General features: G+C 42.5%; 1 long non-coding RNA gene across 1 annotated transcript; it reads right to left on the bottom strand.

Moving 5' to 3' along the window:
• Positions 1-28,343: 28,343 nt before the first annotated feature.
• LOC147750971 (uncharacterized) lies at positions 28,344-50,251 on the bottom strand. The gene is made up of 5 exons (XR_015299905.1): positions 50,205-50,251; positions 47,008-47,077; positions 44,927-44,997; positions 37,070-37,140; positions 28,344-28,776 (listed from the first exon to the last, which is right to left on the bottom strand). It is a non-coding gene; the product is annotated as an uncharacterized LOC147750971 (long non-coding RNA).
• Positions 50,252-72,089: the final 21,838 nt, after the last annotated feature.

The raw sequence follows: 72,089 nt of genomic DNA, 5'->3' as shown, positions 1-72,089 counted from the left end.
CATAGGATGGACAACTTGCGTAGTTAACGCAGATGATGTCGAAGAGGTAGGAGCAAAGGTAGGAGCCTTAAGCCCTCCGAAATTTGGACTGGGACTCACAGAAAGTTCTTCTACCTGCTGCCTGAGGTAACTAGCCTCCTGATTGGACTTCCTAACCTCTTGCCTGGTTTCACTAAGCTGCTTTTGCAAATCCTCTAGAATAGTTGCCAACGCTTTCACATCTAAACCTTCTGCCATGCTGCCCAGACGGAGAGAAATGTTCTTGGCACTTCAATCTGTCAGAGAGCGTACCTGAGTTCCTTTTGACTCCGTGGAAGCAGATGACCAGAAGGTTCTTGCTAGGGATGATAAATTCCCAACTCCCCTACACCCCTGCACCCAGAGAACTCTGAGCCCAGGAATGAAAGGGAAAGGGGAAGTGGATAACGAACAGAGAGACTGCCACACATATATCTCCTACTCTTCGTTCAGGAAGATCGTCTCCTGTAAAAGTAAGCAAAACATTACTACAGTTCCCCACTAATGCTGGCACCTTCTCCTAACTCTCACTTTAGTTCTCTACTTTCAAGTACCTGAATGAGTGTGGACATGAGCCTCTCTCTATGTAGATCTTTATGATGGACTGAGACTTGGAAGTTGATGAGTAGTATGTAAATCCAGTCCCAGAATTGAGTTCAACAGAACTTGGAGAATAACCACTGCTGCTAATTCTCAGATGGTATAATACTGTATATCAATATGCATATCAGGCTATACACTACTATACTTGCTGTCATCAAAGGTGCAGGAAGGATGAAGGTCTAAGCCGCTGGAATTCTCCACAAAGAATCTATAGCACACGGAATAAGTCTTTCTCACAGGAATTACAAAGTCTTTCTCTACTGTAGTTCAAAGTCTTTCACAGGTAGTTTGCCATTGGTACTCAAGAGTTTATAGGTGCTAATGGAGTAGACTTCAACTGCTGAGGCGAAGTGTAAGGAACACTCGCTATGAAAGTTCGTAGGAACAAATTGGCTTCAGAACGTGAAAACGCGCCGACCTCTTACCTCACTCTAGTAGACTTTGACAGAACGAGGAGAAGTCCTACCAGGAGCGGAGGCGAGATACTGCGCAACTGCTGAGGGTACAAATCAGGAACAGGAACGAAAACGCGCTACACAGTCTGGATAGACTAGCGCTAAGGAATGCTGAGGGACGAGGAAGTTTTAGTCTTAAAACAACTGACTGAAAATACTTCGAAAAGACGCGCTTTTACAGAAGCGTCTTAATCACAGGAATTAGACCGTTGAAGTGCGCAGAGCGAAAGGCTCGAGCGCACAAAATGGCCGCCACGGAAGACTAGAGCGTTAAAGCAACTAGTCAGTGGCACAATCAGGAAATGTCTCTGTACATCTGGATTGCGCTACAAATTGTCTCCAAAGACCGACAGAAAGGGTGTAATTGGAACCTATTTTAGTCTTAAGGCGAACCCTAGGTGCCGAACTCTCCACCACCCGCTGGGACCTGACACCTTTTCCTTCCTTTTACTCTGCTTTTATTTACTTTTTTTGTTGCAATTACATTCTTTAAAACGACTTTCCAACTCTTAAACAGCTTTCCTGATGCTTAACAATCGTTTCCTTCCTTAAATGGTATTGGTGGTGTCAAAGTGAACATTTGTCCTGTACACATTTCCTCTTTATTATAATATTCTTTACACTTTTAATAAACTTCTATTCTTTTTTTTTTATCCTTCTTCCTCCTTCTTCCCTTCTTTTATCTATCTTTGTTCCATTTTCATTCTTCAAAAGAAACTTTCCGACTTTTAAATTGCTATTCTGATTCCTTTCATTCGTTTCCTTCTTTAAAACGAATACGAGTTTTCCCAAGTCATTAAAATGGCCGCCGACGTGATGACGTCACACGCTAGCCAATCAGCGTGTGCACATTCGCTTCTGTCTTCACGCATCACAATCACAAAGACGCGCCTCTTCTGCTGCCGTGCGCAGTGCCTGAATCACCCTCCACGCGCCTCTCACTGCTTCTGTCGCCGCACGCGATTCTACGCGCCTCTCAGCTGACACGCGCTGCCTCACACGGTAACACGTTATTTCCACTTCTTTCTTTTTTAATTAAAAGATCATTTACTTCACACTTCGTCGTTCCGCTCACCTACGTCTTTGTCAATTTCACCCTCAGTTCCTTTTTCTAATTATCCTCGTCCTTCGTCTGTATCTTCTTCCACTTCACTTCACTTCTTCCCTTCAAACTCCGTGGGTCCACGCAGAGTTGCCCAATCCTCCATCGCCAAAATTGTAAAGATGGCTCTTACTCCGTAATCATTGTAAAGTTCTTTATTGGCAACTCTGCTAAACACCGCAAAGACGATCACAACATATCGCCGTTCCCTCATCAACTGTCCCTCCCTGGAACCCCACGCATGCACCCTTATTCTAAGAACACACAGTGATTCTAGCAAAGAATACTACAACACGACACTCAGGGAGACAAAGGGAAATATTGCTATCTGCAGGGTCCACTCACTATTGCCAGGTGTGAGGCAGCGTCGGATTGGTAACGTGGGCACTCGGGCAATGCCTGAGGGGCCGGTATCCGAATTCCAGCTGTGGGCTGCTTTTTTGAGCTGCCTGTGGGGCCGATTTGGGACCAAGGGGGAGAAGAGTCACTCCGGCCCATTAATGTATGCGTAGCGAGCGGGGGCAGGGGGCCTGAGCAAAAGTGGCCTCGCTTGTTTTCAGGTGTGTTTCACCGGTGTAAACTAATTAAACTAATCTGTGCGTTTTTTAACACCCCCCACCACCCCCCTCCTCCTGTTTTAATAACATTTTGGCAAAGCAGTGTTTTGCGGAAAGGCAATATGCAAATGTGGGCCACTTTTTTTTGCGTGCCCGGGCAGATTTTTAATCCCAATCCAACCCTGGTGTGAGGCATCCCCTGCGTTCTGAAAGAAGGTGTGAAATAGTCAGATTAGACTGGCCACAGGCACCGGGGAGACTTTGGCTACTATTGAAAGCCATCTTTTAACTTGAGCATTGGCATGAGAGCATTATAGCTGTAAACAAATACACTGAGTATGTAATCTTACTTACTTCCCTTCTGTTTTCTTAATATTATTCCCTGTGCCACTTAAAAGTAAAAATTCCACTAACGTGCAAAAGATTCACGTGGGTTTAAAATACGTTTATAAGTGTTTTTATTTTTATTTTTATGAGTGATGTATAGTTAATATGTTGTTTTTGTAAGTCGTTCAGACTGTCAGGCAACATCCTCAGAGCACTAATAATAACAAGCATTGGCAAAGCCAATAGGTTTCGTCTATGCGAGATCTATTGGCTTTTTCAAAGCTTGTATTATTATTGTATTGAAGTATTCAGGGAATATTGACTTTTTGCTTATGCGCTTAAGGACTTTTCTATTATTTATACGTGTGTTTTCTGTTTGGAGATGAGGGGTGGGTAAATCAACAGAGAGCAGGAGGAGGCGGTGTTTGAAAATCAGGGGGATTGCTAAAGACAATGAAGGTGGGGTATGGTGGGTTAACACAGTGAATGCATGTTGAACGCAGAGTTGCTGGTATTGGAAATGGGGAACTGGGTTCAAGTCTCTGTGCCAGCTCAAGATCCTTTGATCCTGGGTAAATAACTTGATACCTCTGTGTGTAATAGGGAAGAAACGTGTCTATGTGTAATGTAAATGGTGCTCATGTAAAGCACTCCAATACCTTAGGGGACACAAGTGATGGCGCTGGAGGTGGCTGATGCAGGCGAGGTAAAACTACAGGGCAGGGAGTAGAACGTGGTGAGATAAAAGCAGAGGAGGGTGTTGTCTGCAATCAAAAGCGTGCTGCTGCTAGGGAGGAGGGACTAAGCTACATAAATACTATCAAAATGTGCACACTGTCTGCTGATGACTTTGCAAGCATTGTGTAAACATTTAGATATACAAACTGGCATGACTAATGTTGGGTAGAATTTAGATAGAGGATTTATATTTGTTTATGGTCTGCAGCCCCAACACGAATACAAACCATGGGTTGGACTGGTAAAAGATAGCAAGTACTTTAAATTGGAAATATGGATGCAGTGAACCAATCTAAAAGTGCAACATCCTTGGAAAATCACTTAATCCTCACCAAGCGTGGTGAATCAGTCTAAAAGTGAAAGCTTTACTGCAGGCATGAGCGACAAATAAAAATGAATATTGGGTGGAATAAAGTGCCCGATTCACAGAACTAACTCAAGACAAAATCCTAAACGTATTTATTTATTTATCTCACTGCTTATAAAGCGCTCTATCACCTAACAGGCATCCTGGCGCTGACATTAAGAGTGCACGGTTTGGGGTAGGGCACACCCTGGAGCTGACAACAAATTTAGACTTTAGGAAAAAGCCAAGTTTTTAACCTCTTCCTAAAGGGAGAAGGTCTCTAACTTGTCTCAGTTCTAGTGGAAGTTCATTCCATAATCAGGCGGCCGATACACCAAAGGCTCTGCCACCTAATTTTATTTTCTTGAATCTTGGTATTTTCACAAATATGGCCGAAGAAGAGCGAAGGCTTCTCTTAGGTACATACCATACAAACTTCCTCTACATGGATACAGGTCCAGACCCATGCAGGGCCTTGAACACAAAACAGAGGGGTTTGAACTGGATTCTTTGTCTTATCGGGAGCCAGTACAGCTCCGCCAAAGCCAATGAGGAGAAGGAACCTCTGGACCATCCCAAGGCTAGCTTGGCTGCTGTTGACTGAATCCTCTGGAGTCTATCTAAAAGATATTTTGGGGACTCTAACAGCAGCGCATTGCAATAATCCAATCTGCTTAATATAGTACTTTGTACTACCAGTGCTCGCGCATGAGAAGGCAACAGGGGAAAAATCTTCCGCAGAATTCTGATAATAGCGAAACAACTTCCCAACATTTTGTTAACCTGTGACTCCAGCGTTAGTTTGTTATTGAAGATAACGCCCAGGTTCCGAACCTTCTCAACCGGCCTCAGTACAGTTGATGTGGCTAAGGGCCTAAAATTTCCAGGCAGCGCAGAAGGAACCTTCCCCACTGAACAGTAGAGAACCTCGGTCTTTCCAGCGTTAAATTGCAGTGAGTTGTCCCTCAGCCACTGAGCCATAGCACCAGGCAGCCATGAAACACTTCCAGAGATGTCGACTGATCTCCCTCTAAGGAGAGAATCAGTTGCGTGCCATCCGCATAATTTACAATGTTAATGTTATGCGCCCTTTTGACCGCAATCAGGGGTTTCATGTAAATATTAGATAAAATTGGGCTGATTGCGGAGCCCTGAGGCACGCCACACGTGATGTTAGTAAAGGCAGATTGATAAGGAGGGAGGGCCACTGCTTGTCTCCTTTCTGAAAGAAGGGATTGAAAGCAACTCAATGCCAGGCCAGTCACCCTTACCGCCCTAAGCCTCCTCAGCAGAATGGCATGGTTGACCGTGTCGACAGGTCAATCAGAATAAGAACTGCTGCTTGACCTCTGTCTGCCCTCATCTGCAGCTCATCCTCCACGGTCACCAGAGCAGTCTCAGTGCCATGAGCAGGCCGGAAGCCAAATTGTACGTCCTCTAAAATTTCATTTGTTTCCAAATGTTTTGAAATAGAACTGCTAACCACTCTTTCTATAATTTTGGCAGGGAAAGGCAAAAGGGAAATGGGCCTATAATTTTTAGGGCTGGCAGGCTCCAGCGTGGACTTCTTTAAGAGAAGCGTCACCAATGCCTGTTTCCAATAGGTCGGGACCACTCCATTAAGAAGAGACTGATTATGAATCACCCGAAGTATAGGAAACATCTCTGCTTCAAACTCTTTCCAAATTTTCTGTTGCAGAGGGTCCCAAGGTGATCCAGCAGAGATACCTAGCGCCACCCTACCAAAATACTCTACTGACAGTGTCTCAAACTCAGTTAGATTATTGATAGGCTGAATCTCTGTACCTCTGTTTGTAACACCTGTACCACTCATAATACTGCCACAGGAACCATTGGTTTCTATGATATCTGACTCAGTTTACCAAAGATCCCCGCCGAGGTCATCAATGATAGTTTTAATTTTGTCATTGAAGAACCTTGCCAGACTATCACAGAAGTCTTGGGAGGGAAGCGTCTGGTTCTATGGCCGGGATACCCGTCACCCCCTCCCAACACAATCCCCAAGGATGGGAAGACGGATACAGTTCTTGAACTTTTGGAAGGCGGGAGGGAGTTACCCTCCCGGCCATATTTATTAAAATATGAAACAAAATTAAAACATTAAAATAACAGTTTCATATCATGTACAATTTTCATTTACACATTACGATGTTTATTGGCTAACCTTAACACATCTCTAATACAAAGGTTCTCCTAGCCGAGTCTAAAACATCCTGCAAATGCATATTCTCAAAATTAAAATTGTACATCCTAACATTACGGGCCAACGGCAAGGTCGCAACCGGTGTCAGATCCCTAATACCAGAACTCCCCCCTCACTTGTGAGGGGCGGGCGCACAGAGGACTGTACCTCTGTGCCAACTTCCAATTTCCCTTGTCTTAACGGGGGCCCCATATTTACTCGACGCCATCTTAGTGGTCGTCCGAGGACTCGTGTGAGGTGTCTAGAAGGTAGCGTAGACCCCCCTCCCACCCCACACTGCTTACCACATCCGCCGTCGCGGATGTCCTGGCCCCGGGAAATTCGTAGGAGGGGCCCGTAGCCCCTCCTCCCCTGGGAGGGGCCTATGACCGCCTTCCCTTTTGGCGGCCCCATCCTTCGAGGGTACCGCCTCCCCGTGTGAGGGGCCAATGGCCGCCTCCCCCCGGGCGCTCCCATCCATAATGGGTGGCGCCCCACCTCTAGGGATCTTCCAATTACTGCTCACCGATCATGACCTTACCGCCCGACCAAAATAAATACGACGTTTTGAACCTAATGAGGACGGAATAAACGGTTATACTGGACATTTCAGAATATAAACCTTTATCTACACGAATACATCTTTCAACTAGGCTGTGATACTTCGCCTAAAAACATGCTAAAAGCAACCATTTTATTGCCATAAGAAACAATCCAAACTTTATTAAAAAACAACCTGTAAAAAGAGATATTATCACCGTCAATCGACTTTATTGCAATACTAATCGTTGCCATAAGGGGCTGGTGGGTGGGTCAAAATTGGCTCCTTGTTCCGTCTAGGGCTCACGTGCAACGAGGAGGTGCAGCTTCCAAGCACAGGAACAAGAGGATGCTTCCTTGGATTGTTGCTCCTTTTATTCTTCCTCGGGAGGGCGTGTACCCTCCTCCGATCCGCCTACAGGGCGTGGCCAACGGTGTAGGTGTCTAGGACAACCCCTCTTGGGCGGGAAAAGGCGCGCCCCGGCTATGCCGCTTCGGGCATACCAGCCGAGACATGCCTCCCGCCCAAAATGGTTTCCCGGGGGGGTCAGGGCACCCTACCATACGTTCGGGGGGACCGAGTGGTCGCCCCTTTCCATATGGCCGGGATACCCGTCACCCCCTCCCAACACAATCCCCAAGGATGGGAAGACGGACACAGTTCTTGAACTTTTGGAAGGCGGGAGGGAGTTACCCTCCCGGCCGTATTTATTAAAATATGAAACAAAATTAAAACATTAAAATAACAGTTTCATATCATGTACAATTTTCATTTACACATTACGATGTTTATTGGCTAACCTTAACACATCTCTAATACAAAGGTTCTCCTAGCCGAGTCTAAAACATCCTGCAAATGCATATTCTCAAAATTAAAATTGTACATCCTAACATTACGGGCCAACGGCAAGGTCGTAACCGGTGCCAGATCCCTAATACCAGAACTCCCCCCTCACTTGTGAGGGGTGGGCGCACAGAGGACTGTACCTCTGTGCCAACTTCCAATTTCCCTTGTCTTAACGGGGGCCCCATATTTACTCGACGCCATCTTAGTGGTCGTCCGAGGACTCGTGTGAGGTGTCTAGAAGGTAGCGTAGACCCCCTCCCACCCCACACTGCTTACCACATCCGCCGTCGCGGATGTCCTGGCCCCGGGAAATTCGTAGGAGGGGCCCGTAGCCCCTCCTCCCCTGGGAGGGGCCTATGACCGCCTTCCCTTTTGGCGGCCCCATCCTTCGAGGGTACCGCCTCCCCGTGTGAGGGGCCAATGGCCGCCTCCCCCCGGGCGCTCCCATCCATAATGGGTGGCGCCCCACCTCTAGGGATCTTCCAATTACTGCTCACCGATCATGACCTTACCGCCACAGGCCGGATAGTTGACCGGCTATCCGGACCCCCCACAAACTCCTACTAAAGGTCATGGCTACACAAACTCTTTAACCAAGCTATGAAGTCTCCTATGAGTAAGACATTCCCCTCCCGGGACAAATGGACCCCATCTTCAAGATACATGTGGTCCTCCCGAATACATCCATGTGGGATACAATGCAACTGGCCTGAACGAAACAACCTACTAAGTTTGTTATTGACTTTCTTTACCGAGTGATTCAAAGCTGACACAGAGAGGGCCCCCCGCCACACCCTCCGAGGAATCATGTGTGACCATGCAATCGTTCACCCTGGAACCCTTCTTGCCAACCAACTCACTGTGGATAAAATTAACTCGAGAAGTACTCGTCGACCAATGGTCACCAAATCATTGCCCCCAAGATGTACTATGATTACAGACGGCGGTGACCTCGTCCGCCCTAACAGTCCCTCAATAAAACTTTGAAAATGGTCAATACAGAGCCCGCCCCTTCCATGGAAGGTCACCCTGTACCCGTATTCCCCAGCCACGTGAATCATGTCACCTGCTTTGAATACATCCGCGGCACGCCTCACGTATGAGTGGCCAACGACCCACACCACTCTTCCCTCAGCCGGTGATCTTTGACCGCTGGTCCCCAGGTGTCGGGTCAACTCCACAGTCCGCCCCGCAAAGCCTGCTCGCGAAACTGTAAACCAAACAGAAAACAAGAAGCGTGAGTGTATGACATTAGCCTCACAACATGTGCAACCGCACATACCTTTTATAACAATTCGAGGACCAACGCCCCAACTGTTTCACCTTTTCAACACTCAGACCCCTGGCTGTAGCCTCGGTAGCAGCCCCTATCCGGAAGGAATGGGTCCCAAAATCGCTCGGGTTCAAGCCCGCTGCCGCGATTGCCATTGTTAACACCCGCTGAAACTGAAACCTAGTCAGTGGGGTGGCGTCGGTGTGTCTCAGCAAGCTTCCCCCCCATGATGCCGCCCTCTGCGCTAAATATTCCTCCACACATTTTACCGGGCACATGGGGGACCCTGGAATGCGCTGGACTACCACACTGTCCCCGATCGCTCCCTGATCGGTTTTGGACCTGGCTATTGTGACTACCATCGTATCACCCTTAATTTGAATGTGTTCTCGACACAGACCTCCCCCGTATCCTGCTTGTTCCTCGCTACCAGTTCGCTTACCCGCATAGCCCCATGGAATGCTAATGCAAAAGCGGCCCGGAACAGCACTGTCTCTGACTGAGATGAACATGTCGCAGGGAGTACGGACATTAACAGGGACAACCTTGCTAGCCCTATCGGGCGCCTCTCGTCCACTCTACGACCCTCAAGGCGTTGCCACCCACGCAGTGCCTTCTTTACGAGAAAGGACGATGTGGGGTCCTGGATGCCATGAGCCTGCGCCATGAAGGCAATGGCGGCCCGGTGCCTATTGGCTGTTGCCACTGATCGGCCTGCCTGATGTAGTGATACCAGAAATTTCAGGACATACTCCTCCTGCCCCCAATGCTCCCCCCTAGCTTGACCCAAAAATGACCAATAGGAACGGAACGCTCCTTCGTATGCCTTCCTTGTCCTGGGTGCTAGACTCTCTCCCACGAGGTCTTGTAATCCGGGGCACCGAGTGACCAGAGAGCTTCGGGAAATGGTGCCGCCACCAAGTCCGCTGAGGGCAGATAACCCCGGAAGGCCTGCATGTGGGAACGAGAGAGTGCATCAGCCGCCTGGTTCAGTACCCCAGGCATGTGTCTTGCCCTAAAGTGGACGTTTAGTCTCATACACAGCAGGACAATTTCTTTCATCAATCTCAAAATCCATCTGCAGCGTGCTGCCTGATTATTGATACATTCAACCACGGTCATATTATCAGACCAGAACACCACTGTGTGATCACGAAACCCCTCCGGCCATGTTTTCAAGGCCACTAGAATGGGGAACAGCTCAAGAAACCCAATGTTAGCCCACTATCGTGCCACCACGTCGGCCATGTTTGTGCCGACCATTGATTACAAAAGATGGCGCCAAATCCCACACTCCCCGCCGAGTCGGTCCATAACCCCAGCTCCTCGGAGGAAGCTGGTGGCTTGTTCCACACGACGTGACCGTTGAAATCCGCCAGAAATGCCAACCATATGCGCATGTCCTGGCGAACCTCTGCAGACAGTCTTGTGCGGTGGTGCCCTTCTTTGAGGCCAACCATGGCTTGTGCAATAGAGCGGGAAAAGGGGCGAGCCATCGGTATCACTCTAAGGGCAAAGTTAAGCTGACCCACTGCTTGTTGCAACTGATGGAGAGTTACCTTTTTCTCGCCGATGCATATTTCGAGCGAGGCCTTAAATTTCATTACCTTATCCTTGGGCAAGCGGAAGCACCCCTCCACAGAGTCGAGCTCAATTCCCAGAAACTCGAGTGAAGTAGATGGCCCCACTGTCTTCCCTGGTGCCAGTGGCACGCCAAATCGTCTCATGAGATCGCAAAATTCCATCAAAGCCTGTGCACATTCTGTGTCCCCGGCTGCCCCCAGAAACAGAAAATCATCAAGGTAATGCATAACCTGCATAAAGCCCGTGGCTCTGGTGAACGCCCATTGCAGAAAACTACTGAACTTCTCAAAATACGCACAAGAGATGGAGCAACCCATTGGCATACATTTATCCATGTAGTAGCGCCCTTGAAACACAAAACCTAACAGACGCTGATCCTGTGGGTGTACCGGGAGCAACCGGAACGCTGATTCAATATCCGATTTAGCCATCAGCGCACCGGGCCCCATGCGATTCAACATGGTGACGGCCTCATCGAAGGATGCGTACCACACTGTACAAACTCCCGGGTCAATCGCATCATTCACCGAAAGACCCCTAGGAGCGGACAAATTATGGATTAACCTAAACTCACCTGGGTCCTTCTTGGGGACTACTCCCAACGGTGAACAAATAAAGTTAATAACTGGCGGATTCCCATATGGTCCCGCAACCCGACCTCGGACCACCTCCTTTGCAATCTTTGCCTGTACCACCGCCGTATTTTGTTGAACCGACAGTTGGTTCTTACACTGTGCTTCCCCCCGAAACTCCCCCGCCGGGATGCGGAAACCATATGAGAAACCGTCTCGCAACACCCCGGCGGAGACATGATCAGGGTATTCGTTCAGCCAAGGGATCATTGCCATGATGTCAACGGGAGTAGGTAGCGGTGCCCCTCGGCCGATATTAGACCTGTTTGGCCCCTCCTCTACCTCCTGTATCACCATTCTTGGCTCTGCACGAACTCTCGGGGTGTGAAGACTGTCCGCACCCAGCACACTCATGCCTGAACTTGCATGTCCCTTGTGGCCTAGTGCACTTGCCTCAGTTAAAGCTCCAATAGACCCCTTTCCTACCCGAGTTCCCATTACTCCTTGTGTGTTGATCACTGCTGGCGCCCGCTCGAAAGGGCGCCGCCGAATAATGGCGGGAAGGCTCCGCCCCATTCCGGCCAAACGAAGACGACTTTGTCGTGCTCGGCATGACCTGCTTCTGCCAGGAAATGGAGTCGAAACAATCCCACGTCAGAGATGAGTCGTGCTCCTTGGCCTTACGAAACTTGTTATCATAACCCATCCATTGATTGCCTTCATACGTTTCATAAAAATCCATTATACGTGTCTGGTAACAAGCCAATTCCGGCAATACTTCGGGCCTACGTTCCAAACATTCCAAACGCCCTGGCCCAATTAGCGATCGTCTCATCCACTCTGAAACCCGCCATTTTTGCACGCCATACACTCGGATGCAACAACTCCTTCTGACTTTTAACATGCTCTATCTCATGGTGGTCGGTCAACACCGAAAACATGTTCACATATTTATCAGCCCAGATCATTTCTTTCGTGGCCATCGGGATATGTTGGACCACCTTTTCCCTCCTTGAGGGTAACGATCCCTCCCTCGCCATTGGCAACGGCTGCTTACCCGAATCAGTAGCTGGACCTGCTGTTGCTGTTGTTCCAACGCCCGACGCCGGTTGTTCCGAGGGAACCTGAGGGGAAACGAGGACAAGGTGCCTTCGCAGCATCTCTCGATTGCCGCAACTGCTTCATTATTAACCTGGCCTCCTCGGCCGTGTCTCCCGGTGCCACGGCACCCTCGGTGCTCTTGCCTAACCACGCCGCCAACTGGGCGGCCAACTCGGGAGGCATATCCCCCTCGTTAACGGGTGTAACTACAACAGGGATCGGCTGTCCCGCGTTCGGGATCGGAACTGGGGCCTCCACTGGACTGACCGGGCTCGCCGGAGGTGACTCGGGAACCGGGGCCTCCCCCCCTGTCGCCCTATTCCTGGCCCTTTTACCTCTCCCGGCAGGGACTACTCCCGGCAATGCTGGTCCGATGACTTTCTTCGGTCTGCCCGTACCATTCATTGCCGCCATCTGCTTCTTCATGTTTGCCATGTCTTTCACCAGCATGCGAAGCATCTGTTCGGTCCCAACCTTCTTTCCGACCCTTTTGCCAGGCATCGTTCTCGGATATCCGACACTTGCTGCTCGACGAGGTCCTGGATCCAAAGGTTCGGAATCACTGAAAAAAGAAGCACAAAATTACAACTTCTCAAAATTGGCTCCTTGTTCCGTCTAGGGCTCACGTGCAACGAGGAGGTGCAGCTTCCAAGCACAGGAACAAGAGGATGCTTCCTTGGATTGTTGCTCCTTTTATTCTTCCTCGGGAGGGCGTGTACCCTCCTCCGATCCGCCTACAGGGCGTGGCCAACGGTGTAGGTGTCTAGGACAACCCCTCTTGGGCGGGAAAAGGCGCACCCCGGCTACGCCGCTTCGGGCATACCAGCCGAGACACGCCTCCCGCCCAAAATGGTTTCCCGGGGGGTCAGGGCACCCTACCATACGTTCGGGGGGACCGAGTGGTCGCCCCTTTCCATAGGTGCAGTCGGACTAATTAGATTATACAGTATATTAAAAATGCTTCTAGATCTATTAGGAGCATTCAAGATAATATTGGAAAAATAATCTGCTTTGGCAATATTTCTTTCTTTCTTGTAACTCACAACCGCAGTTTTCCAAATGAGTTTGTCCTTCTCATCATACCCCATTCTCCACTTTCTCTCCGCCTGCTTACAATCAAGTTTCAATTTTTTTAATCTGTCGTAATTTGTTTTAAACTTACTAACATTTTGGTATTCACAGAAGGCACTTACTCATGTTGGTATTGCCTCACCCATGGAAATGGGAAGTGGGTTAGAGTCTCGGCATCGGCTCAACATCCTGGGCTCCTGGGCAAATCACACAATCCTCCCATGCGTAATATAAAAAAAAAAATGGAAGCACTCTAGTACTTGTAGTGACCTGCTAGTCACTGTTCTAGTTGTTGCCAGCACAAGCCATTCCCTAAGGGCTGGCTCACACCCCACACCACACCCATCCAGCACAGGTATCACAGGACATGTGATCCTGTTAATAAAAGGGGCCGGGCGTATGTGCCCTTGGCCATTTCTACACACCAACTAACTGTGTCTGTGTCCTTCCTAATATTGCATATGGGCCTAGGGCCCCACCACATTACTGTACCTTCGGGGACATGAGTGAGGAATGAGAGGTGACTGAAGTAGGTGGATTGGTAAATCGGCAGGGAGTAGAACGTGATGGATAAAAAGCAGGTGGGGGTCATTAAAAGCAATGACGGCTGGCATGGGTGGTGGGTTAACATGCCGGGGAGGAGAGAAGACGGCCTGCAGATGCACTCGTCAGTCAGAGTGTGTAGCCAGTGACCAAAGCATAGCAAAGACGTGCAGATGACATGCTGACCAATCTCAACCATATAAATTAGAACAACGTTGGAATCAACCAATGGCATGTATTGGACGGGCTGTAAAGCCCCTTACAAGATTTTTATTTAATTACAAAAGATTCCGCCAGCGCTTTGCAAGCAAAACCTAAAAACAGTACCTGATCGCTAACCACACAGATCCCTAGTTGGAAAGCTACAGTCATGTACAGAGCACAAGGAAATAAGTGTATTTGACATGACAAATCACTGCGATTGATCCATATAAACTTTTTACAGAATGATAGTTGGGATCAGTGTGTGGTGGGTGCTACATGTGTGCCTGGTACTGAGAATACATATATGTCCCTCCCTCTCCCAAAGAGTATGCAGTTGGTCACCTACAAATATTTTCAATGTGGTTTTTAAATTATTGCCCATAACTCCATATACCAGTTACGTCTCTGCTCTCCGTGGACGTTCCTCAGGTTTTTCTTCCGTCTGCTCAGGAAACGTAGGCCTCTAACACTAAGTAAATTATATACCTCTGACCCTGCATCCGTAGATAGGCGCTGCAAACATGGCAGGTTTCCAAGTTACTAAGGGGCATATCATCAAGGCCATGCGATAATTATCGCTCAGCGCTCTTAGCGCGAGGATAATTATCGCCTGCCAACTCTGAATGTTATCTCTGAGCTAGCGTGCTATCAGCAACGTTTATCTCCAAAGCGATAAAATTCAGGGAGCAAGCTGCCGATTGTGCAATTATAGCTGGAAATACAGCGATATTTGCACAAGGTTTGGCGAAAGCTTGCTGATAAGGCAAGGCATACTTAGCCATGATATCCACCTTACATAGGATATCATGGCTAAGTTTTGAAGCAGGCGTAAGGAAAGTAGCGATAACAGAGGTTATCGCTACTTTGCTTGTCGCTATTTAGGTTGGCGTGTGCCCATTGATAATTGGAGAAATGGCGCTTAGCGACATTTCTCCAGTTATGTCAGGGCAGGAACGCCCACTTTGCATCTCATTAGAGATGCAAAGATAGGCGTTGTGGGAAAAGGCGATAATGCAATAATGCAAGGATTCACTCGATAGCGTGACCTTGCTGATTAGGCGATATAATTATCGCCGCTCTCCGTCCGAAAACGGACGCTAACATCCTCAAACCTAAAACAAGCATTGGGAACGCCAATAGCTCTCACCTATGAAGGATCTATAGGTTTTGTTAATCTTTTTTGCCATGTTGTACACCTTTGCCAATGCCATTTTTTCGTGAGGATTGCAATACAGCAGCTGTTGTTTTAGCGATCCATTTGGAAAACACATAATTGCATTTTGGAAAAGCAAGAACATTTCAGGTGTTACCAGTGCCCCCCGTATCCTTACTAAGGGGCCTATTGAGATGGAGAATTTTCCGCATCCTCCGGGCCGGCGGAAGCCACCGCCGGCCCGGAGGATGCGGAAAATCCTCTGCGGACCCACCAAAGACCCACCGCCACATTAGGATGGCTGGTGTGTCCTGGTTTCTGTCCGCAGCTTTTCCGCCGCGGTTGGCTTACAACCGCGGCGGAAAAGCTCTAATATGGTGACGGTGTCTCTCAGACACCGTCAGCCAGATTAGGATGGGCTGTGAAACATGCTTTTCCGCGGCGGCTTTTCCGCCGTGGAAAAGCATGTGTAACTTCACTGCGGGGGCCCGTTGCGTGCCCCCTGGGTGAAGGGGGGTTGGGGGGTGCACATGGGGGGTACCTATGGTACCCCCTGCATTTGTATGCAGAAATCGGCAGGCACCGCTAGAAGCCGCACCTGCCACAATAGTAAAAACAAGCATTTGCAATGCAATGGTCTCGGCATCATTAAAGGTAGAGCAATTGGCATTGCTCATGACATTTCTTTTTTTTTCTTTAAATCATAAATAAATGGCATTGTCATTTACATTGCCAATACACAGCACTCTGCACTCAACAGCACACACCACTCTGCACCTGCACTCACTGCTCTGCACACTCACTGCTCTGCACACTCACTCTGCACTCACTACTCTGCACTCACTACTCTGCACTCACTACTCTGCACTCACTACTCTGCACTCACTACTCTGCACTCACTACTCTGCACTCACTACTCACTACTCTGCACTCACTACTCTGCACTCACTACTCTGCACTCACTACTCTGCACTCACTACTCTGCACTCACTACTCTGCACTCACTACTCACTACTCTGCACTCACTACTCTGCACTCACTACTCACTACTCTGCACTCACTACTCTGCACTCACTACTCTGCACTCACTACTCTGCACTCACTACTCTGCACTCACTACTCACTACTCTGCACTCACTACTCTGCACTCACTACTCACTACTCTGCACTCACTACTCTGCACTCACTACTCTGCACTCACTACTCTGCACTCACTACTCTGCACTCACTACTCTGCACTCACTACTCTGCACTCACTACTCTGCACTCACTACTCACACTCACTACTCTGCACTCACTACTCTGCACTCACTACTCTGCACTCTGCACTCACTACTCTGCACTCACTACTCTGCACTCACTACTCTGCACTCACTACTCTGCACTCACTACTCTGCACTCACTACTCACTACTCTGCACTCACTACTCACTACTCTGCACTCACTACTCTGCACTCTGCACTCACTACTCTGCACTCTGCACTCACTACTCTGCACTCACTACTCTGCACTCACTACTCTACACTCACTACTCACACTCACTACTCACACTCACTACTCTGCACTCACTACTCTGCACTCACTACTCTGCACTCACTACTCTGCACTCACTACTCTGCACTCACTACTCACTACTCTGCACTCACTACTCACTACTCTGCACTCTGCACTCACTACTCTGCACTCACTACTCTGCACTCACTACTCTGCACTCACTACTCTGCACTCTCTGCACTCACTACTCTGCACTCACTACTCTGCACTCACTACTCACTACTCAGCACTCACTACTCACTACTCTGCACTCTGCACTCACTACTCTGCACTCACTACTCTGCACTCACTACTCTGCACTCACTACTCAGCACTCACTACTCACTACTCTGCACTCTGCACTCACTACTCAGCACTCACTACTCACTACTCTGCACTCTGCACTCACTACTCTGCACTCTGCACTCACTACTCTGCACTCACTACTCACTACTCTGCACTCACTACTCACTACTCTGCACTCACTACTCACTACTCTGCACTCACTACTCTACACTCACTACTCTGCACTCACTACTCACTACTCTGCACTCACTACTCTGCACTCACTACTCTGCACTCACTACTCACTACTCTGCACTCACTACTCTGCACTCACTACTCTGCACTCACTACTCTGCACTCACTACTCTGCACTCTGCACTCACTACTCTGCACTCACTACTCTGCACTCTGCACTCACTACTCTGCACTCACTACTCTGCACTCACTACTCTGCACTCTGCACTCACTACTCTGCACTCACTACTCTGCACTCACTACTCTGCACTCACTACTCACTACTCAGCACTCACTACTCTGCACTCACTACTCTGCACTCACTACTCTGCACTCACTACTCTGCACTCACTACTCACTACTCTGCACTCACTACTCACTACTCTGCACTCACTACTCTGCACTCTGCACTCACTACTCTGCACTCTGCACTCACTACTCAGCACTCACTACTCACTACTCTGCACTCTGCACTCACTACTCTGCACTCACTACTCACTACTCTGCACTCACTACTCACTACTCTGCACTCACTACTCTGCACTCACTACTCTGCACTCACTACTCACTACTCTGCACTCACTACTCTGCACTCACTACTCTGCACTCACTACTCACTACTCTGCACTCACTACTCTGCACTCACTACTCTGCACTCACTACTCTGCACTCACTACTCTGCACTCACTACTCTGCACTCTGCACTCACTACTCTGCACTCACTACTCTGCACTCACTACTCTGCACTCTGCACTCACTACTCTGCACTCACTACTCTGCACTCACTACTCTGCACTCACTACTCACTACTCTGCACTCACTACTCACTACTCTGCACTCACTACTCTGCACTCTGCACTCACTACTCTGCACTCACTACTCTGCACTCACTACTCACTACTCTGCACTCACTACTCTGCACTCACTACTCTGCACTCACTACTCTGCACTCACTACTCACTACTCTGCACTCACCGCTCTGCACTCACTACTCACTACTCTGCACTCTGCACTCACTACTCTGCACTCACTACTCTGCACTCACTACTCACTACTCTGTACTCACTACTCAGCACTCACTACTCACTACTTTGCACTCACTACTCTGCACTCACTACTCACTACTAATAAATATGTTGTCAACAGACTAACTCGATGTACTCCCAGGCCGATCTAGTTTGCAGGGTTAATTGGAATTGGCCATAAATCAGTAATTTAGACAACTGATGGGTATACAAATGTAAGAAGTTAAGACCGAAGCCTACATTGAGCTGCACATGATGACTAATGGGGAAAATGTCCTGTCATTTAGAATTTGGCATTCATTTACATCACACGCCTTAAATTAACGATGGGAAAACCACAAGTGCTTTAAGGTTGAACTAATCGATAAGGAAATGGCCTGCTGATATGAAGTACAATACAAGTACAACATTACTGACATGAAAAACCTATAAATGAGATTAGCCTAATCACTATATAAAACGGATGTGACACACAGGCTAAACAATTCCACTCATCTCAGCTACGTGCAAAAGGCGCAGCTGTCATCGTACTTCTCGCGCATTGCTGGGTTTCCCCGAGTTTATCTGATCACTTTTCCATCACAGCCCACAAAACGTTCACCCGCCAAAGGAATATTTTTTTTCAGTTACAATCATGACACGTCTTTTTTTCTGCTTAACTAAATCACGTAGGTCACGGCAAAAAAAGTAAATGTAAACGTTAACCAGACGTTCGCCATGCACATGTAATATATTAGACACGATTGACGCTGAACAAACTCAAGTGGGACTTGGCCCCGGAAGTCAGGCACGGTCGCCTGTGACGGGGGCGGGGCCACGTTCACACCGGAAGAGGAGGCAGGCGGAGTCGTAGCGTCTCGCGGCCCGGGGCTCCTGTGAGCGGTGTAGAGCCCCGGGGCCGCGCCAGCAGGAGGTTGGGCGCCGCGTGCTGAGGTAAGGTAAGTTCCAAACGGCTGGAGCGCGATTGGTGCACTTGTGTGTGTGTATGCTCGTGTGTGTGTGTGTGTATGTATGTGTGCGACGGTGACGGCGGGGGAGTGGGAGGGGGGGCCTCGGTGCACTTGTGTGTGTGCGCGCGTGTGTGTATGAGTCAGGGGTGGTGTCTCTGTATGTATGTATGTATGTGCGTGCGTGCATGGGCGCGTGTGTGTGTGTATGCGCATGCGTGTGTGGTGCTTGCGCTTCCCAGGAGACAGCGCCTGGCCACAGCGCGCGTTCCAGTTACAAATCGCGTGGCCAGGACTGTCTCCTGGGAATGATAGTCGCTGACATAAGATCTCGGCGGAGACGCGCTTCCGCGCGTCTTTAGCCGAGACCTAATTAAGGATGTGACCGCCAGCGGTCACATCCTAATTGCACAGGAGGGAACTCCGCATGCCATGCGGAGGTTCCCTCCTACTCTATGGTGGCGGACGGACTCAGGTCCGTCCGCCATCATAATCGGCCCCTTAGTCCTGAAAGGAATGTCGTGTGATTCTTTTTTTTTTAAACTCTCTTTTTGTGCATATTAAAGTGTGATATTCTAATTGGAGTAGAAATCACCACACGTGTTTCCAGGAGCTACGCATGTGCTAGTATCAAATCTGCAGTACTTCTGTTTATTGTCATCAACATGAAGATGCTGAGTGCTCTTGAGTTTTTATTTATGGACGTTGATCATTTCTTAAATATTTCTCCACTTGTATTAAATTTGTAATTCACAAAATGTCTATGAAATCGTTCACCACATTTTTTCATTGCTTGCTTTGTGCTTTGTTTTCATCGAGGATGCCGTGAATTTAATGGCACACAGAGAGCGTGTGTAAACAGGAGAGAGGATAGGGCCTTACCTTCAGAGCTGCCGACTGGGGCTCTCAGTGTTGGCCGAACACCTAGTGATTCTTGGCAAATGAATGAATGAATCTCATTGTGCCTAAAAAATGAATGTAACTGGTGCTCATGTAAAAGCGCTCCTATCCCTTTGGGTTTGCGCTACACAAACTGTGAAAAAACATGGGAGTGGGAGAAAACGTGAAAGCAATTGAGCAGGGGTTTAGCTGGGGCACCAAGGAAAGAGCAATGGGGGCGGAGACAACTCACAAGGGAGGGTGCACAGAGGAGGAAGAAGCACAGGTGCGGGAAAAGAAACTATATTGAAATCTATTAAGAATAGAAAGTGTTCTACAAAAGTATGACAAGTGTGCCCACTTCACTTTCTGCCTCGAGACACCTTACTTGGCAGTTGAGTTGCTCCCGGTTAAGGTCCTGTGAAAGTTCAGGATACTGGGCCCAAATGCATGTGGACAGCTGCAACACCCACAAAGAGGCTGCTGTAAAGGGGAGGAGCTGGCAGATTTACCGGCAGGCTGATTCACAAAATTCTCTTTAAGCCGTTCACTGCCTGAGTGCTTTGTATTCATCACTGAAGCCTTCCATGAGCCCAATTACACACGCTGTGGTGGGCTGAAATCGCGTGCAAACTACAGGAGAGGATGTGACGTCACAGCCAGACCTGCCAACTTTGCTCGATCAGCTCAACATCCTGTGATTCTGGGTAAATCACTTAACCTCCCCGTGCCTAAAAAAAGACTCCAATCTCGTGTGTCGTGTGATATAACTGATGCCAGGGGCGCAACTAGACCCGAACTTTGGGGAGGGGGGGGCGGGGAGGGGGGTGGGGGTGGCCCTAGCACTTGTCGCACATTGTGCAGCAGTCTTTTTTGGCGCTGCTCCCCTATTTCATCCTTCTCCATGAATTCCCTCACTAAGACTCACCAACAATGCACCTCATCTCTCTATAGCACTTTTCTGACAAACATTGCATTTTTTATAGCGCCACTCATAGTTTACTCACACTCAGTTCTGTGATCTGCATGGTACAAGTTCTTTGTAGTAGGCACATTAACCCTCTGCGCTGTTTGGGGGTAGCAAGTGCCCATGTGAGTGCACGGTGAGCGATACAACAGTGTGAGAATAGGCTAAGAGGAGTACCTAACTGCAGGATAAGGGAGGTGACCATATGAATTTGGGTGCGAATGTAAGTTCAGAGTGGGACGTATTAATGCCACGTTAGTGATGGGCTTGTTTGCGTGAGATTGCAGATTGAGCAGTGAGGGGAACAGGTGAGGGAAGTGTCACATGAGTGAAGTGTGGGTAGTGTGCCTGTGTGACTGCAGGATGAGGTACAGGCTGAACAGCGCAAGTGCATTGTGAGTGCAGAGTGATCACTGTGAGTGTAGGGTGAGCGGGTGAATGGTGTGCATGGTGATCAGTGTGAGCGCTTTGTGATTGATGTGATTGTAGGGTGAGCGTGAAAGTGCAGGGCGAGAATGAGGATTGAGTTGTCTGAATGCAGGGTGCATTCCCAGACACTTGAAGTAACTCAGCATGTTATTGACGGCGGTGTAGGGTTTCAGATATAAGCTAAACTATAGCTATTATGGCATTAATCAGAGATCGAGGGTGGAGGAATTAAATAATGTGTTGATCATTCAACAAACTTCCAGTCTTAGATTAGGGTTGCCACCTCATTATTTTTATGTCCATGAGCAGTCACCTAAAGCTGTATTTTCAGAATTTATCTGTGTATACTTCGATTAGCTGATATAACTAGAAAGCACTTTTAATTGTGTTCTAGGGCTGCTTGAGTGATCCATGACTGATAATTAAAGGGAACAAAGAAAAAAGTCACATTACAAATGACTACCTACTTTTTTATTTCTAACCCTATTTAGTTTCAAGACGAGGTCTTTGCAGGCTCTTTAAACAAAACATGGCTGGTATTTTTCTTTTGGCAACCCTACTTTATATTTCTTTTCATAAAATGCATTTTCACACTACGGCAGTAAATGTAAAATACAAATGTGAGGAATAGGCAGAGTGGGGGCCCAGGAGGTACTGGAACCAGAAAAAAACCTACGCCTCTGTTACCAGTTAACAAAGGTATGTAAATATGCAAATGGTCTTGAAAAGACCTGTGAAAAACTTTGGCGTGCCAGAGATAAGACTCCAGACACTGCCCTGCCGAGCCCACAGCAGCTCGATCTGCAGCAGCCCGGCTCAGACATATGCCGGGGGGTGTTATAGGGTGGGGGCTGAAGCCCTTTTAGCCCAGTGATTTACAACAAGCATTTACAATGCAATGGTTTTGCCTTTGTTAAAGTTAGAGCTATTGGCATTGCTTTTAACATTCTGCACTCTGAAGCTCCACTCTGAAGCTCCACTCTGAAGCTCCACTCTGAAGCTCCACTCTGCTATAGAACATAGAATGAGTGCATTTGTTGTATTTTTGTTAAACTAGATTTGCATAGTAACATTTATGTTGTTTGTAAATAATAATGCAAAGACAAAATAAGGTTTATCTTTTTTATTTAAGTAAATATATTTATTATTGTAAGCAAATTAAACTGTACTGAAAATACGTTTACATTTTGTATGAAACATAATTTACTTATGTTTTTTTAGTTCCATTTACAGTAAAGTTTTGTGTACTTTTTTTCAACTTTTGGAAACATATCTTGTACAAGCCACTTTTAGATGGATGCAGGCAGCTGCTTTGAAACTTCTTTAAACAACATATACAATGATGTGAAGGTCTTAGAATGCGATTGCATGTATTGTTGGAAAACATCAATAAGGCACTTGAGGATGTCACACCGAACCATGCATAAGTACAATATTGCACAGTGACTTTACTAGTTTGAAAAAACCATAACTTCTGAAGAATTCGAAGATTGATGTTAAATGTTGCATGGATGACTGATGGATGTGTGAAAACGTGTGTGTATGTGTAAAGGATGGATGGATGTATGGAAGGATGAAAGTGTGGATGGATGCAGGATGGATTGTTGAAAGTGTGAATGGATGAAATGTTGGACGGAAGGACGGATAAAAGAAAATGTAGGTGGATGGATGTATAAAATGTTGCATGGATGAATGATGTATGGATGTGTGAAAAGGTGGTGTGATGAATGATGGGTGGATGGATGAAAGTGTGGGTGAATTGATGGATGTGTGAAAAGGTGGTGTGATGAATGATGGGTGGATGGATGAAAGTGTGGGTGAATTGATGTATAGATGAAATGATGGATGTATGAAGGATGTATGAAGGATGGGTGTAAGAATGAAAGGATGGATAGTTAAAGTTGCATGGATGTATGATGCATGTGTGAAAAGGTAGGTGGATAAATAATGTGTGGCTGGAAGGATGTGTTGATGTGTGTATAGATTGTGGAATGAAATTTTAAGATGAATGTAGAAAATGTTGCATGGATGAATGATTTATTGTTAGTTGTGAAAGTTGTTGGAAAAATGATGAGTGAATGGATAGAAGGGTGGATGTGTAAATGATGTATGGATGGAAAGTTGAAAGTGGATGGATGTATTGTTAGTAGAATGAAATGGTAGATGAATGTGATGGATGGATGTGTTGAAATTTATGTGGCTGTATGATGGGTGTATGGATTGTAGGGTGGATGAGTAAAGGATGGATGTATGGAAATGTGGAAGTGTGGCTGGATGAAGGATGGATGAATAAAAGTGTGTATGAAAGGATGCATGGCACTGTTAGATGGATGCAGGCAGTTGCTTCGAAACTTCTTTAAACAACATATACAATGAAGTCAAGGTATTAGAAAGTGTTTTCACGTTTTGTTGTAAAACATCAATAAGGCATTTTAGGATGCCACTGAACTATGCATAGGAACTATATTGCATAGTGACTTTACTAGTTTGAACAATTCCATAACTTTCGAATAATTTGAAGATTGATGTATGAAATGTCGCATGGATGAATGATGGATGTGTGAAAAGGTGTGTGGATGTGTTAAGGATGGATGTATGGATGGAAGGATGAAAGTGTGGTTGGATGCAGGATGTAGTGTTGAAAGTGTGAATGGATGAAAGGATGCGTGGAATGATGAAAGGGTGGACGGAAGAAGGACGGATGTAATAAAAGGTGGATGTATGGATGTATAAAATGTTGAATGGATGAATTATGTATGGAGGTGTGAAAAGGTGGTGTGATGAATGATGGGTGGATGGATGAAAGTGTGTGTGTATTGATGTATAGATGATAGATTGAATGGATGAAGCATGTAGGATGGATGGATGGAAAAATGAAAGGATGGATAGTTAAAATGTTGCATGGATGTATGATGTATGAGTGAAAATGTAGGTGGATAAGTATTGTGTGGCTGGATGGATGCGTTGATGTGTGTATAGATTGGGGAATTAATGTTTAAGATAGATGTGAAAAATGTTGCATGGACGAATGATTGATGGATCGGTGAAAATGCTGTTGGACAAATGATGAGTGGATGGATAGAAGTGTGTATGTGTTAAGATGGATGTATGGATGGGAAACGGAAAGTGTGGATGGATGTATTGTTAGTATAATAAATGGTAGATGGATGTATTAATAAAAATGTTGCATGAATGATGGATGTGTGCAAATGTAGGTGGGTGTATGAATTGAAGGGTGGATGTGAAAGGGATGGATGTATGGATAGAAAGATGCAAGTGTGGATGGATGAATAAAAGTGTGGATGAAAGGATGCATGAAAGGATAAAAGGGTGGACGGATGAAGTATGGATGGAAGAAAAGATGGCTGGATGTATGTGTGAAAAGGTGCTGTGGTGAATGATGGGTGGATGCGATGAATGATGTGTGGATGGAGAAAGGGTGGGCGTATGGATGTATAGATGATAGCGTGGATGGATGAAGGATGTATGGATAGGAGGATGAAAGGCTAAATGAAAAGTTGCATGGATGGATGTGTGAAAAGGTAAGTGGATGAATGATGGATGATGAAAGGGTGTGTGGATGGATGTATATTTGGGAGACTGAAATGTTAGATGGATGTATGGATGGAGAAAATGTTGCATGTATGAATGATGTATGAAAAGGTGGTGGGATGAATGATGGGTGGATGGATGAAAATGTGGGCGTATGAGCATTATCATGGGAGTAGCATTTTTAATGAACGTTGGATATGTTTTTATGTTACCATTTTTTCACAATGTATAAGACAGATGAATTTGCTACATAACATCGAATGAGTACACATGTGGTGTAGCTTCTGTAAAAAAAAATTTACACATTAACATTTTTGCATGTAGCTCAATTTGCTATAGAATAATTACATTTGTTGTAGTCTTTTTCAAGTAAAATTGTCCATTAACATATCTTATGTACTCTGTAAATAATAATGCAAATACAAGATAAAAAGCTTTAAAAAGTTTTATTTAAGTAAATATATATTTAGTATTATTGTTTGCAAGCAAATTAAACTTTAATTAAAATACTGTATTTTTAGCCTTTTTACTGAAACATAATTTGAATATCTCCCATTTTGTACGTTTATTTACAGTCAAGTATTGTGTTGTTTTTTACAACTCATGTATTTTTCGTATGTATCCATTTTGTAATATTACATTTACATTTTTTGGCAAGATTGGCATTAGAGCTTCTTGAATGTCGTCAATGTCCGGTGGTATGTTGAAAAAGTCCAGTAGAATATTGTTATCTATTTCGACAGATTGTAAATTTTCTGCATTATCAATATGTACATTTAGTGTACTGTGTTCCTGATTCGCAGTTTCGAGCCCATATATAGTCATATTTATTTCTTCTTCTGGTGGTTCTATTTTCTGTGAAGGAAAAAGAATGTAGTTAATTTCATATTTATGAAGTTATTTTATTTCTTTTCTTGTGTTGACCTACGGAAAAATTTCTTGTTATATGCACTCTTAAATAATGTTAATAAGTAGTGAAGATAGTTTAAGAAAGGATAGATTGTGAGTACGTATAGTGAAAAGGTATAATAGAGGATTATAGACTGTTTTGTAATGTTATAGATACTTTAGTAAAAATACGTTTTAATAAAGTGGAGAGTATAAGTTAGTTTTATAGTAGTGATTAGTATAATACATAGTATAGCTTAATGCATTTAGATAGAGAGTATTAGAAGCGAGAGTTTGAGTGAATTGTAATTAGTGAATATAGAGTTTGATGGTGTTTTAAAAAGTAGATAGTATAGATTGAGTAGTAGAGCAAGTTATTAATATTTTCATAATTTGTACTTACTTGAAATTGTGTATTCCTTGTTGTGTTTAACATTTTATTGTTGTTAAATTCATGCACTGTCAGGTGCGTCATCTTAATGTAGGATCCAATTTCAATGGGAAAGTCTGTGGCATCTCTCCAAAGAGTTATTTTTACTGAGTCCGTTGTATCTTTCACAGTTATTGATTTAAGTTTTGTATCTTGTCCGGCAATAACAATTGTTTTTATTTCTTCTTCCTGTAAGACAAAATTGGTAATAGAAATTAAAGAGAGTCTGTCAAAGAGAGAGTCTATCAAAGAGAGAGAGTCTGTCAAAGAGAGAGAGAGTCTGTCAAAGAGAGAGAGAGTCTGTCAAAGAGAGAGTCTGTCAAATAGAGAGTCTGTCAAAGAGAGAGAGAGTCTGTCAAAGAGAGAGAGAGTCTGTCAAAGAGGGAGAGTCTGTCAAAGAGGGAGAGTCTGTCAAAGAGAGAGAGAGTCTGTCAAAGAGAGAGAGAGTCTGTCAAAGAGAGAGAGTCTGTCAAAGAGAGACAGTCTGTCAAAGAGAGACAGTCTGACAGACTCTCTCTTTGACAGACTCTCTCTCTCTTTGACAGACTGTCTCTCTTTGACAGACTGTCTCTTTGACAGACTGTCTCTCTTTGACAGACTCTCTCTCTTTGACAGACTCGCTCTCTTTGACAGACTCGCTCTCTTTGACAGACTCTCTCTCTTTGACAGACTCTCTCTTTGACAGACTCGCTCTCTTTGACAGACTCTCTCTCTCTTTGACAAAGAGAGAGAGTCTGTCAAAGAGAGAGAGAGTTTGTCAGAGAGACAGTCTGTGAAAGAGAGACAGTCTGTCAAAGAGAGACAGTCTGTTGAAGAAAGTCTGTCAAAGAGAGAGAGTCTGTCAAAGAGAGAGTCAAAGAGAGATAGTCAAAGAGAGAGTCTGTCAAAGATAGAGAGAGTCTGTCAAAGAGAGAGAGAGTCTGTCAAAGACAGAGAGAGTCTGTCAAAGACAGAGAGAGTCTGTCAAAGAGAGAGAGAGTCTGTCAAAGAGAGAGAGAGTCTGTCAAAGAGACAGAGAGTCTGTCAAAGAGAGAGAGAGTCTGTCAAAGAGAGAGAGAGTCTGTCAAAGAGAGAGAGTCTGTCAAAGAGAGAGAGAGTCTGTCAAAGAGAGAGAGAGTCTGTCAAAGAGAGAGAGAGTCTGTCAAAGAGAGAGAGAGTCTGTCAAAGAGAGAGAGAGTCTGTCAAAGAGAGAGAGTCTGTCAAAGAGAGAGAGTGAGTCAAAGAGAGAGTCAAAGAGAGATAGTCAAAGAGAGTCTGTCAAAGAAAGAGAGAGTCTGTCAAAGAGAGAGAGAGTCTGTCAAAGAGAGAAAGTCTGTCAAAGAGAGAGTCTGTCAAAGAGAGGGAGTCAAAGAGAGTCAAAGAGAGAGAGTCTGTCAAAGAGAGAGAGTCTGCTCAAAGAGAGAGTCTGTCAAAGAGAGAGAAAGTCTGTCAAAGAGAGAGAGTCTGTCAAAGAGAGAGAGAGTCTGTCAAAGAGGGAGTCAAAGAGGGAGTCAAAGAGAGAGTCAAAGAGAGAGTCAAAGAGAGAGTCAAAGAGAGAGTCAAAGAGAGAGTCAAAGAGAGAGTCAAAGAGAGTCAAAGAGAGAGTCAAAGAGAGTCAAAGAGAGAGAGTCTGTCAAAGAGAGAGAGAGTCTGTCAAAGAGAGAGAGAGTCTGTCAAAGAGAGAGAGAGTCTGTTAAAGAGAGAGAGAGTCTGTCAAAGAGAGAGAGAGGGAGTCAAAGAGAGTCAAAGAGAGAGTCTGTCAAAGAGAGAGAGTCTGTCAAAGAGAGAGTCTGTCAAAGAGAGAGAGAGTCTGTCAAAGAGCGAGAGAGTCTGTCGAAGAGGGAGAGTTTGTCAAAGAGTGAGAGTTTTTCAAAGGTGTAAGTATTGTGTGCAAGAGTTTTTGGTACATAGTGTGCGTGTAAAAGGGTGATTTTTTTTTTTTTATAAGCTTACCTCAGCAATAGTCCCAGAAATGCTCATTAATGAGCGTAGTGAAGCTGCTTTTACTGTTTTTATCGGTGATATTGGTGGAGCAGGGGGTTGTAGGATATATTGTGCCTCCTGTATTATTTCTTGAGGTATAGATAAGGGCATCATGCGTGATAGTTTCGTTTGTTTCGTGATGATAATCACATTGTTTTTGGCTAAGAAATTGCGAATCATAATAGCATTTCCTTCTTTAGTTTGCTGGTAAAATGGCTCATTGTAGCACGTTGCTTTAATGCAACTACTTTCATCAGCTAGAGCTAGATGATACATGACTTTGTGCTCTTGTTTAGCATTTGTATAGTTTGTTTTTGTCGAACATTTTATTACGTTGGCTCGGATTGTTTTTTGGTAAGGTTTGTTGTCTTCATGTTTCATTTTTTTGAGGTCTTCTATGGAAATCATCTGAAATGAGAGAAAATGTTAGTACACATTCTGAGCATAAATTTTTCCCCTTTTGCTATTACCTGTAATAAAATAGCATGTTAATGAAGTGGTTGCATTTTAAACTGCCACCCATAATGCTTTGTGATCACTATAATATGATTCTAATGTACCGTAGTGCATGATGTTGTCATTAGTATAGATGTGATCTAGTGTAGAATTGTAGTCTGTTGTGTATTGTTGTATTTTTTGCTGGCATTGAAATTGCTGCAGCATATATTCTAATAGCAAAGTTCTGTTTGGTGACATTTGTGTTAAATCTATATTGAAGTCTCCCATGATGACATATTTTGAATTTGGATACAAGTAAATTATGCTACTTAAAGCTTGTAATAATGTCTGCAAAAGTACATGTGGTGGTTTGTACAGTATAATAAATAAGTATTCTGAATCATTAAGATGCTGAGTGAAAATTAAAAAGTCAATTTCGTGTTGTGTTTGATATATTGGCGATAAAAGCATGTTTTTTTTGTAGTAAATGGCAATACCATGCTTAGTGTGCTGGTTGTGAAATTTATCAAATAATACTAGGTGATATTGTTCTATTAAGAACGTATTCTTATCTGCTTTTCTAGTTGTGTTGATTTCAGTAAGGCATATAATATCACTGTTCATGATATTTTTGTCTGATTTCATAGCAGTGTAATTTCTTTGCAAGGACCGTATGTTATGGACAATTATATTACACTGTTGTCTATAGCTATCTAATTGTGGTACTGATATTTGTAATAGCATGTGTGTTCTTAAACGTGTCATTTCTTCATGCACTTTTGGATGTACAGCTATTTTGTCTTGCTGAAAGTTTCTAATGTATATGTTGTCTAAAGATTTAGCTCTGCTTAAAGCTACATAATGTAGATGATGTACTTTACTGTTGTTAAAGTGAATGTAAATGGGCTCAATTGTTTCTCCTTGTGTTCTATGTATAGTTCTTGCAGATGATTGTCTCAATGGGAATTGTTTGCATATAATAGTTATAAATTTCTGTGTATATTGGAAATGCCGTGTAATAGCATGAATGGGTGTCCAATGAGGCAAAATATTACTGTGATATATGTGTTTGTTTTCTTGTCTTGTTAATTTGCCTACTGTTTCTTTATCAAAATTAATCCAAATTACATTTGGGCTGTTATTGATAGTTTCCACAAATTCTACTATACCTGTTGCACCATTTGTTAAACCATCATTGACATTTATATTGTTAGTTAAATCATATCTTAATTGCAATGCAATATGTAATATTGATGGCAGGCTCATTGTTTTAGTAGAATCTGTGGGCAACTGTTTGAGTATTTTTTTTTTTACTGCTTCACTTAAGTCTGCTGCAACTGTATCTATTGCTGTAGCTGTGTAAACTGGGTAATGGGTTATATGTTCTAATAAAACTGCATTATTTATGCTATTGACTTCATTGTTAGTTCCCATAATGTAAGGGATTGTTTTGCTAATGTTTTCAGGTGGCTCTATTTCTCGTGTTTTTATCTGTATAATATCCTCATTTGTTTGTTTCCCTTCTCTTAATCTGTTTAGTAGTTGAGCAAATGGCAAGTCATTTTGTTGTCTCATTATTTTAGTCAACTCAAATAACTTGAAATGTGTCTGCCATAAATTAGTACTTACTGGCCTATATGAATGTTTTGGGTTGTCAAATATGTATGGGTCAAAAACTGGCTTCAATTGGTAAAAGTCTCCAATTGCTAAAATAGATGTTCCGCCAAAAGGGAGATCAGACATTTTTATCTCTTGCAATCTATTATGTATAAAGTTGAATACATTAGCCCCTACCATTGATATTTCATCAATTATTAGCAATTTAAGATGCATTAGCTGACCTTGTAGTGTGCTTCTATTCTCATGAGTTAGCTGTCTATGAGTTAGTGTTTGTGAAATAGGTATTTTAAAAGTACTATGTAGTGTTTGTCCTTGAATGTTATGTGCTGCTTTGCCAGTTGGAGCTGTAAGCAATACATATATGTTATCTGGGTTTTCTCCTGCTTTTGTATTGTAATAACGTACTAATGTTTGGTAAAGTGCTGTTATAAGGAAACTTTTGCCTACTCCTGCACCACCTGTACAAAATGTGTAGCATGGTGTTTCTTTTGTTTTAACCCAATGCAAATGATGATATATAAAGTTAAGTTGTTCTTCTGTTAGATTTTGCATTATACTATCATATTGTTCTTTTGGCATTATGTTATTGCTTATTGATTCTTCTCTACTTGTACTTCTAATCCCTAAATCAAATGATAGGTCATACAATGGGTTTTCATTATTTTGCTCTTCATGGCATATGGTGTTATCTTCTTCTGTATCTATTGGTGGTAGCAATGTATCTAATATACTAGTTTCATTGCTATTAGTTGTTAGTTGTTTATTATGTTTATTATATTTATTATGGTTTGAATCAACTGCATTTTTAAGTTCTAGATAGCGTTCATAATAAGTTTCCTTGTTATTAATTATATTATGTTCATTTCGCCATGGGTAAAAAAGCATGAGCAATTCTCTATAGTAATTTTCTGAGTCATTTTTGATGTTAAATCTGCAATAGCGAATTACTCTTGCTTTTTTTCTTTTTATGCAGTTTGTTTCGTCTACTAAATTTATCTCAAGTTCTTCGTCATCTGAGCTATGAAAGTTATTTTCAATAAGGAAATTGTCATGGCCTGTTTCTTCTTTTCCTTTACATTTTTTCTTTTCATTATACATAGATGCATAGTCAGCTAATGTACATGTTTCTAATTTTACAGGGCGTTTACTATACCTGACTATAATATTATCATATTGTATTTTACAAGACTCATCTGGTAAAGAATTGATAGTTTCGATGTCTTTTAATAAGTATGTACGCTTTTCATTAGGACTTGTATTGATAAATACAAAAGATCTTGAACTTTTCCGTAAAGGAATTTGTAGTATTAGATATGCTGCTTCTTGTGCACTTATTTCTGTACAGTTTAAGAATTTGTTCCCTATATGCTTAAGTTGTTCTTTAATACTTGGATTGGCATGTACTTCTTTAGCAGCTTGGGCAATTAGTTTGCTCATTCCTCGCTGTGATTTACTAATGTATGAAACAATATACACAGCACATGCATATGCATCTAAGATGTATTGTATATCTATGTTTGCTTGCCATGCTTTCAAAATAGTTGGATTGTAGTTATTTATAAAGCATTCAGCTGGTGTCCTTTTCAAGAAAATAGTATTTTTTTGTATAATAGATTGTATACATAAAGTATATTGTTTTAGATCTATGTTCATTGAATGTAAAAACTGTTCAAAAGTATAATTTGAAAATTCTTGGCTATTTATAGTTAGATGTATTAGTTCAATTTGCTGTAAGAGCTCGTTATTTGTTTTGTCTAGCTCTATTGGTTCTAGTATAAAAGTTTCAGGCATTGGATATCTGGGATAATGATATTTGCATGTTCTTTTATGTTTGATACGGCAGTTTTTGGTATGGCCGTGTCTTTGTAGAGGTAGTAAAGACTCTATATCTGGTTCTTCTGTTTTTGCACATGTAACATACTTATTTATGAAAGTAGTGACTTCATTTCTATCAGAAGTTTCATATAGTGGAGCATTTTCTATCCATATTATAGCATGTATATGTGGTGATCCCCGTTGTTGGAATTCCACTCTATAAAAGTAATCAATAATTTTGCCAATTGGATTACTTTCATGCAATAAAACAGAATTAAATAATTTCCGAACTTGGAAGTCAAAATGTCTTGCACATGTAATGGGATTCTGCTGTATTAATTTGCATTTTGTTTCCCATGACATATTGTTAAATTCTTCTTTTGTGCATTCTGGTCTCTTTTCTGTACGTAATAATATGTTAATTAAGTGATACCATTTCGTTTCTGCAGCAGATAAAGTTAAAAAAAATGTTGGTAATCCTAATTGTCTAATCATAGCAAAGAGGTCTTTTTTGCATTGCTCCCAATATGGTGGTGAACTACGGATAGTTTTAAGTATTTTGTATCCTTCATTATACTGCAAAATTGTATCTAATTTATTCTTTATGTCTTTGGCAGTTATAATGTTTCCATTATTAAAGTATTTCCTAAGAGATATAAATATTTTGCTCTGTAATTGTTTAATGTGTAATGTTTTTAATTTAAAGAAAAGATTAGTAACACACTTTGCTACTCTTAGATCATTACTTCTTACTTCTGATTGACAGATTGTGCTGTAATGTATTGGGACATGCCTTTCTTCATTAGTCGGCCTTCGTTTTCCGCAAAATATAGTTGGGAATGCCAAATATTCAGAATCTTTGTCTTCATACAGGCCTCTTGGTGTGTTATATTCTGCAGGTGCTAAACTTAAAATATTATTTGTTTCTGTAGTAATAGTTTCATTATCTAACATAGTATCTAAATTTCCTGCTGGAATGTTGTCTGAGGAATCTGACGTATTACTTGTATCTGAAGTCTCATCACAAGAATGTATATCTTGTGTTGTATAATCCCAATCTTTATTAATAGTGATTCCATATTCTTGAAACAAAGTGCTTGTAGTGGCTAAATATAAAGCTGCACGTTTAACTTTGTTTGGTCTAACATTTTCATAATGGGTATAAGATTTATAACTTAATTTCCTTTTTAATTTTATTGGAATTGTCATGTTATCATTAATTTGCCTTGGTAAAACAGTTACTGTTGTCATAACGTCTGCAGGGACATTTACTACTGCACCTGATAGAGATTTTTGGAATCCACGTGGTAATGTTCTAATTTGTAAAAAAGGTATTCTTGGCGATACTAATCTTTCTTCTAAGTTATGCAACTGTAAGACTGCTGGGATATCAGGAAATGTCATCCCATTATATACTGAACATGGAGGTATTTTGTCTTTAGATATATATGTGTAACATGTTCTGCATATCTCATTTGTTCTGTATTTGCTAATATTACATTCTATGAATTTAGCTCTCTTACTAATACTGTGTGTATTTTGAAGACTTTGCTTATGCCATAGTTGATTGCAAATAGTGCAAGTGTACTCGGGTCCATATCGTATTTCTTCCTGAAATATCCTAATTATCTCATTTGTTGTTTGACCTGCTATATGTCTATGATTAGGTTCATTCTCTTTGTTTTGTGTCCGTTTTCTTTTTCTATTACTGTTTATTTCTAGAATTTCTATATTGGTTGGTTGAATTAGTGATTCAACATTAGCTGTTAATGTGTTTATTATCTCAGTATTGTTAAGAGCTATGTGTGAAGCTAAATAACTGTCTTCTGTTACATGCAGTCTATTGTCCTGACTATTGCTGTTTTGTGTGTTTATTATTGTATTTTCTACTTGTAAGTTATTCGAAGGAATTTCCCCTAATGCATTTATAGATATATGTGTCGTATGAACATATATGCTTTTTCTAGACTTTACATTTCCTTGTTTATGATTCCGTTGTGTTTGGTGTAATCCTTTTTTGCTAATTGTTGTTATGTTCACTGTAGTTAAATCTAAAGTAATACTCTCAGAATTAGTCATTTGTTCTCTATTGCCTAACTTTAGGATGTATTCTATAATAAGATTAATAGAGTCAATGTTGATAGCAATACATGTTCCATTAGGATGTTGTATTGCATTTTCATTTTGGCTATGTGAATCAAATAGAGAGTATGTATGTAGAGTTTTGAAGACTGAAATTATATATCTACCTATAGAGATCAATATACCAGTTTGTGAATTAATTGTAGAAGTTAGTGCAGATATAAATTTACTATGTAAAGTTTGTGCTGATTTTGTTAGTTCTTCGCTAAAGCATTTTTTGAGCTTTGTAGAATAGATTATGTCATTGCTAACTATGTAATTTGGTAACTTTAGAGGTTGCATACAATCTTGTTCATCGACAGAGTGCATTTCAGTGTACAAAGCATCTCCAAGATTCATAATACAGTGCAAGTCTACACTATCCCAAATATATGCTGGTTTACAGTAGTTCTTTAGAATAGCAAATATACTATTTTGAAGACAATGTGTATAGTGAATAGTTTTATCACTATGTGTATTTTTTTCCTGTGGATGTGTGTTATGTAAAAAGGGAATTTCTTGTGGTGTTTGTGTTAAAATATGTGAATCTATATTGGTATTATTTGTGCTACTTTCCTTGTTCTGCAATGTGCTATTGTGTATATTATCATGAAGTAAACTGTCATTACTTCCAGTAATAAGTTTATATGTATTATAGTAATCACTTGAATATGTGTTTGTATGTACATTACTTGTGTTTATTGTTTGTTGTACATTTATGTGTGTGTTATTAATTACATTAGTAGAATATGTGTTGGTATTTAAATTACTTGCTGGTATTGTTTGTTGTACATTTATGTGTGTGCTATTAATATGTTGTCTTTCTGTGTTGCTCTTAAGTGTTTTCTTAAGTATACTTGCATATGTGTCAGTAGGAGTAGTCTCTTCTGGTGTATTAGTATATTGTGTTGTGCTGATCTGCTTGCTGTTCTTTTTAGATTGATTATTAGGCCCTGTTGTAGTGAGAATTGCACAGGAATACGTACTAGTACTAGGAGTATTATCTAAAAATGCTAATGGCTGTTCCTTATTCCAAAAAGTATTTTTTTTAGATTGACATCTCTGAATGATTTTTTTGGCATTTTCTATACGCATTTCAAATGCTTGTGTGAAAAAATTTTCACTACCTTTAGTAGAATACACATAAAAATTTTTCGGTGCTACTGCATTCTTATTTTTTTCATGACGCACCATTGCTTTTTGAAGTGATTCTTTTGTAATCGTACTTATTTGTATTGGAGTTAATTCATACGGCACACAATTCAGGTTTGGTTTCTTAAGATAGTGTGCCAGATTAGTGATGTACTCTAGAAGTTTTTCAAATGTGAACTGTATAGTAATACATGTTCCATTTGGATGAGGCATTCCAGTCTTATCACGACTATGTGAGTCAAATACAAAGTACGAATCATTTTTCTTAAAAATGGAAATAACATAAATTTCCATGCAAAGTATAACACCGGAGTTGGAATTAAGTGCAGGTTTTAATATTTTGTTGAGATTTGGAAACGAAGGGTCACATTGTTGTAATATGTCTCCATAATAAGGTTCTTTAAGTTTAAGAGAATAGATAGTAGTATTGTGTTCAATAAAATTTGGTAACTCATCTGGATGCCTAAGTTGTTCGCTATTAAGTAAATGCATATCTATATATAAAGCATCACCTAATTTCATAATGTAATGCAAGTCTTCTTTAGTCCATGTATGTGCATCTTTGTAATAGTTGTGTATAATTGCAAAAGTACTATTTGGCAAGCATTGATAACCTCTAGAATTGCATATTGCATGTAAATTTGTCATGACCTTGATGATAATCTGCTGCTAGTATTTGCATCTTAGCTAATCTAATTTATGAAATAATTTGATATCGCTACAGTATTGCTAGATTTTTTTGTTATACGCGAGTCTATTTTCGTTCTCTTATTTAATCTCTATATATATATATATATATATATATATATATATATATCTATATATCTATTGCTAATTTATATTTTCTTTTGTAGTTAACTATAATGCAAGGCAATTAATTGAACACTATTTTTTTGCTTTGTATTTTAGGTAGCAGATTTAGATGTATTTTGTTTACAATTTTAGTGATGTACTAGCTATAAGTTATACTATTAGCATATATATATATATATATATATATATATATATTTGGATATATATATATTTGGATATATTTATATGTATATATATATAGTTATTTTACTGTTAAATATATTCCAAGTTACAGGTTGATAGCTTATTTAAAAAACATACTTCTAATTGTATATATTTCCAAACAATTAGCAATTGTCTTTATAAAAGAAATAATTTTCAATGTTAAGTATATAAATATATATATAATTTTTTTAATAACTAATTATATATCTGATTTTGTCTAGTTTTTTTTTCTCTAAATCCACTCTATTGTTGTTTTGGACTTGTTTTATAGTTGGAGCTGGTAGCAAAATAAAAAGCAATTACTTTTACTTTTTTGTTAACTATTTTTTTTTCTTAAGATTAATGTTACCTATGGAAATCTTTTATACTATCTTTTCGAATTCTAAGTATATACTATATATATATATATATATATATATATATATATATATATATATATATATATATATATATGGGTGTGTGTTGATATGTGTCTTGCTTTTTCCCTTGCTATTTCTATACTTACAAGTCAATACAGAAGCAAAATAGATACTTTTACCGTGATGATGTTTTCACTGATGTTGTGTCAAACAATTATGAACGTCTGATGTTATTCAATCAATTGGCAATCTAAGGAAGAATGAAACAAGCATTAATATTGAGTTGACATATTAATATAATAAAAGCGGCTCGATACTCAAGACTATGTGTAGAAGTTGTATGTGTAGTATGTGTGTGGACTGAGTGAAGCATATTAGTAGTCGTAAATCGAGTATTAGAAGTGTATGTAGTATAGAGTAACTAGTAATGTATAGTAGTAAGGAGGATAAAGTGAGCAAGATAGAGAGAGATGGAGGGCAGGAAGAAGAGATTTTAATAAAGAGGGGTTGTTAGGCAATATTGAGAGTAGTGGAAAGATGAAGAGAAAGATAAGGAAAAGAGAGAAGTCTGATAAGGAAGAGAGGATATAGAGGTGTAGAATGTAAGCTACAAAAAAATAGAAATGTAAATTACATGAAGTGATTTTTATGAGAAGTTGTAAAGAGTGTATTAGATGCATTGTTTGTAATTTTAAGCAAGTACAAAGGAATAGGAGAGGTAGTGAGATTAAGGAACACTTAATCCCTTGTTAAATCTAAATAAACAATAGAAGAGACGTTAAATACATCTGAATTTGCCACAGAGACTGAGTGATGCAACTGGGGAATTGCACACTCACTTTAGGTGGAAAAGAAAGCCCTCACACACCGACCTAGTCAGTGTCATGCTTCATCATTGGGCCCCACCAAAGAGGCCGAATGCCTCTTTGGTGTGCTACGACGCCAGAAGACTGCGGAGCAGGTTTTGTGAAAAAGGCATGTTGTGAGTTTTATAATTAAAACTGCCTAATGTGTAAGTAAAAATCTATAATTCTTGATGCTTAGTACACAAATGAAAGAGTTATGTGTCTGAATTTAATGCCCAAGGTAATGGATTTGTTAATTTAAAATACTAATTAGTCAGTCAACATGTTTCATGTTTTACAGTTGTTTACATTTACTTAGGCATTTATAATGACAGAATTATACCCCGGCGGTATGGACTCTCTAATCGCCCACCCTGACCTGGGGGCGTGAAAGTGAAAATATCAAAAAAATGATTTAGTGCATAAAAAAAAGGGGGAAGAGCAATTGCTCATTCCAAAAATACTCCTAATTGCGGAGTGTTTGTGCACCTGTAAAAGAAATAACAGACAAACATATAAAACTTTCACACAATTAGTTGTAAATATAAGTCATTGCGTTTGTCCAGGGTGTTCTATAGTTGTTGCATAGTGTTCCTAAATAAACACTATAGTTAACATCATCTATATAGCCTTATAGGGATGCTCACACTAACTTAGTAAAGTGAAGTGGAAAAATGTGTGTAAAGCACACAAAGTAGCTAGAAAGTGTTGATGAAGAGAGGAGACACATAAGAGATCAAGAGAGCTAGAAAGCAAGAAGAGAAGTAAGTGCAGAATGGAGTGAGAAGATAGCAAGTAAAAAAAGTGCAAGATAGAAAGTGAAGACAAGATGGAGACGTAGATAGAGAGTGAAGGCAGGAAGGAGAGAGGACATGAGAGAGAGAGAAAAAGGGAGGGTAGGATGTAGGGCATGAGCAAGAAGGAGGAATGGATGGAAGAAAGTGCAGGAGCAAGAGGGCCAGCTCAGTGGTGTAAAGACGTTCAGGTAAGCAATGTTGTGTTTTGTAAAGCTGATAATACTGTCACTTTGAATGCGCCGAATGTGACTAAATTTATTTTTCTTTTGTTGCAGTATTTGACAGCAGGGTTGGTCAAGTATTTCTTGTTGCCATTTTGTCTTGAGATCTTTGGCTCGCTGTCAGTGTCCATAGTAGGACCCCCATAGAGATAGATGTAGATGGAGGGCAGTAAAGAAGAGAGCAGTTGGAAGAGTGGGCAAGAGGAAGAGTGATAGCAAAGGGGAAACAAGAGGAAGAGTGATAGCAAAGGGGGAAAAAGCGGAGAGGGAGATAAAGAGAATAATGATAGATAAGGAAGGAGAGAAAGAGTGGATGCAGAGAGTGAGCAAGAGGAAAAAACAGATAAAAGATAGAAAAGAGAGAAAGTTAAAGGCAAAACAGGGAGAATGTGCAAGAGAGAAGAATAGTAGATAGGGAGGAAGAGAGGGAGGAAGAGAGAGGGAAGACGAAAAGTAAGTGTACAATTGTGATAGAAGATAGGAAACAAAGAGTGCAAGATAGTAACTATTTCCGGTCGGCATTTTGTCTTGGGATCCATGGCTCGCTGTCTCCATGGCACAAGGGATTTCAGGTATGCGTTTTAAATTGTAATGTAATTAGTATTTCTCTTACAGGTGTTTAACTATTTTGTTTATATTCTTATAATATGTTTTTTTTTTGGGCTGTTCTCTCTAGTGTTTCCGTGTTGGGTCTCCTCCTTGGCGTAACAACTTTCAGGTAAGCGATGTGTTTTGTAACAAATAAATGACTGTCTCTTTTGAATGACCGGTTTTTTTTTAAGTTTGAAAAGGATTTTTTGACTTCATTCTACCCTTACGTTTCTTTTTGTCTTTTTTTTCTCTTCCTCCCTATGTACTATTTTTCTCTTGCACTTGCTCCCTCTTTTATCCTTTTAACTTTCTCTTTTTTATCTGTTTTTTCTATTGCTCACTCTCTGCATACTCTCTCTCTTGCCTTATCTATCCTTATTCTTTATCTCCCTCTCCTTTTTGCTTTTTTTTCCCTTAGCCATCACTCTTCCTCTTGCCCCCTCTTCCAACTGCTCTCTTCTTACTGCCCTCCATCTACATCTCTCTCTATGGGGGTCCTTGCACCATGGAGACTGAGACAGTGAGCCAAAGAGTGCAAAATAGAAAGAGAATACAAGATGAGGACAGAGATGGAGAGTGAAGGCAGGAAGGAGATAAAACGCAGGAGTAAGAAGAAAGACAGAATGTTAAGTAAGAGTAAGAAGTAGGGCATGAGCAAGAGGGAGGGAGAGAGAGCAGATGGAAGAGGGTGCAGGAGAGAGGGATGGTAGAGAGAAAAGAAAGCATAAAGGAGATAGAGAGAAGAATGATAGATAGGGAGGAAGAGGATCACTGAGAGTATTAGAAAGAGAAAAAGAAAAGAAAAAGGAGAGTGCAGGACAGAGAAGCATGATAGATAGAAAAGGAGCTAGAAGAAAGGAGAGAGCAGATGTAATAGGGGGCAGGAAGAAGGAAGAGAGCATAAAGGAGAGATATATAGAGAAGAATGAATAAAGAAGTAATTAAAAAAAGGAAGAGAGAGTGCCAAGAAAGAACGGAGTATGCAGAGAGGAGGTGAAAAGAAGTTAGAGAAAGATAAGTAAGAAAGAGGAAGAGAGTGCCGGAGATAGAAGTATGATAGATAAGAAAGTAGAGAGGATGCAAGATAAATGGAGATCATGAGAGAGAACGTAAAAGGGGGAAAAGACTGCAGAATGGAGGCAGAGGTCCAAAAATATAAGGAGTGCAAGATGGAAAGGCAGAACAACATAGGGAAGTATATAGAGAGTGAAAGTCACAGAGTGCAAAAGGAAGAGCAAGAAAGAGAGAAAGCAGGAGTTAAAGGGAGGGTGTGCATGAGCAAGAAAGAATTAAGAAGGGAGCAGTTGGAAGAGGGGGCAAGAGGGAGAGTGATGGCAAAGGGAAAATAGCAGAAGGGAGATAAAAAAAGAATGATGATAGAGAGGGAGGAAGAAGGAAGGAGAGAGAGCAGATGGAATAGGGGTTAAGAGTAAGAAGAAAGAGAGCAAAAAGGAGAGAGAAAAGAGAAGAGAGTGCAGAATGGAGTCAGAGGGCAAGAAAGAGAAGGAGTGCAAGATGGAAATGTAGCACAATATGGGGAAGGAGATAGAAAGTTAAAGTAAGAGAGAGGGCAAAAGGGAGAGCAAGGGAGAGAGAGAAAAAGCATGATGTAAAGAGAGGGATGGAAGAAAGAAGGTGAGAGGGTAGATGAAGAAAAGCACAAGAGTGTGAATATAAGATGGAGTGGGCAAAATAAAGAGAAATAAAGAAGGAATACAAGATAGCGACATAGAGTGCCAAGAAAGAACGGAGTATGCAGAGAGGAGGTGAAAAGAAGTTAGAGAAAGATAAGTAAGAAAGAGGAAGAGAGTGCCGGAGATAGAAGTATGATAGATAAGAAAGTAGAGAGGATGCAAGATAAATGGAGATCATGAGAGAGAACGTAAAAGGGGGAAAAGACTGCAGAATGGAGGCAGAGGTCCAAAAATATAAGGAGTGCAAGATGGAAAGGCAGAACAACATAGGGAAGTATATAGAGAGTGAAAGTCAGAGTGCAAAAGGAAGAGCAAGAAAGAGAGAAAGCAGGAGTTAAAGGGAGGGTGTGCATGAGCAAGAAAGAATTAAGAAGGGAGCAGTTGGAAGAGGGGGCAAGAGGGAGAGTGATGGCAAAGGGAAAATAGCAGAAGGGAGATAAAAAAAGAATGATGATAGAGAGGGAGGAAGAAGGAAGGAGAGAGAGCAGATGGAATAGGGGTTAAGAGTAAGAAGAAAGAGAGCAAAAAGGGGAGAGAAAAGAGAAGAGAGTGCAGAATGGAGTCAGAGGGCAAGAAAGAGAAGGAGTGCAAGATGGAAATGTAGCACAATATGGGGAAGGAGATAGAAAGTTAAAGTAAGAGAGAGGGCAAAAGGGAGAGCAAGGGAGAGAGAGAAAAAGCATGATGTAAAGAGAGGGATGGAAGAAAGAAGGTGAGAGGGTAGATGAAGAAAAGCACAAGAGTGTGAATATAAGATGGAGTGGGCAAAATAAAGAGAAATAAAGAAGGAATACAAGATAGCGACATAAGGAGCAGAGAAAGAAAGGAGAGAGATGGAAAGGGTATGCAAGAAGAAGAGAGGGTCAAAAGGTAAGAGAGCAACAGGGAGAGAGATAAAGATCGAAGGAATAGGAAGAGAGGGCAGGAGAGATAAGCATGATAGAAAAGGATGGAGAGAGCAAGCAGAAAGGAGAAAGGACGCAGGGCGCAAAGGGAGCAGCTTTTTTGCGCAGGCCAAACCCTAATGAGAACTGTAGTGTGAGTTTGGGTCGGCCCTCGTCATTCATTGTCTGGCTCCATAAATTGAGCCTAGCCATTGGACGAGGGGCCTGTCCGTCAATTTAAAGCAGACTCAGGGGCGTTCAAGATTCTTTGGCTTTTGCCGACAAAACGACGCCGGGAACGCCCCCGATTCTAGCCCGGCATTGCCGGGACCTGCCTTTGATGACGTATCAGGTTTCTTTGTCTGTGGCGGAACAAATTGCAGGTAAGCGATGATGTCTTTTGTAATATAAATGACTGTATTTTTTGAATGCCCCATCCGAAATGTTTAATCACGTATTTTTTTTTGTTCTCTGCAGGTATTTTGCGACAGCACGGTGGGGGTAACAATTTCCGGTCTGTATCCTTGGCTCGCTGTCTGTCTCCGTCTCCATGGTACAAGGGATTTCTTGCAGGTAAGAGATGGTATCTTTTAAGGACAGAGATGGAGAGTGAAGGCAGGAAGGAGATAATACGCAGGAGTAAGAAGAAAGGCAGAAGGTAAAGGAAGAGTAAGAAGTAGGGCATGAGCAAGGAGGGAGGGAGAGAGAGCAGATGGAAGAGGGTGCAGGAGAGAGGTATGGTAGAGAGAAAAGAAAGCATAAAAGAGATAGAGAGAAGAATGAAAGATAGGGAGGAAGAGGAACACGGAGAGTATTAGAAAAGAAGGAGAGTGCAGGACAGAGAAGCATGATAGATAGAAAAGGAGCAAGAAGAAAGGAGAGAGCAGATGGAATAGGGGGCAGGAAGAAGAAGGAAGAGAGCAGAAAGGAGAGATATATAGAGAAGAAAGAATAAAGAAGTAATTTAAAAAAAGAAGAGAGAGTGCAAAAAAAGAACGGAGTACGCAGAGAGGAGGTAAAAAGAAGATAGAGAAAGAGGAAGAGGGTGCAGGAGATAGAAGTATGATCGATAAGGAAGTAAAGAGGACGCAAGATAATGTAGATCATGAGAGAGAACGTAGAAAGGGGAAAAGACTGCAGAATGGAGGCATAGGGCAAAAAATAGAAGGAGTGCAAGATGGAAAGCCAGAACAAGATAGGGAAGGAGATAGAAAGTGAAAGTCACAGAGTGCAAAAGGAAGAGCAAGGAAGAGAGAAAGCAGGAGTTAAAGGGAGGGTGTGCATGAGCAAGAAAGAATTAAGAAGGGAGCAGTTGGAAGAGGGGCAAGAGGGAGAGTGATGGCAAAGGGAAAATAGCAGAAGGGAGATACAAAAATAATCATGATAGAGAGGGAGGAAGAAGGAAGGAGAGAGAGGAGATGGAATAGGGTGCAGGAGAGAGAAAAAAGAGCAAAAAGGAGAGAGAAGAGAGTGCAGAATGGAGTCAGAGGACAAGAAAGAGAAGGAGTGCAAGATGGAAATGGAGAACAACATAGGGAAGGAGATAGAAAGTGAAAGTAAAAGAGAGGGCAAAAGGGAGAGCAAAGGAGAGAGAAAATGCATGAGGTAAAGAGAGGGTGGGAAGGAGGGCATGAGCAAGAAATAAGTAAGAATGGAGCAGTTGGAAGAGGGTGCAAGAGGGAGATTGATGACAAAGAGAAAAGAGCAGAAAGGAGGGAGATAAAAAGAGAAGCATAATTGAGTGGGAGCAAGAAGGAAAGAGAGACCAGTTGAAATAGGGGGTAGTAGGGAGAAGGAGAGAGCAGAAAGGAGAGATATATATAGGAGAGCAATAAAGAGAGCAGGAGGGAACAGATTGTGATGGAAGAAAGAAGGTGAGTATAGATGAAAAAAAACACAAGATTGTGAATGTAAGATGGAGTGGGCAAAATAAAGAGAAATAAAGAAGGAATACAAGATAGCAACATAAGGAGGAGAGAAAGAAAGGAGAGAGATAAAAAGAGTATGCAAGAAGAAGAGAGGGGCAAAAGGTAAGAGCATGCGGGAGAGAGATAAAGATAGGAATAGGAAAAGAGATGGCAGGAGAGATAAGCATGATAGAAAAGGGAGAGAGGAAGCAGAAAGGAGAAAGGACGCAGGAAATAGAGAGATAAAGAATGAATTCAAGAGACAGCTACATTTAGGAAGTAGAGAAAGAAAGGAGAGAGATGGAAAGGGTATGCAAGAAGAAGAGGGGCAAAAGGTAAGAGAGCAAGAGGGAGAGAGATAAAGATAGAAGGAATAGGAAAAGAGAGGGAAGGAGAGATAAGCATAATAGATAAGTAGGGAGAGAGCAAGCATAAGTAGAGAGAGCAAGCTGAGACGCAAGCTAGAAAGAGCATCAGAGGAAGGTAAGGAGGAGTAAAAGTGAGAGCAGAATAGAGTGAGTAAAAGAAAGTGCATGATAGAAAGAAAGAAAAGAGGGGAATACAGGAGAGAGTGTAGAAGAGAAAGGATGCAAAAGAGGGAGAGGAAAAAAAAGAAGGAAAGTAGGAGAAAGTGAGGAAAGAATAGAGCAGGAGTAAATAAAATAGAAAGACTGCTGGCAAAATCATGAAGGAGATGCAGAGTAAATGCAAGAGAGAGGAAAGGCAAGAATGCAAAATTGAAAGGGAAGGCAAGAGAAGGATATGTATATATGTTGCATGTGCTGTCTCAGTATCTAATCATTTGCTCATCTCCAAACTAAATCAAATGTTGTTTATGAGGCAAACTTTTGTGTATATCCAGCAAAGAATGCCCAGTACAGACAGAAAGAACAAAGTCTTAGTTATAAGTTTTCCTTTACCTTTGACCTCTCTCCTGATTACGACCTCACCAGTGCTGCTTTAATCTCCAAACTAAATTAAATGTTGTTTATGAGGCAAACTTTTGTGTATAACTATCTAGCAAAGAATGCCCAGTACAGACAGGAAGTACTACCCAAAAATGCCTAAAGTAAAATAAGTTTTAAGTATGAACGTACCGTGTTGAATGAACGAATTTGAAAGATGTGTCCTCGATGGGGCAGTTGCACCAAATGGCAAATTTTTTGTCCTGTAAAAGTAAAATATACTGTTAGCAAAAGTTTGAAAAGAGTGAGGACATTTGTGTGAAGTATATTAGAAGTTGTAAATAGAGAATTAGAAGCACTATGTATTATAGAGTAACTAGTATAGTAGTAAAGACTATAAAGTAGCAAGGTGGAAAGAGATAGAGGTCAGGAAGAAGAGAGAGATGGATAGAAAGAGGGGAGGATAGGCAAAAAGAAAAGGAGTGAAAATAAAAAAGGAGAAGGATGATGAACAGTGCAAGTTAAAAAGAAGCTTGATATGGAGAGAACGCAAAGAAGTGAAAAGACGACAAAGATAAAGACAAAAATAAAGAAGTAAGAGAGTGCAGGAAATCGAAGTATGATAGATAAAGAGTGAAGCATAATAGAGAGGGAGCAAGAAGGAAGGAGAGAGCAGCTGGTAATTGAAAAAAAAGGAATAGAGAGTGCAAGAGAGAACGGGAGGAACTTGTTTTTGACAAAAGAATGTGAAAAAGGGTATATAAAGAAGAAAAGCACAAGAGTGTGAAAGTAAGATGGGTAGAGTGTGCAAAATTGAGAGAAATAAAGAAGGAATACAAAAGAGCGAGATATAAGGAGGAGAGAAAGAAGCAGTGGTGGAAAGTGTCTGAAAGAAGAGAGGGGCAAAAGGTTAAGATATCAAGAGAGTGAGAGAAATAAAGATAGAAGGAATAGGAAAAGAGAAGGTAAAAGAGATAAGCATAATAGATAAGTCGGCAGATAGCAAGCAGAAGGGGGAGGACGCAAAAAATAGAGAGCAGGAGAGAGAAGAAAAGGATGGGTAAAAGTGAGAGCTGAATAGAGAGGGAGTAAAAGAAAGTGTGCATGATAGAAGGAAAGAAGATTAAAACAGGAGAGAGAAGGTATAAGAGAGGGCATGAAAAAAAGTGAGAGAAGAGAAGAAGAAAGAAAGTAGGTGTAATAGTGAGGGAAGAATGTGCAAAATTGAGAGAAATAAAGAAGGAATACAAAAGAGCGAGATATAAGGAGAGAAAGAAGGAGTGGTGGAAAGTGTCTGGAAGAAGAGAGGGGCAAAAGGTTAAGATATCAAGAGAGTGAGAGAAATAAAGATAGAAGGAATAGGAAAAGAGAAGGTAAAAGAGATAAGCATAATAGATAAGTCGGGAGATAGCAAGCAGAAGGGGGAGGACGCAAAAAATAGAGAGCAGGAGAGAGAAGAAAAGGATGGGTAAAAGTGAGAGCTGAATAGAGATGGAGTAAAAGAAAGTGTGCATGATAGAAGGAAAGAAGATTAAAACAGGAGAGAGAAGGTATAAGAGAGGGCATGAAAAAAAGAGGGAGAAGAGAAGAAGAAAGAAAGTAGGTGTAATAGTGAGGGAAGAATAGAGCAGGAGTAAATAAAAGAGAAAGACTGATGGCAAAATGTGAAAGGAGATGCAGAGTAAATGCAAAAGAGATAAAGGCAAAAATGCAAAATTGAAATGGAAGTCAAGAGAGTGAAATGTATGTATGTTGCATGTGCTAGCTTAGTATGTAAGCATTTGCTGCCGGGACCTGTAAAGAAGGTGGGGATGAATATATAGGGTGAGGGCAGAAGAGTGAGGATGCAGGAAAGAGAAGGAGAGCAAAAGAAAGAGAAAGTCGGAGAAAAGGAGAGAAGAATAATGCGAGAGTGAAAGAAAGGACATTGAATGTAAAATTGTGAAGGAGATGCAGAGTAAATGCAGAAGAGAGACATAAGGAAAGGCAAGAAAGAAATTGAAAGGGAAGGCAGGAAATAAAGAGATCTATGTATATTGCGTGTGGTAAATGAGTCAAAGCATTCCCTACAGGGACCTGTAAAAAAAGTGTTTGTTATAAGTTTTCCTTCTCTGTTGACTACAACTTTACCAGTGGCGCTCTTGTACAAAAGCATAAGATGTGCTTTATGAGCGAAATTTTGTGTATAAGTATACAGCAAAGAATGCTCAGTACAAACAGCAATTATTAAAAAAAGAAATGTATTAAGTAAAATAAATAAAGTATTAACATACCGTGTTTATATAACGAATTTCAAATTGTGTAGTCGATGGGTCAGTTGCAACAAACGTGTACTTTTTTACCCTACAAAACAAAAATAGCATTAGCAAAATATTATGAGTGCAGGCAAAAAAAGCAGTGATTTTCTCATGCAAACTGTGCAAATTGAATCTTAGCTAAAGCTTTGCGTATTAGCGATTAATGCGTTCTAATGTAATAGTATGGCAATTATTTGCGTCACGTTACTGGTTTGTATGTGCCTTTAAAAATATAGAAATCCGCGCATGCACGTAGTGAAAATAAAAGAAGGAATGTTGTCAGTGTTTTATTTAATTTCTCGCATCGTGCAAAGCAGTTTGTGAACTAAAGTTGTAACTGAACATATATATATATATATATATATATATATATATATATATATATATATATATGTGTGTGTGAAAGATTAGTCTTACCTAAATCCCAGAAATGGATTAACAAAAAACATGGTGAAATTGGCCAAATGTATATACAACACAATTGAATTGTAAAGTGATACGTATTCTTACTGCAAATTAGTTTCACAGAAAGGCATACTTACATGCGCAAACATTTTCATCCTAAATGCACAGTTTGCAAACATTTATATCGTAAATGTACCTATTGGCGATGTATGAAAAAGAACTCAAAGGCATTAAACAAAAACATGGGCAAATTGGGCAAATGTATATGCAAGACAATGTAAATCTAAAATGATACGTATTATTACTGATTTGTTTGCGCGTATAAAAACTGAAAAATGTGCTCGTAATACCGCTGCTCAAAAGAACAGATTACTTTCACAGAAAGGCCTGAACTTACATGCGCAAACATTTTCATCCTAAATGCAGTTTGCCCATGTATAACTTTGCACTGAATGTCGTCGTGTCTCACCTTATCCTAACTGTTCTTTATGCTCTCAGTAAATGTAACGGGCCTTCATGCTATGACTAAATCTAGTGTTGCGACAAACACATGCTTGTGCCCATCTAACTCTCAGCCCTACGATTTGAGCATATGAAATAAAATCTGGCATCGCACAAACAAGGCACCCAAAATGTACATAATGACGAATTGCATTAAAGAGCAAGGCCTTACAAAGTAAGCATGTGTTCGAATTTTCAAAGGCCATCAATAAAGTAGACATGCGCAAACATTTAAATCGTAAATCTACCTACATTTTTCTCCTAAATGCAGTTTTCCGATGTATAACTTTGCACTGAAACTCGTCGGTCTCACCTTATCCTAACTGTTCTTTATGCTCTCAGTATAAAATCTGGGACAAATGACTTTCACAGAAAGGGCGAAACTTACATGCGCAAACATTTTCCTCCTAAATGCAGTTTGCCGATGTATAACTTTGCACTGAAAGTCGTCGTGTCTCACCTTATCCTAACTGTTCTTTATGCTCTCAGTAAATGTAACGGGCCTTCATGCTCTGACTAAATCTAGTGTTGCGACAAACACATGCTTGTGCTCATCTAACTCTCAGCCCTACGATTTGAGCATATGAACTAAAAAAAGGGGACAAATTACTTCCACAGAAAGGGCTAAACTTACATGCGCAAACATTTTCCTCCTAAATGCAGTTTGCCGATGTATAAGTTAGCCCTGAAAGTCGTCGTGTCTCACCTTATCCTAACTGTTCTTTATGCTCTCAGTAAATGTAACGGGCCTTCATGCAATGACTAAATCGAGTGTTGCGACAAACACATGCTTGTGCCCATCTAACTCTCAGCCCTACGATTTGAGCATATGAAATAAAATCTGGCATCGCACAAACAAGGCACCCAAAATGTACATAATGACGAATTGCATTAAAGAGCAAGGCCTTACAAAGTAAGCATGTGTTCGAATTTTCAAAGGCCATCAATAAAGTAGACAAGCGCAAACATTTAAATCGTAAATCTACCTACATTTTTCTCCTAAATGCAGTTTTCCGATGTATAACTTTGCACTGAAACTCGTCGGTCTCACCTTATCCTAACTGTTCTTTATGCTCTCAGTATAAAATCTGGGACAAATGACTTTCACAGAAAGGGCGAAACTTACATGCGCAAACATTTTCCTCCTAAATGCAGTTTGCCGATGTATAACTTTGCACTGAAAGTCGTCGTGTCTCACCTTATCCTAACTGTTCTTTATGCTCTCAGTAAATGTAACGGGCCTTCATGCTCTGACTAAATCTAGTGTTGCGACAAACACATGCTTGTGCTAATCTAACTCTCAGCCCTACGATTTGAGCATATGAACTCAAAAAGGGGACAAATTACTTCCACAGAAAGGGCTAAACTTACATGCGCAAACATTTTCCTCCTAAATGCAGTTTGCCGATGTATAAGTTAGCCCTGAAAGTCGTCGTGTCTCACCTTATCCTAACTGTTCTTTATGCTCTCAGTAAATGTAACGGGCCTTCATGCTGTGACTAAATCGAGTGTTGCGACAAACACATGCTTGTGCCCATCTAACTCTCAGCCCTACGATTTGAGCATATGAAATAAAATCTGGCATCGCACAAACAAGGCATCCCAAATGTACATAATGACGAATTGCATTAAACAGCAAGGCCTTACAAAGTAAGCATGTGTTCGAATTTTCAAAGGCCATCAATAAAGTAGACATGCGCAAACATTTATATCGTAAATTTACCTACATTTTCCTCCTACATGCACAGTTTGCCGATGTATAACTTTGCACTGAAAGTCGTCGGTCTCACCTTATCCTAACTGTTCTTTATGCTCTCAGTAAATGTAACAGGCCTTCATGCTTTGACTAAATCTAGTGTTGCGACAAATACATGCTTGTGGTCAGCTAAGTCAGCCCCACGATTTCGGCATATGAAATAAAATGTGGCATCGCACAAACAAGGCATCCAAAATGTACATAATGGCGAATTTGAATAAACAGAGGTCCTTACAATGTAAGCATTTGTTTGAATTTGAAAAGTTCATGAATAAAGGAGACATGCGACAACATTTATATCGTAAATGTACCTATTGGCAATGTACCAAAAAGAACTCAAACGCATTAAACAAAAACATGGTGAAATTGGACAAACGTATAGGCAACAAAATTTTATTCTAAAGTGATTCATATTATTACTGCTTTGTTTGCGCGTGTAAAACTGAAAATTGTGGTCGTAATACCGCAGCTCAAAAGGACAAATTACTTTCACAGACAGGAAGGAACTTACAGTTTATGTCGAAAGGCTCCAGTCCGCTGTCTCGAAGTATACCTCCTGAGATCGGTCGAGAAATCGAGAGGGTCCAGTCCACTGTCACGAAGTATACCTTCTGAGCTCGCTCGAAGAAATGTTTCTTTCCGTGGCTGTAGTCCTTTACATACTGTGGAAGACAAAAAAAAACGCAGTTAGTTCATTAAATAACAAAAGACTTGCAAAGTTTGTTGTTAAGAACATGTAGGTGAGATGTTGTTTAGGATGTTGCTGTCTCGACATATGTAAATTGCCGATAGGAGGCTGTCTGGCCGAATGAAAAGGTCGTGGATGCTGTGACTCGTTAGAGTACTTAGTGGCTATGTGCGACTTTTGCCGATCTTGAATATCAAAGCTTAGTGGTAGACGAGTTGGCGCCAGGCTGCCTGCAAATACAAAAAGAAGTGCTGGTGAATATCATTTTGTTAAAGTAGAAAAACACGATAGCTCTTTGCAATAATTCCCTACACAGAAAGCACACGATATAAAATAACTATTAAAGTAAGCATAATAGAATTACGACACCACGCCGCCGACATATTCCTGCAAATAAAGGGAAAGAAATGAAGTTAGAAATTACTTTTGAAACGTAAAAAAACACTCCGGGTATTCGAAAGTGACAGTAATTGTTTAGTTACAAAACACATCGCTTACCTGCAAGTCGTCACGCCACGGATGAGACCCGACACGGAAACACTAGAGAGAACAGGCCAAAAAAGAAACATCAGAAGAACATAAACCAAATAGGCCGAACACCTGTTACGTTAAATCTACAACACCTGTAAGAAAATACAAATTACATTTGAATCTATCTACACCGAGTCGCACTAAGACATGACCACAGCGCTTACCTTAAAGTTGTTCGTCCACGGGGAAGGAAACCCGACACGTCACGGCAGGCTACACGGAAACACTAGAGAGAACAGCCCAAAAAAGAAACATTAAAAGAATATAAACCAAAAAGGCTGAACACCTGTAAAAGAAATACTAATTACATTACAATTTAAATCGCGTACCTGAAATCCCTTGGACCAAGGAGACGGAGACAGACAGCCAAAGATCCCATGACAAAATGGCGACCGGAAATCGTTCCCACGCCGCCGCCGTTCAATTCCTGCAAAGAAAGGAAGATACATAAACTCAAAAATACCTTTTCCATGTTAAAAAACTCCCGGGCATTGAAAAGGGACAGTCATTTGTTACAAAACACAACATGGCTTACCTGCATGTCGTCATGCCACGAATGAGCCCCTACACAAAAACACAAAAGAGAACAGTCCCAAAAAAGAAATACATTACAATATAAACAAAACAGGCTGAACACATAAAAGAAATTACAATGACATAAAAAAGTAAATTACACAACACACCATCGCTTACGTGCAAGTCGTCACGCCATGGAGGAGACCCGACACGGAAACATGAGAGAGAACAGGCCCAAAATATATAAGACCAATAGGAAAAACACTTGTAAACAAAATAAGTATTAGATGAAAATGTAAATTGCGTACCCGACACAAAAACACTATTACAAAACACACAATCGCTTACCTGCAAGTCGTCACGCAACGGAGGAGACCCGACACAAAAACACTAGAGAGAACAGGCCCAAAAAAAAATACATTACAATATAAACAAAATACACTGAACACATATAAAATAAATTACAATGACATACAAATGCCAATCGCATACCTGAAATCCATCGTACCACGGAGACAGACACCGAGCGAGCCAAGAATCCAGACAAAATGGCGACCGGAAACCGTGACCACGCCGCGACGCAGAAAAATACCTGCAAAGAAAGTTAGAAAAATTAATTATAAAAAACACTTTTCAAAGTTACAAAAACTCACAGTCATTAAAAAGAGACAGTCAGTTATTAATTCCAAAACACACCATCGCTTACCTGCAAGTCGTCACGCCACGAATGAGACCCGACACAAAAACACTAGAGAGAACAGGCCCCAAAAATAAATACATAACAATATAAACAAAATAGACTGAATACATATAAAATAAAGTACAATGACATAAAAATGTAAAGTAAAAAACACACCATCGCTTACCTGCAAGTCGTCACGCCACGGAGGAGACCCGACACGGAAACATTAGAGAGAACAAGCGCTAAATATATAAAACAAATAGGCTAAAGACTGTAGAACACATAAAACAAATTACAATTATATACAAATTAAACGCGTACCTGAGATCCATCGTACCACGAAGCCAGACACCGAGCGCAAAATGGCGACCGGAAACCGCGACCACGCCCAGATACCAACCACGCAGCGACGCCGAAAAAAACCTGCAAAAGAAGTGAGATAAATTAATTCTAAATAAACCTTTACAAAGTTACAAAAACTCACAGTCATTAAAAAGAGACAGTCATTTATTAATTACAACACACACCATCGCTTACCTGCAAGTCGTCACGCCACGAAGGCGACCCAACCCGGAAACAGTAGAGAGAACAGGCCCAAAAAATAAATACATTACAATAAAAACAGAATAGGCTGAACACATAAAAGAAATTACAGCGACATAAAAATGTAAATTAAAAAACACACCATCGCTTACCTGCAAGTCGTCACACCATGGAGGAGACCCGACACGGAAACATTAGAAAGAACAGGCGCAAAATATATAAAACAAATAGGCTAAAGACTGTAGAACACATAAAACAAATTACAATTATATACAAATTTAAATCGCGTACCTGAAATCCATCGTACCACGAAGCCAGACACCGAGCGCAAAATGGCGACCGGAAACCGCGACCACGCCCAGATCCCGGGACCACGCCGCGACGCCGAAAAATACCTGCAACGAAAGTGAGATAAATTAATTCTAAAAAAAGTTTTACAAAGTTACAAAAACTCACAGTCATTAAAAAGAGACAGCCATTTATTAATTACAACACACACCATCGCTTACCTGCAAGTCGTCACGCCACGAAGGCGACCCAACCCGGAAACATTAAAGAGAACAGGCCCAAAAAATAAATACATTACAATAAAAACAGAATAGGCTGAACACATAAAAGAAATTACAGCGACATAAAAATGTAAATTCAAAAACACACCATCGCTTACCTGCAAGTCGTCACGCCACGGAGGAGACCCGACACGGAAACATTAGAGAGAACAAGCGCTAAATATATAAAACAAATAGGCTAAAGACTGTAGAACACATAAAACAAATTACAATTATATACAAATTAAACGCGTACCTGAAATCCATCGTACCACGAAGCCAGACACCGAGCGCAAAATGGCGACCGGAAACCGCGACCACGCCCAAAACCGGGACCACGCCGCGACGCCGAAAAATACCTGCAACGAAATGAAGATAAATTAATTTCTAAAACACGTTGCAAAGTTATAAAAAGTAGAACACATAAAACAAATTACAATTACATACAAATTTAAATCGCGTACCTGAAATCCATCGTACCACGAAGCCAGACACCGAGCGCAAAATGGCGACCGGAAACCGCGACCACGCCCAGATACCAACCACGCAGCGACGCCGAAAAAAACCTGCAAAAGAAGTGAGATAAATTAATTCTAAAAAAAGCTTTACAAAGTTACAAAAACTCACAGTCATTAAAAAGAGACAGTCATTTATTAATTACAACACACACCATCGCTTACCTGCAAGTCGTCACGCCACGAAGGCGACCCAACCCGGAAACAGTAGAGAGAACAGGCCCAAAAAATAAATACATTACAATAAAAACAGAATAGGCTGAACACATAAAAGAAATTACAGCGACATAAAAATGTAAATTAAAAAACACACCATCGCTTACCTGCAAGTCGTCACGCCACGAAGGAGACCCGACACAAAAACACTAGAGAGAACAGGCCCCAAAAATAAATACATAACAATATAAACAAAATAGACTGAATACATATAAAATAAATTACAATGACATAAAAATGTAAATTAAAAAACACACCATCGCTTACCTGCAAGTCGTCACGCCACGGAGGAGACCCGACACGGAAACATTAGAGAGAACAAGCGCAAAATATATAAAACAAATAGGCTAAAGACTGTAGAACACATAAAACATATTACAATTATATACAAATTTCAATCGCGTACCTGAAATCCATCGTACCACGAAGCCGGACACCGAGCGCAAAATGGCGACCGGAAACCGCGACCACACCCAGATACCAACCACGCAGCGACGCCGAAAAAAACCTGCAAAAGAAGTGAGATAAATTAATTTCTAAAACACTTTGAAAAGTTATAAAAAGTAGAACACATAAAACAAATTATAATTATATACAAATTTAAATCGCGTATATTACAAAAGACACCATCGCTTACCTGCAAGAAATCCCTTGGAGCACGGAGACGGAGACAGACAGCGAGCCAAGGATCCCGACCGGAAATTGTTCCCCCCACCGGGCCGTCGCAAAATACCTGCAGAGAACAAAAAAAAATACGTGATTAAACATTTCGGATGGGGCATTCAAAAAATACTGTCATTTAAATTACAAAAGACATCATCGCTTACCTGCAATTTGTTCCGCCACAGACACAGAAACCCGACACGTCACCAAAGGCAGGTCCCGGCAACCTGAAGAGAAAAACAAAAAAAAATACGTGATTAAACATTTCGGATGGGGCATTCAAAAAATACAGTCATTTATATTACAAAAGACATCATCGCTTACCTGCAAGAAATCCCTTGGAGCACGGAGACGGAGACAGACAGCGAGCCAAGGATCCCGACCGGAAATTGTTCCCCCCACCGGGCCGTCGCAAAATACCTGCAGAGAACAAAAAAAAATACGTGATTAAACATTTCGGATGGGGCATTCAAAAAATACTGTCATTTAAATTACAAAAGACATCATCGCTTACCTGCAATTTGTTCCGCCACAGACACAGAAACCCGACACGTCACCAAAGGCAGGTCCCGGCAACCTGAAGAGAAAAACAAAAAAAAATACGTGATTAAACATTTCGGATGGGGCATTCAAAAAATACAGTCATTTATATTACAAAAGACATCATCGCTTACCTGCAAGAAATCCCTTGGAGCACGGAGACGGAGACAGACAGCGAGCCAAGGATCCCGACCGGAAATTGTTCCCCCCACCGGGCCGTCGCAAAATACCTGCAGAGAACAACAAAAAATACGTGATTAAGACACCATCGCTTACCTGCAATTTGGACGGAGACAGACAGCGAGCCAAGGATCCCGACCGGAAATTGTTCCCCCCACCAGGCCGTCCCGGCAACCTGCAGAGAAAAACAAAAAAAAATACGTCATTAAACATTTCGGCTGGGGCATTCAAAAAATACAGTCATTTATATTACAAAAGACACCATCGCTTACCTGCAATTTGTTCCGCCACAGACACAGAAACCCGACACGTCACCAAAGGCAGGTCCCGGCAACCTGAAGAGAAAAACAAAAAAAAATACGTGATTAAACATTTCGGATGGGGCATTCAAAAAATACAGTCATTTATATTACAAAAGACACCATCGCTTACCTGCAAGAAATCCCTTGGAGCACGGAGACGGAGACAGACAGCGAGCCAAGGATCCCGACCGGAAATTGTTCCCCCCACCGGGCCGTCGCAAAATACCTGCAGAGAACAACAAAAAATACGTAATTAAACCCATCGCTTACCTGCAATTTGGACGGAGACAGACAGCGAGCCAAGGATCCCGACCGGAAATTGTTCCCCCCACCGGGCCGTCGCAAAATACCTGCAGAGAACAAAAAAAAATACGTGATTAAACATTTCGGATGGGGCATTCAAAAAATACAGTCATTTATATTACAAAAGACATCATCGCTTACCTGCAAGAAATCCCTTGGAGCACGGAGACGGAGACAGACAGCGAGCCAAGGATCCCGACCGGAAATTGTTCCCCCCACCGGGCCGTCGCAAAATACCTGCAGAGAACAACAAAAAATACGTAATTAAACCCATCGCTTACCTGCAATTTGGACGGAGACAGACAGCGAGCCAAGGATCCCGACCGGAAATTGTTCCCCCCACCGGGCCGTCGCAAAATACCTGCAGAGAAAAAAAAAAAAGTACGTGATTAAACATTTCGGATGGGGCATTCAAAAAATACAGTCATTTATATTACAAAAGACATCATCGCTTACCTGCAATTTGTTCCGCCACAGACAAAGAAACCCGACACGTCAGCAAAGGCAGGTCCCGGCAACCTGCAGAGAAAAACAAAAAATAATACGTCATTAAACATTTCGGCTGGGGCATTCAAAAGAGACAGTCATTTAGATTACAAAAGACACCATCGCTTACCTGCAATTTGTTCCGCCACAAACAAAGGAACCCGACACTTCAGCAAACGCAAGTCCCGGCAATGCCGGACCAGACTCGGGGGCGTTCCCGGCGTCGCGTGACGTCGGCAAAAGCCAAAGAATGTCAGGAACGCCCCCGTGTCTGGTCCGGCATTGACGGACAGGCCCCTCGTCCAATGGCAAGGCTCCGTTTACGGAGCCAGCCAATCAACGACGAGGGCCGACCCAAAGCACCCTACAGTTCTCATCAGGTTTTCGCCTGCGCGAAAAAGCTGCGCAGAGCGCAGCTTTCGCTAGGCAAAACCTAAAAAGGGGGTGGTGATGAACAGAGTGTCTGAGTCAAACAGACCACTCTTACCCAGTCCAAAGATGAGGGCTTGATCCATCACCGTTATTTATCTCACTGCCCCATCCCAGCTCAGAACCTGGCTATATGCAAATCAGTCTGTCCCTGGCCCAGTGCATCATGGGAACAGGGCAGACTAATTTGCATACAGCCAGGTTCTGAAACTGGGATGGTGCAGTGAGCTAAAAAACGGTGTTGGATCTAGCCCTGATCTCTTGACTGGGTGAGAGCTTTCTGCTTAATTCAGAGACTCTGTCCCTCACCACCCCTTGTTGTAAATATTTTTGTCCACCCTAAGCGTGGAAGGGTATTCTCAGATGTGAGACCCTTGCTCATTGCACCATCAGGATTCAAGCAAACCGGGCCGAAGACGGCTGTAATGCCAGAAACCGGTCCCCGGGAGCTTGTTTCCTTCCCAGTGTAAGAATTGGCTTTTGTAGTTTGGTTTGCCCTGTTCCCATCATGCACTGGGACAGGAACAGACTAATTTGCATACAGCCAGGTTCTGAAACTGGGATGGTGCAGTGAGCTAAAAAACGGTGTTGGATCTAGCCCTGATCTCTTGACTGGGTGAGAGCTTTCTGCTTAATTCAGAGACTCTGTCCCTCACCACCCCTTGTTGTAAATATTTTTGTCCACCCTAAGCGTGGAAGGGTATTCTCAGATGTGAGACCCTTGCTCATTGCACCATCAGGATTCAAGCAAACCGGGCCGAAGACGGCTGGAATGCCAGAAACCGGTCCCCGGGAGCTTGTTTCCTTCCCAGTGTAAGAATTGGCTTTTGTAGTTTGGTTTGCCCTGTTCCCATCATGCACTGGGACAGGAACAGACTAATTTGCATACAGCCAGGTTCTGAAACTGGGATGGTGCAGTGAGCTAAAAAACGGTGTTGGATCTAGCCCTGATCTCTTGACTGGGTGAGAGCTTTCTGCTTAACTCAGAGACTCTGTCCCTCACCACCCCTTGTTGTAAATATTTTTGTCCACCCTAAGCGTGGAAGGGTATTCTCAGATGTGAGACCCTTGCTCATTGCACCATCAGGATTCAAGCAAACCGGGCCGAAGACGGCTGTAATGCCAGAAACCGGTCCCCGGGAGCTTGTTTCCTTCCCAGTGTAAGAATTGGCTTTTGTAGTTTGGTTTGCCCTGTTCCCATCATGCACTGGGACAGGAACAGACTAATTTGCATACAGCCAGGTTCTGAAACTGGGATGGTGCAGTGAGCTAAAAAACGGTGTTGGATCTAGCCCTGATCTCTTGACTGGGTGAGAGCTTTCTGCTTAATTCAGAGACTCTGTCCCTCACCACCCCTTGTTGTAAATATTTTTGTCCACCCAAAGCGTGGAAGGGTATTCTCAGATGTGAGACCCTTGCTCATTGCACCATCAGGATTCAAGCAAACCGGGCCGAAGACGGCTGTAATGCCAGAAACCGGTCCCCGGGAGCTTGTTTCCTTCCCAGTGTAAGAATTGGCTTTTGTAGTTTGGTTTGCCCTGTTCCCATCATGCACTGGGACAGGAACAGACTAATTTGCATACAGCCAGGTTCTGAAACTGGGATGGTGCAGTGAGCTAAAAAACGGTGTTGGATCTAGCCCTGATCTCTTGACTGGGTGAGAGCTTTCTGCTTAATTCAGAGACTCTGTCCCTCACCACCCCTTGTTGTAAATACTTTTAGCCCAGTGGGCGTTGAGCGCCAGACTGATGCTCACATAAAGGTACGCACTCAAGTCGAGTTCGGGCTAGAGCTATATAAAACTGCAAAATTTAACATAGCAACATGGAGTGAGAGAAAATATGAAATGAATGTAGCAGAGGTTTGGAGAGGGTAGGAGGTGCAATAAAACTGGTGAAAGCTGCAATTACAACGAAAACAAGCATTGGCAAAGCCAATAGGTCTCGCTTATGCAAGAGTTGTTGGCTTTACCAATGTGTTTTAGCCATGGTGTGCACCAGCATAGCTGCTGTTCAGCATGGCTAAAGGTCAGTGGTGCAGAGGAAAGTGGCATGAAGTAGAGTGAAGTGTTGTACACTAGCACAGAGTGTCTCAAAATGGATTCTTGTGGAGTAGAGTGAAGTGGTGCAGAGTTGAGTGATGTAGAGTGGCATAGAGTTGAAGGACAGACTGAAGTGGAGCATCGTAGAGGGTTATTGCATAGAGTGTTGCAGAGTGAAGTTGAGTGGAGTGGGGTAGAGTGAAGTGGCATGGAGAAGAGTTTTGTAGAGGAGAGTAGAGTGTATTAGAGTATCGTGGTGTATAGTGGCATGGCATAGAGTGGAGTGTCGTAGAGTGAAATGCTGTAGAGAGGAAGGTCGCAAAATGTCATGGATTGGTGTACAGTGGACTAGTGGTGTAGAGAGGAGGGGCATAGAGTGGATTGTCATAGAGAAGTTTGTAGAGTAAAGTGTTGTAGATTGGAGTGTTGTGGAAGGTCAGAGTGGAGTGCCATAGAGTGGAGTAGAGTAAAGTAGAGTGTTGTAGAGTACACTGATATAGAGTGATAGTTTGGCATAGAGTGGTGGGGTGTAAAGCATCTTGGAATTAAGTGTTACATAGTGGAGTGGAGTGTCGTAAAGTGGAGTGCCATAGATTGGAGTAGAGTGGCATAGAGTGGAGTAGAGTGTTGTAGTGAGAAGTGGAGTAGAGTAGAGTATCAGAGCGAAATAAAGTTTTGTACAGTGAAGTAGTGTGGAGTGCTGTAGATGGAGTGTCATAGAGTTGAATAGAGTGAAGTGGAGTGGCGTAGCATAGAGTGGAGTAAAGTGTCATAGAGCGTAGTGGCATAGCATGGAGTACTGTAGAGTGGAGTAAAGTGGTGTAGACTGTCATAGAGAGGAGTGTCGTGGAGTGAAGTGTCAAGAGTGGAGTGGCGTAGAATGTCGTGGAGGGGAGTGTCGCAGGATGGAGTGGAGTAGAGTGACCTAGAATGAAGTGGCATGGAGGGGTGTTGAGTGGGCTTCATTAGTGCTTTCCTAATTTCAATATAGTCTGGAATATTTGTACAGTTCATTTACAGACATTTACATTTTGTTGTGTGCTAGAAAAAAATAACATTGTAATGCCTTCCTCCAGCACGCCCCAGTACTCAGCAAGATTGTCACATAAATCCTCTCACATTGAAGTCACAGAAAGAAAAGTAAACACCAGGCTCCCTCAGAAGACAGATACCGACATTTGGCCTCTGTCTTTGTATGCACAGCAAATGCGACAGGATAAGACAAAAATTAAAAGTTCTGTTTACTGAAAGTGAGCATTCATGAAAGAACACATGAAAGAGACTATGCTCCACGGGAGGAACAGAGACATACTGTGCAGCCTAAAACATTTAAAGCCAGCAAATAGAAAGCAAGCAACTGTGAGTTACAACATACAAAACCAATGGTCAGTAAGAAGTAGCAGAATGCATTCCCAGGGAAGCTTTCCGAATGTCCTTAGAAAGTCTTTGCAAACCAGACCGTCTGGTACACTTAGACCTAAATAGGCAATAGTCACGGAAAAGCAACAAAAAAAGTAGGATCTGTGTATGAGCAGCGTAACAACACCAAAGAAACAACTAATTAGTACTTGGTCCAAGCTCCATCAATGTTTTAAACTCACAAGCAAGAACCGCATGCCATGACCAATGAAAGGAAACATAAGATTGTGTGTGCTGTCTCAGGCAAGGCCTAAACAGTGAGAGAAAGGCTCACAGCAAATCTTTTAAAAAAACAAGTAGGCTATGACTTTGTGAAAATTCCCTGATGCAGTGTCAATTCAGAAAGTAAAAAGTGTAAAAATACTCTGTAAGCACCTGAACCCCCCCCCATGATTTTCTAGCCACAAAAATGTTTCAACACCAATGACCGCATATTTTAAAAGGTTTTGAGAAGAAGGAAAAAAAATCCCACAGGTATTCACTAATATAGAAATTGAAAACGGGAATGCCCACCTATAAAGCTATAGCAAGCAGGTCATTTTGGTATTAGGGTGATTGGCAGAGGGAGCATGCAAGGGACAATTACAAGTCTCTGTTAAGTAGAATAATGAATATCGCATATTTATCAGTCTGACCACACTTCACCCAGTCTCTGTGTTTTACACTCTATTCTTAGTACTTGACAAAAACGTATGATCTTCAAAAGCCAAATCTTTAATGGAGTTTAGCACTATCCTGGGAAAAAATAAGGCATCAGTACCAGGGTCGGATTGGGATCACAATTCGGCCCGGGCACCCTTTAAAAAAGTGGCCCACATTCGCGGATTTCACCCATTTATAAAACAGCATTTGGCTAGTCTCATTGGGCTCATATTTAGGAAATGTTTGATTAATTAAATATTTTAATGCTCATAGAGCCAGACACATTGGTGAAAGCTAGAAGCACTACCTTTTGGCTGGTAGAGTGAGGTGAAATAAAGTGGTCGAAATGCCACAACTCCGAATGCAGACTCTTAAAACATGGCAAACAGAAGATTTTTTTTATTGTAGTTTTAGAGTAAACTCTGCCCGAGGGCAGTGATTATATGAGCACCAGACACATTAAAAAAGATCAAATTAATGATTGTTTTAAGCCTTAGGCATATAAGTTATTTGCCTAGAATCACAGCTGCGCTGAGGCTGAGGCTGGAGTGTATTTCCAAATTCAGCAGCGCTGACCCTAACATTACATCCTCTTAATTTTTCTGGCTGAAAGATGCCTCACAGAGAGGCCTATCCATTCCAAAGATACACCCATCCATTTACCAAGGCCAAAAAGACTCTGGCACTAAGGTGCCAACAACAGGCCCCCAGCAGTGCCCCTTCCCTTCACTTACCCTTCAACCCCCCCACCCCCGCCAAGTATAGCCTCAGGGCGATGACATAGCAACTCCACTACGATCACACCACATATTCCCGACCCCAACCACCTACAATGCATCTTGCTCAACACCCGATCGGTCCACAGACACGCCATTGACCTATGGAATCTACTAGACACCATCTCTCCGGACGTCGCCTTCCTAACAGAAACATGGATGAACGCCTCTTCCGCCCCAGACATCACCATTGCCATCCCTGAAGATTATAAGATCATACGCAAGGACCGTACCGGCCACACAGGAGGAGGAATTGCTATCGTCCATAAGAAATCCATCCACATCTCAACCAGCTCGGACGTCAACCTCGCCAACTCTGAACACCTTCACTTCCAGATCCACATCGACCCCAAGACCACACTCAGAGGCACCCTCCTTTACAGACCTCCAGGACCCCGCGCACAATTTAGTGAGGACATCACGGACTTCATCACTCCACACGCGCTCCCCTCCAAAGATTACATCCTTCTGGGAGTCCTCAATTTTCACCTTGAAAAGAACAACGACCATAACTCCACCACCCTTTTGGACAACCTCGCCAACCTCGGACTTAAACAACTGGTCACTTCCCCCACCCACATCGCAGGTCACACACTCGACCCTATCTTCACCTCCAGCAATCATGTCTCCTTCAGCCACACTACGGCTCTCCTCTGGACTGACCACACCTGCGTCCACTTTACCTACAACAAGCCCAAACCCAACAACCACCCCCAACCAACTCTGCAAAGAAACTGGAACAAAATCACCATCGACCAGATCTCCTCATCGCTTCTTCTAAACCCCCCAGCCCACTCCTCAAACCCCGACCAAGCCGCCACCAACCTCACCCTATGGTTATCCAACAGCGCCGACATCCTAGCACCACTGAAAAAATGACAAATCAAACTTGGCAGCAAGAAAGCCTCCTGGTTCAACGATGATCTTAAGAAATCCAAGAAACTCTGCCGCTCCCTTGAGAAGACCTGGAAAAAAGACCCAACCACCAGCACCAAGGACGCCTTCAAAAACGCCACTCGCACACACCACCAACTGATCCGAAAGGCCAAGAAAACCGCCTTCAAGGACCGACTAGATAGCAACACCCACAACAGCAAGGAACTTTTGAACATCGTCAAGGAATTCACCAATCCCTCGGCCAACTCCAACGACATCACCCCCTCTCAAGCCCTCTGCGACTCCCTAGCCTCATTCTTCCACAACAAAATTGCAGACATCCACAACAGCTTCGACAACCAACCCGGAGACCAACCCACCCAACCATCTGCTGGACCTTCACCACCCTCGAACATCCTTAATGACTGGAACCCAATCTCCACTGAGGACACTATCCGCCTGATGAACTCCATCCACTCAGGATCCCCCACAGACCCATGCCCTCACCACATCTTCAACAAAGCAGACTCCATCACAGCACCGCACCTCCAAGACGTCATCAACTGCTCCCTCAACTCCGCCACCTTCCCGGAAAGCTGGAAACACGCTGAACTCAGCGCCCTTCTGAAAAAACCCACAGCGGACCCCACCGAACTCAAAAACTACTGTCCCATTTCGCTCCTTCCATTCCCGGCCAAAGTCATCGAGAAAGCTGTCAACAACCAGCTCGCCGCCTTCCTCGAAGCCAACAATTCCCTCGACTCCTCACAGTCCGGCTTCCGAGCCAAACACAGCACTGAAACCACCCTCATCGCAGCAACAGACGACATTCGAACTTTACTGGACAATGGAGACACAGTCGCCCTCATCCTCCTCGACCTCTCCGCAGCCTTCGACACAGTCTGCCATAGCACCCTTCTACAGCGCCTCAGAAACATTGGAATCCAAGGAAAAGCACTAGAATGGATCACCTCGTTCCTCACCGGAAGAACCCAGAGAGTCCGCCTTCCACCATTCAAGTCAGAGGCCACTGAAGTCATCTGCGGCGTGCCACAAGGATCTTCACTCAGCCCCACCCTTTTCAACGTATACATGAGCCCCCTCGCGGCCATCGCACGCCAACACAACCTCAACATCATCTCCTACGCGGATGACACTCAACTGATCCTATCACTCACCAATGACCCTAGCATCGCCAAAACTAACCTACACGAAGGAATGAAAGAAGTAGCCGAATGGATGAAACATAGCCGTCTGAAACTGAACTCAGATAAAACAGAAGTCCTTATCTTAGGTACCTCCCCCTCTGCATGGGACGACTCTTGGTGGCCAGAAGCCCTTGGAAAAGCACCCATCCCGACAGACCATGCACGGAACCTGGGCGTCATCCTGGATTCCTCACTTTCGATGAACAGACAAGTCAATGCCGTCTCTTCATCCTGCTTCAACATTCTTCGCATGCTCAAAAAAACATTTCGTTGGATCCCCACCGAAACTAGGAAAACGGTCACCCACGCCCTGGTCACGAGCCGACTGGACTATGGAAACACCCTCTACGCCGGTACTACTGCTAAACTCCAGAAAAAACTCCAACGAATCCAAAACGCCTCAGCCAGGCTCATATTAGACATCCCGCGTAAAGAACATATCTCTGGTCACCTGAAAAACCTCCACTGGCTTCCCGTCAATAAGAGGATCACTTTCCGGCTCCTAACCCACGCACACAAAGCACTCTACGAAATCGGACCAGAATGCCTCAACACACGACTGTCCTTCTACTCCCCCTCCCGCCAGCTACGATCATCCAACCATGCCCTTGCCACTGTACCTCGCATCAACAAAACCACCATGGGAGGTAGATCCTTCTCCTACCTGGCAGCTAAAACCTGGAACTCCCTTCCCACTTACCTTCGCCCTACTCAGAATCACCTAGCATTCAGAAAGCAACTTAAAACGTGGATATTTGACAAGTAATTCCCCACCCCCCCTCAAGCGCCTTGAGACCCTCTGGGTATGTAGCGCGCTATATAAATTCTTTGACTTGACTTGACTTGACTTGACTCCAGGGAGCTGAGGTGATAATGGCCCAATGGCCGCATTAACTGCTCCCAGCCAGGCGCCTCAGTTTAACAGCACAGCAGGGAAGTGAGCGTCTGTCCCGGGCCCACGGGGTCCAAGCTAAAGTCTGCAGGGGTGAGAATATTGACAGAGCGACGTTGCTGCAAGCTACCCCCTCCGAGCCTGCCATGATGCTTGCTCCACATTACAGTGGCTGGGCTGGGAAGAGGCAGTAAGGCACTGTGGGCCGGTTGATAGAGCTAACAAAAAAACAGCCCACAGGTGACCCCTAGGCTCCGGCCCATCGGCCGATGCCCGACTGCCCGCCTTACCAATCCGATGCTGATCAGTACCTCCTGGGACGAGTCCTTTGTTCCATTCTTAACGCCAAGAGGCGAGTCACCACTTAGACAGACATCTCTAACGTGGAGTTTTAAAAAGGAATTTAAACCCACTCCTCCTGGTCTATTTTCTGTCTCCATGGGAGACATGTTTCTCTGAACATAAACCCATGGATCAAGGGCTTCGACTAAGCTCCTCCCTGGAGCCTCAGCATTTGACAAGAATTGGGCTTGCTACAGGAGTGGAAATCCGTGAGCTGGAGCTCCGAGAAAGGGGCAGGCTGCAGCTTCCTTTGGCCTTGATTTCCATGTTTGTCTGATCTTCCTATCCAGCAGCAGGTCGTAGTGTGCCAGCCTCCATTATAGGGCATGTGAGGGCAGAGCATCATTCTGTCCATATATCCAGCACAGTGTTAAGACAGGTCTTGTGGCCTTCCCTGCTGCTTACGGTTTTCTGTGGTGGCTTCTCACTTGGCCGTGGTACGTAGGGGCCTGTGGACGCTATTAACCACAGGTAAGGTAGGCATTTATGGGGGCCCTTCCAGATAGGCCAGCTCGGGTACTGGTTGTTTCCTCTCATACTCATGCCCAACTGTGTTGGTAGTTTCTGAATATTTATGCTTGTTTCCTCATATTATTTACAATGGATTCTCCTCTTGGCGGGTGCCGGACCTTGTGTTCGCTGTGCTGCCTTTCCTTATCTTGGGGGGGTTTCATTCATTGGATCACACAGCAGTTGAATGCTGCAGGTTCCTTTTCATGCGGAGACATTCTCAGAAAAGGAAGCTCAGTGGTTCCTCACCGCCGGAGCTTATTGATTGTACCTGTTGAACCTGGTTCATCCCCTAAAACTTCTGTAGAGGAAAATGCAGTATCTCCGGGCCCGAAGGTGGTCTTTGTAAGGTGGCTCTGAAACCTTCATGATAGAAATCTTGAAGGAGATCCTTTCTTCATCTGGGGCGTGACACAAGAACTATTCTTCCTCATCCTCCTTCTAAGCAGGAAGTGTCTGAACTGAGTCACTCGATAGGTAAATAGTTTTACAAGGAGCACTGTGGCAAAAGAAATGAGAATCTATTGAGTTTCTTTATTTTTTTATAACTCTTTTTATTGAAACAATCATCGGTTCATATAGGCAATACAGAGGGCACCATAAACGAAATAAACAATAATGACATGTGGAGAACAAGGATTACATTACAACATAAGAAGGGATCATCACAGGGTAGGGGGGCATACGGTTTAGGGCATTCAGGCGGCGTACAGATCTCATCCCGATACCTATTCCAAGAGATCCAGATACGTGCCCACTTTTTGGGGCAACCCCAAGCAATATATGCCGTCTTCTCCCTAAACATACACCAATCAAGATCTCTCTCCCAGAACAAAGGTGGTTTAGCCGCACCCCACAGTTGAGCAATGTTTCTTTTCACTATCATGAACCCCAGGGTGGCCCATTGTGTCTGGTCAGTGTTAAGATCTGTGGGTTTCCAGATGTTGAGGAGGCAACGTCTCGCCTCCGGTGAAAGATGGGTATGTAGTACTGTGAATATTACCTTGTGTACCTTGTGGCAAAAAACGCTACCAAATGTGCATTCCCATATGATGTGTAAAAAAGTGCCTAGCTGGTAGCACAAGATTCTATAGAGTTTCTTGAGAAAGAGGCTGCACCTAGTACCTGTTGGGGTCTTTTTCAGGAGTTTCTCACAGTTCTTCCCATACCCTTTTGGTATGTAGGTGGCATTTAGCAAAATAAGGAATCGCAAAAATTGCGATTCCTTATTTTGCTTATAGCATTTAAGGAATCGCAATATTGCGATTCCTTAAATGCTATGTAGGGGTGCCTTAAAAATTGTGATTTTGGCATAAGGGAATCGCAAAATACCACCTACTTCACGTAGATGGAATTTTGCGATTTCCTTTAAAAATGAATTTTTAAAAAAAATACAAAGTGCCATGTGGCGCACAGACATGCCTTAGGGCATGTCTGTGCGCCACATGTACTTACAGGCACATTCCAGGGGTGCAACAGGTGTCCTTTAGACACCCTGCATCCTTGGAATTGCGATTCTCAAATTGCGATTTTCTCACAGAAAATCGCAATTTGAGAATGTATCCCCATTCATTCCTATGGGCCTTTTGGCCCATAGGAATGAATGGGACACTCATTCCTTAATTGCTAATCGCAAATAAGGAATGTTAGAGATTCGCAAAAAATGTGTGAATTATTACCTACATTCCATTTTGCTATTCCTCAAATAGCGATTCCTTAAAAATCGCTATTTGAGAATCGCAAAATGGAAATTACCTACATATGCCCCATGGATTCTACTTTAAAGGCTTGGGATCACCACTAGGCCTGTTTTCAGAATTGGTAATTGGACAGGGAGGTGTATCCCTGTGATTGTGAGGGAGGCCAGGCCTTGTAGTTGCTCTTGGATGGTGTTAACAAGGATCTTGCCGTTTCTGGCTGTCAGGCAACCTCTATAGTTTGAAGAAGCAGAATCCTTACACTCTCTCTGCTCCAGGTTTAGCCTGTTGCTAAACTTCTGCCTAGGTGTCAGGTCCTCCCTAGAACCTACCTGTTGTTCTGAGAGCTCTGCACTTTTGAGCCTTTGAAGGAGATTCTCTTGAAGTTCTCGTCTCTCAAGGTTCTGTTTATAATGAATATAACTTTTTTTAAGAAGCTGGGTTTGTTACATTGTGTTTCTCCTTAAATCAAGGTGGTTTCTGACAAGGCGGTTCTCAGATTGGCTTCTCATGTCATTCCTAAACTTCTTTTGGAGCCAGAATCTAGACAAAAAAATTACTCTCCCTTCCTTCTACCTCAATTCCATTGATGAGGAGGTACAGGTTTTCATGCACTGGATGCACACAGGACGGTTTCCATCTGCTCGGCTAAAATGGTGGGTTTTCACCATTGTAATTCTTGTTTTAAAACTTTGGGTGTTCAAATAAGGATGTCTTCTCTGCCTTTGCTCAGCAGGTGGGTAAGATTTGTGATTCTGCCATCCAAAGCCACTGAGCGTTCTGACCATTTTTCTTGTGTTCAGGGGAGGCCTACAAGAGCAGTATCTACCTCTTTGGCTGAAGCACAGGGGTCTCAATCTTTGATATTTGCAGCAGTCTTTTCGACCCTGCCCTCCACGTGCATTCTCCATTGATGTCTTCAGGTGAGTAGCTACATGGAGTTGGAGTTAGGCTCCAAGGCGACTTCTGTCTCTCTGGGTTGCTGATGCTCTGTGTTCATTATATTTACATTTTATTTTAAAATACCATTTTATGTTTCTGCTTCTCGCACTGCAAGAAAGCAGTGGTGCGATGTTCCTCTGCCCCAATGGAGGTGTTCCCCCTGATGAGGTTCATCAAACAGTTGGCAAGGGTTGGAGCAAAAACCCAAGTATGCATGTTTAGTAATAATATTGGTCCATATAGGAACAACTAGTTGTAGGTTTCCTTGGTTTGTGGAATATTGCATTTCTTGCTTTACCGATTAGTATCATATTTTTGCATTCTGGGCATCTTGAAGAGTTATTTCTATCTGTAGCTCAATTGATAGCTCGTGGTGGAGAGTTTTAAGATTAATCTCAGAGAGGCGATCCTGAATGGCGTGGGCCTGAGGTTGTCCCTTACTGACACCATGTAGGCAGCTATGGAAGTCTCGAAATTCTTGATGTATAGAATCTGTGTAGGCTTGTAGGCCATTGGCATCACCTATTATTATTATTATTATTATTATTATATTTATTTTTGTAGAGCGCAACAGCTACCCTAAGGTTTCCCGGCGCTAAAGTGAAATTGAAATAAGTAATAAGGAGAGATAGTGAGTTAATGAAAATCGAGTTATTGGTTGAACAACCATGTTTTCAGATTCTTACGGAATTGCAAATAGCATTCATTTGTGCGAAGATGAATTGGAAGGGAGTTCCACAATGTGGGAGCCAGATAGGAGAAGGAGCGACCACCCTGTCTGACTCGATTTATCCTAGGTACCTAGAACTTATGTTGGGTCGAGGAACGTAGGGTTCTAGGGGGGGTGTATTGCTGGACCAGAGAGCTCAAATAGGCAGGAGCCTTACCAGCCTTGATTCTATGCATAAAGCATAGAGCTTTAAATTTTGCTCGTTGTTCAATACGGAGCCAATGGAGACTCCGGAGACAAGATGACGTAGGGGATCTTTTTGGTAACATACATATCAGTCTTGCAGCTTCATTTTGTACTGTTTGCAGTTTCTTTGTAACATCCATGCATGCTCCCAGGTATAATATGTTGCCGTAGTCCAGCCTAGATGTAATTAGGGCTTGGACTACGGTTTTTAGTGTTTTTTGTGGGAGCATCCACCTGATTTTCTTAAGCCACTTCAGTATGGTAAAACACGTGGCGGCCACTCTAACAGCTTGTTGTTTCATGGACAGGTTTTCATCAAAAATTATGCCCAGATTGCGAGCGGATTTAGAAGGGGTGGTGTGGGTCCCATCTGGGATGGCCAATGTTGTGGGCCCCACAAGGAGGTTTGTTTTCCAAACAGCAGTAGTTCCGTTTTTCCTCCGTTGAGTTTTAACTTATTCTCAAACATCCAGTTGGCAATGTTGTTAAGGCCAGAGTGGAGGGAGGACGGGTTGGAATTTGCATTTGCCGAGAGTGAATAAACAATCTGGGTGTCGTCAGCATAAGAGTAGATCGACAGCCCAGATTGTTCGGCTAAGCTGGCAAGGGGACTGACATATAGATTGAATAATAAGGGGCTGAGTATTGAGCCCTGGGGAACTCCATAAGGTTGGTGGTGGGGTTTGGAGGAGGATGTAGCAGAGAAGACTTGAAAAGTTCTCTCCGAGAGAAAACTTTTAAGCCATGCCAGGGCCGGTCCCGTGATGCCATAGGTCTGCAAGGTGTTGAGGAGGATGGTGTGGGAGACCGTGTCAAACGCGGCACTAAGGTCGAGTAATATAAGTGCCACGGCCTCCCCATCATCAACTTGCCGGCGTATGGTTTCAGAGACCCCGAGTAGGGTAGATTCAGTTGAAAAACCTGCCCTAAAACCGGATTGGGGTGTGTGAAGGAGGTGATTGGATTCTGTGAAATGGGTGAGTTGGGAAACAATATGTTTCTCAAGGATTTTGGAAAATAAAGGTAACAGCGAGATTGGGCGGAAGTTGGAAGGGTCGTTTGGATCAGCATTGGCTTTTTTAAGAAGAGGTGAGACCATAGCATGTTTCCATGCTTTAGGGACTTCAGCCTCTCTCAAGGAAGTGTTAAGAAGTTCTAAGATGAGCGTAAGGGAATGAGTGTCAAGTGAACGGAGGATTTGAGGGGGGAAAGGGTCGAGGGGTGAACCTGATTTAATAGTTGTTATAATTTCTTGTAGTGAAAGTAGGGTAAGGGGGACCCAATTTACTAGGTGCTGGGGGTGAGCATCTAGAGAAGAGTGTGGTTCTTCAGATTTGGACAGGCTTACCGTGGGGTTTAAAACTGATGGAGAATTGGTTGGAATTTTGAATTCCTCATAGATTTTATCAATTTTATTCCTAAAAAATTCCGCCAGAGCGTTACACTGTGCAGTGTTCAGGGATGGAGCTTTGGGTTGGCAGGATGACCCAGAAAGTTCCTGAACTATTTTAAAAAGTGCTTTAGGCCGATTTTGAGCGTTTTCAATTTTTGTTTTAGTAAATTCAGCTCTAGCTGATGCACAGTTGGCATGATATTTCAAAAGGGCTGCTTTGTATAATGATTTTTGTGCAGGATCATAGTGGGCGCGCCATCTGCGCTCTAGATTTTTACAGGCCGTTTTTACCAGTCTAAGTGCCTCTGTAAACCAGGGAGCTGGGGAATGAAATGGAATTTGTTTTTTATTTTTCTGTGGAAGGCATATGTTGATGGCCGAACTAAGCCAGTTTTGGATAGCTGTAGCGTCTCCTATGTTTGTTATATTGTTGAATGGTCTGGTATCATTTAAATGAGTATTTAGTTTAGTAGTATCCAACTTTTTCCAGTTCCTTGTTACCCTGGGACCAGATGGAGCTTTACAAGAAAGGGTTTGTTGTGGTATTGCTATTATAAATTCCACTAAATAGTGGTCAGACCAGGGAATAGGTTTCGATGGTTTACAGACGATATTGTCTTGATTGAAAAAGATTGGATCAAGGAGATTGCCTGCCTTGTGGGTTGGGCCTTCATTATGAAGGGTGAGACTTAGGGCAGATAGATCTGATATGAAATTGGTGCTGGTGTGATTGGAGGTGTCATTTAAATGAATGTTTAGGTCACCGACTATCAAAAAATGTGTTGCCTCTAATATAAATGGTGCAATAAGTTCAGGAAAAGTGGTGGCCCAGGCGCTGGCAGTGCCAGGGGCACGGTATATTAAAGCACCAGAAAACGTGAATTTTGGAGATAGCCTGAGCTTAAAGTGTCCAGATTCACAATTAGGGATGTCAAGATCTGTCCATTGACATGTATAGGAGTTTTGGAAAATAATTGCGATACCTCCTCCCTCTTTATGTGCTCTGTTTTTGCTAATATAACTATAGTTAGCTGGTAGTGCAGTTGCTATGTCTGGACCAGAGCTATTAGTCAGCCAGGTCTCAGTAAGGAAAAGTGCAGTGGGTTGCGATGTTGTGAGTAGGTCAAAATGTCCCTTTTATGTTTAGGTAGTGACCTACAATTTAGACTGATAAAAGAGTGGTCGATTAAGGATTGAGTAGGAGTTGGTAAGTGCCGCATCGGTGGGAAGTCGGCAGTTTCTACGTCAATTTCAGAGGGTAGGGAAAGAAGACAGAGATTGCATTCAGAGCATGTGAGAGGGGTATGTATACAGTTTATGAGTTTACCTTTGGAGCATGTAGGTGGAATACATGCCAGAAGAGCCTCTTTAGAGTAGGTATGATGGGGATAATTAGAGGAGCCAAGAGTTATGGCCACTGGCCACGTCTGGTCGCGGACGGGCGCAGACGGGCAGGACTTTGGCTTGACTATAAATGGGTGAGTGCAATTACAAGTTTTAAAAACACAATATCAACACTTTAAAATCGTGTGCAATCATTAATTTTTACCAGCGCTCGAAATTCGTGCTCTCCTATGTCTCACAACGTTTCAAATCAACA

This window comes from Lissotriton vulgaris, chromosome 1_1, assembly GCF_964263255.1.
Source record: "Lissotriton vulgaris chromosome 1_1, aLisVul1.2, whole genome shotgun sequence".
Lineage (NCBI taxonomy): Eukaryota > Metazoa > Chordata > Amphibia > Caudata > Salamandridae > Lissotriton > Lissotriton vulgaris.
The sequence above is the reverse complement of the archived record's forward strand: the minus strand, read 5'-3'. Positions and strand labels throughout refer to the sequence as shown.